Source organism: Odocoileus virginianus, unplaced genomic scaffold (assembly GCF_023699985.2).
Source record: "Odocoileus virginianus isolate 20LAN1187 ecotype Illinois unplaced genomic scaffold, Ovbor_1.2 Unplaced_Contig_2, whole genome shotgun sequence".
In the NCBI taxonomy this organism is placed as follows: domain Eukaryota; kingdom Metazoa; phylum Chordata; class Mammalia; order Artiodactyla; family Cervidae; genus Odocoileus; species Odocoileus virginianus.
In genome coordinates, this window is record NW_027224319.1 from 3,981,825 (window position 1) to 4,043,896 (window position 62,072).

At 47.1% G+C, this 62,072-nt stretch overlaps 2 protein-coding genes across 3 annotated transcripts; one reads left to right on the forward strand and one right to left on the reverse strand.

The window, feature by feature from the left end:
• The first annotated feature begins 14,435 nt into the window (after positions 1-14,435).
• CCRL2 (C-C motif chemokine receptor like 2) lies at positions 14,436-16,377 on the forward strand. Of its 2 annotated transcripts, none has more exons than XM_020916135.2 (2): positions 14,436-14,704; positions 15,265-16,377. In XM_020916135.2, the coding sequence occupies exon 2, from the start codon at positions 15,277-15,279 to the stop codon at positions 16,357-16,359; it is 1,083 nt and encodes a 360-aa protein (XP_020771794.2). In that variant the 5' UTR covers positions 14,436-14,704; positions 15,265-15,276; the 3' UTR covers positions 16,360-16,377. The 2 variants fall into 2 exon arrangements, with proteins under 2 accessions (XP_020771794.2, XP_020771795.2); XM_020916136.2 differs by lacking the exon at positions 14,436-14,704 and adding an exon at positions 14,732-14,838.
• Positions 16,378-27,456: 11,079 nt separating this feature from the next.
• On the reverse strand, positions 27,457-57,280 carry LTF (lactotransferrin). The gene is made up of 17 exons (XM_020916129.2): positions 57,151-57,280; positions 53,131-53,294; positions 50,150-50,258; positions 49,665-49,847; positions 49,222-49,369; positions 48,241-48,296; positions 44,632-44,810; positions 44,057-44,231; positions 43,394-43,548; positions 41,704-41,794; positions 39,405-39,452; positions 38,404-38,559; positions 36,696-36,837; positions 32,671-32,738; positions 30,555-30,739; positions 29,252-29,441; positions 27,457-27,687 (listed from the first exon to the last, which is right to left on the reverse strand). Exons 1-17 carry the CDS (start codon positions 57,191-57,193, stop codon positions 27,653-27,655), a joined length of 2,127 nt encoding a protein of 708 aa, XP_020771788.2. The 5' UTR covers positions 57,194-57,280; the 3' UTR covers positions 27,457-27,652.
• Between the last annotated feature and the right edge of the window lie 4,792 nt (positions 57,281-62,072).

Genomic DNA, 62,072 nt, shown 5'->3' on the forward strand with positions numbered 1-62,072 from the left:
CAAAGTGGCCTGGTGTTTGAAGGTAATGAGGTACAGGAAGGAGGCTCTAAGAGTCAGAGGGGGGCCGCTCTCCCAGCCCAAGCACAGGAGCCCAGGGAAGTAAGCCGGCAGGAGGCAACGCGTACCTGAGCAAAGGCTGCTGAGAAGCCCCTCAGGTAGATCGCCAGAGAGGGGACAGGTGTGCAGAGGTGACCAAGAAAATGGCACAGGCCAGGGGCTTCAAGGGGCACAGCCGAGATGAGACAGGTAGATGGATGGCTAGATGGATTGTAAAGACAAACCATGGAAGTGTGAGAGGAGGGAGGTTAGGAGTGGCGGCCAGTACAGAGGGAGGGAGGACCAGGGAGTGTCCCCTCCAGGCTCTCCCTTTGAGCAGAAGCAAAACAGAAGGTGACGGGAACCAGGAATCTCCCCAACACAGTACCCAAGTACATGAGCTATTTACGATTCCATAGCCCCCATTTACTCAGTAATTCAACATTTATTGAGTGCCTACTGTATGCAACATCTATGTCCAGCTCTCAGGTGTGGATTCTATCCTGCCGGCCACAGGAAACCCTTGATACCATGAGACACCCTCAGCTTTTCTTTTCAGAAAAAGTCTGTAGGACAAAACAAGAAACTCAGAGAAGGACCAGTGTCACAAACCGCAGTTGGAATGAATTTCCTGTGTTCACCGAATGATTTAAGAGTCTGGAGACAGGAGTCAGAGAGAGAAACAGACTATCCCAGAGTGTAGAGTGAGGCATGCTCCAGCACCAAGGAGGACTTCTCAGCCAGGTGCTGGGCTGTCAGAACTGACTTCCTGGCAGAGATGATGGCTCAGCAAAAGCCTGAGAATCAAGGAGGGACTTCAGACATCTCAGGATTAAATCAGCTCCCCGAGTCTATTTTATAACCAGACATGCTTTTCCTCATTCTAAGTTGCATTTGTTTCAGAAGGCAAAGTTCCCATTCCATCCTTCCTAACATATTCAATCCAACCTCATGTCTCTTTAGACAAATTCAGTATACATTCCATTCATTTTCTGTTCAGTGCTCCCTTGCCAAAAACTCTTCCCCTTTCCCCGCACTCCCACAGTTGATTCTTCTAGTGTAGTGGATCTCAACCAGAAGATGACTTTCCTCCAGGGGCCATGCAGCCATGTCTGGAGACATTCAAGTTGTTACAACTTGGGAAGAGGCCTAGAAACCCCCACAACAAACCACAGCTCAGCCCCCATCTGTCAGCAGTGCCGTGGTAGAGAGCCCTCCTCCAGTCTCAGCAAGGAGGACCCTGGAGCAGGCCCCACACAGAGGGCTGCAGCTGACTCCAGACTCATGCAACATCGCAGATATTTTACATGGCCAAAGGAGACGCAGGCTGTCCACAAGCATCCATTCCTGTCACTCCACCATTTCCACAGCCTTTCCACACCTGCTGATGCAAGACAAACCCACAGTGGGTCCCACCAGAGATGCTGTCCACTTCCCCACAGCACGTGAAGACCTAGTTGGGGAGTGATCCCTGTCTCTCTACCCCACCCTCCTTGGCCAGGTAACTTTAGAACACAGCAGTTTTAGGTTATCCTTCTCAGCAATCCAGTTTGTGCGCATATGGGAAGGGATGAGGGGAGGCTATTAGATGAGGAGAAATTATAAGGGAAAGTGTATATATGTGTGATGAATGGAGGAATTTCAGTGGGAACAGTGTATGAGAAAAAACAGAGTCACAGAGAAGAGGTGGCTTCACAGAATAGGTGGTGAGTGGTTTCATGAGAAGGGAAAGTGAGAAGGGAATGGAAAGAAATGGGACTGGCAGCTGGAGAGTAGATGACAAATGAAGACAGACCTCGCTAAGGAGTCCGGGCCTGCTGAAGCCAGGGAATAAATGCATACTTGGGCCCTGAATGGCCAGGGCAAATGGTGAATGTGCTAGAGGAAGACAAGAAATGGGGCAGGGACTCTGGGTGGAGGTTTTGGCAGTGCTCCTTCTGGGACACAATGGAGGGCTCTGCCAGGTAAAGAGCTCTGTGTGGAAAGAAATTAACATATTTGAAAGCTACATTTTTAGTTGTTTATTGGAGGATAATTGCTTTACAATATTGTGTTGGCCTTTTGCCATAGAGAAGCACTCATCAGGACTGGGATTTAGGGAGTGGGGAAGGTCAAGGGTTGGGCCCAGCCCAAAGGGATGGGGAGCACTGACTCCAGGATGTGGGATTCTGTTTTTAGGACAGGCTGAGTTAGAACTCCTGGAGGGCATCCAGGTGGCAGTATCAAGAGAAGCTGGATGTGCTGGCCCTGAATTAGCAGAGCAAATGAGTGGAGATCCACATTTGGGGGTCACAGGAAGTGAACACTGTGGTAATGGAAAAGTGGCTCAAGACAGGACCCAGAGGAACAGAGGCAGCAAAGGAGTCCCAGAGGAGAAGGGGAAGGTGTGCTAGGCAGGGCAGAGACAATTGCAGAGGAGAGAGCTCTGGGTGGAGCAGGAAATGTCAGAGATGTTTAATACTGCCACGCAAGGTAAGAGCGGAAAACACATCTCCTGATCCTGTGCCGCAATCAGAAAGGCACAGTAATTTAGAAGCTCCCGCCTTGTCTCTTCCTGGGCCGACTTATGTAGCGAAGGGGCACAGAATCGTCTTTCCTTCTTCCCACAGAAATGCATGATTTTTGTCCCCGAGTTCTGGGCTCTCTCAAGGACAGGACCGGCCTTTGCGGTCTGAAAGTCCTGGTATACTGGGAGAGGGAAGTGCCCTTTCCAATGACCCTTTCCAGAGGGTGTAGCTGACTCCTTCGGAACAGGAAGGGATAGGACTGTGGACTCTGATGCAGAGATAAGAGCCCGTTCAAGGCCCCAGGGCCTGGAAGGGATTGGCTGCGGAGCCTCTGGGCAGCCTCAAGGACCAGCCTGGGGGAGCACTGGGCGGGAGGGATGCACCACCTGCAGTTTCCAACACGGGGGCTCGCAGCGGCCCAGAGCAATCACCCAGGCTGAGGACCAAAGCAAATCCCATCCTGCACAGTTAAACTCTGTCAGGATTTAATTCTAAAGGAATTATTTTTAAAGTGAGATGCTACTTAGTTTATTATCTTCAACCTTTGTTCATAAGAAAAAAATGTCTATCTAGTTAAGATACGGTTAGTATACAATCACAGCGACTGTCCAGCACCACCAACCCTACAAAAGCTGGAGCGGGGAAGGCGAGGAGGAGAAGGGCGCGCTGGGCGGTGGGGCGAGGGGAGGAGCCACTTCCTCTTCCTTCCACTCTGTGGACAACAGTGAGGAACCAGGGGGAAGGTCAGACGGAGTGAGTGCACAGCGTGGCCTCCCTGTGCACGTGACTCCTCCTCCCATCCACCGTACACGTGGTCTCACAGTCTTACAACACGATGGTGTTGAAAATTTCAGTTTCCATTTCTTGTCATCCAGGGTAAACGAAATCTGCAGAAAAGCAGAACCCTCAGCATGTGCCTACTCTGCTCAGATGCCCACTCCAGTCCAGGGGGTGGGGCTGCTGCCCCCATCACTGGAAACCACCCTCAGCCACTGGGACCTGCCTGCCTGCGGGGTGACTGAGGCCAGTGACTGGCTGAGGTGGGACTGCAAAGGCTGGGCCCCTGCTCTCCCTGTAGCATGGCGCTCAAGGACCTCCCCAGAGGCCACGTGGGTCAGCTGAGCCCTCACGCTGTGCTGACCTGTGTACTGCACCCACACGGCGTGTGTTGCACCCACGTTGTGACGGCTTCTCCCTCTGCCCGGTCCTGCCTCACTCACTCACTCACATGTGAGTGTCCTGGAAGCTACCCTAACAGGACCGCTGCCACTGAGAGTGCTGGATTGCCAGGAACACAATCTAAGATAGCCTGATTTGGGGTACAACTCCCTCTTCCACAGAAACTCAGTCACAGATGCCAGTAAGTAAGAAGATGTCTCCACCGTGAGTGCTGTTACTTCCCCTTCCCTTGCTCCATCTCTGGGATCCACGTAGATGGTCCGTCAGGAACCTGAAGAAGACACTAGGAGGAAAAGGGAGAAGGGGGGAGAGGCCTTCGCGCACTTCACCTGGCTAACTCGCGTTCAGGCAGGCTGGGCTTGGACACTCCCACACTGGGAAACCCGGCCCGGTGCCCCTGCTGACAGCTCCCACAGCTCCTGTGTGCTCCCCTCGCGCAGCACGAGACCCCCTGAATCACAGCCGGCTGTGCACCTGACCATCTCCCCCCAGAAAGTTACTGCCATGAGGGCAGAGAAGGGGTCTACTTTGCTTGCCATTTTCTCCAGGGACCTGGCAAAGCTCCTGGCACTTGGGAGACATGTCCTATGGGGTTCTGGCAGGAAATAAACGGCACATACTGGGGCAACTGAGGCAAGTTTGGTAAGCAGACGCTTTACAGGATTTAGACAGGGCATGAGGAGACCACAGTGTACAGTGCAGTACCTGGTGCCAGTGAGAGCAGGCTGCCATTCCCACTGCCAGGAGCAAGGGGCACAGGCGTGGGTAGAGGCTGACAAGAGCCACTCACAGGTCAAGCAACACATCTGTGCCACCAGCAAGACGACCCCTGAGAACCACCAGGACGGAGCCAGGGAGCTAAATCCCCTGACCTCACTCTAATCTCCTGCCTAAAACTCCCCATTGGCCAAGTGCAGCTGATACTCAGAGGACAGAGGAGACTGCTGTTATAAGATAAGGCTCCCTGGACATAAAGCAAGGTGGAGGTGAGTAGAGAGTGGATACAGCAAAGCAAAAGGAAGATTTATAATCAGTAGACAATAAATACCTGGGAGAGGAATAAATGAATAGCATTCTTCAACATATACGCACTGAAACACTACCCAGTGGATATTTGTCATTCTGATCACTGTCTCATGTAGACAAAGCAAAGGCCACACACATAAAAAGGACACTAAGCGCAACTCCAACCTGGAGGCAGAAGACAAAGCCTCAGGCTATGTGAGATGAGGCTCTGGAGCTGAGAGGTCCTGACACAGAGCTAGTGCTTGGGAAAAGGTGAACCAGAAGAAATTCACTCAAAGATAGATGACAATAAGGAAGCTTGTCTGTTTTCACCTAGGCTCTGACTGGTTGGTGAAAAATCTGTAAGAATCCAAAAACCCAATGCTTCATGAAAATCTGAGGTTTAATTTTAGAATACCCTCACAACAGGAGACCCCCAAACAGGCCAGGAAATCCTGTCTCAGGTCATTGATATTCTTAATGCTCTTGGCTGGAACAAAGGCAAAACCCCTCCAGAAGGGAGTGCTCCCACTTCGGGTCATAAAAATATTCTCCAATAAATATGAACTCATGATGAGACTACAAAATATACAAGGAAATGGACCTCTGTGAGTGACAGCTGGCAAGCCTAATCCTAATAGGATCAGAACTCTGAATTTCAGGGTTGATTAAATCATGATTTGATTAAAAGCATTTTTATGAGGAATCAAAATCCTAAAACATAGACAAAATATTATTACCAGAACCCACGCAGTATTATAAAAGTATATGCTACTCTTGTGGAATTTTTCTTATTGCCCTAACTCAGCACACTATCTCAGATACAAAAAATCCTAGAAACCCTTCTGAAATATGAGGGCATTTACTCAGTAGGTATTTTCCCTTTCTCTTCCAAGGGATACACACTCACAAGGGGATGCCTTCTGAGTCCACTTGTCTGCTAATTGAAGAGTACTGAAATAATTCTCAGGACTTAGTGATTTTCCTTCTTTCTTCAGTACCATATCTGTAGTAGCATTAGGTTCAGGTACAGCTCAAATTCAGGCTTCCCAGGTGGCTCAGTGGTAAAGAATTCACCTGCAATGAGGAGCCACAGGAGACATGGGTTCAATCCCTGGGTCAGGAAGATTCCCTGCAGAAGGAAATGGCAACCCACTCCAGTATTCTCGCTGGGATAATCTTCTGGACAGAGGAGCCTGGCAGGCTACACTCCATGGGTCACAAAGAGTCAGACACGACTTGAGTACACACACACAGCTCAGATGCACCACTTTCAAAGTTGTGGTACAAGATCATACCCTATTTCTTGTTAAGTTGCTACTGGCTGTGTTTTAGAATTTTTGTTGAAACTATCTTTTAGTCATTTTACAAGGTACTAGAGAAGGAAGAGTTCATGACCCTACTTCATTCTGCCACCTTTACTAGAAAGCCCCACAGAAATGATTTTGAGACTCTATAGGCATTTCAAAAGTTTAAGCACTGCTTCACCTTGGGCGGCCTTAGATGTATGTAGTGGTATTTGTGTGCTGACTTTGGAGCTTGGTTGGTGAGATTGTTGTTTAAAGTTGGGCAGCAGGGAGATATTGGACACCTGTTTATGGGGTTTTAGCTGTCTTGACTCAGCAGAGCAACCAATTACATTTCACCACAAGAAGTTGCTGGTGGCCCTGGGAAACCAACCTCACTGGAATGGTGGGGACAGACGCCAGGCCAGAGGGGACTCAGTAGGGAGTAAACACCATGAAGCGGCTGGACAACTAATGAAAGCTGTCTGGGAAGAGGGAGAATAAGTAGCTCGAGCAATGTGTGAGGTACGGGCAGGATTACAGTCTTTATCTGAGAGACCTGAGCATTTAAAAATCCTGGAGAGACCAACAGAGAAAGAGAGGCTGGAGCTAAAGCAAAACACGGAAAACTCTAATGGAGGTTAGACAGAATGAGAGCCAGAGTGCAGGAGGAGACATCAGCCTTCAATAAAAGAGGAGCAACTGAGTCCACAGAAAGAGGAAAGAAAGGAGAATCTGAGGCTGGAGACCAGGGAGCTGAGAGACTTCAAGAAAGATAGATGGTGAGGTCATTTCCTGAGCATAAATGTAGGTGGCAGAAATGGGCATTTGAAGAGATGGAAGAGTTTTAAATTGCTCAAAGTAGCCAATGGAAAATTGGAGAAAGTGGCAATTTGGGACATTCATAACCTATTAAGAGTTAGAAGTAAAACTAGAAAAACCCCTGGAAGCCAGTTGAGACTAGAGACCATAAACTAGTCACAAATTCTGTCTTCATGGCTAAGTGGTTTTAACCAGCTGTTCTCAGAAACACATTCTCAAAGAAAGAACAGCAGGGAGAAGTAGAGTGATGGGATCTAAGGCTAGGAATCAAGGGCATCCAAGGTACTGACCAGAGAATGACTACATGATAGACTGTGGGATCTGAGCTAGACTAGGAGGGGTGTGGCTATAGTAAGGGCTGAGACGCACAGGCTAGAGGGCTTGATGAAGGAGAACAACAGTACAGAAGGAGCGAATGCAGTGCAAGAGATCTACAGAGCAGATGCTGTGATCAGAAGAGTGAGCAACTTTACTGTGAAAGTTCAGAGGGGAATCAATTTAACATACCCCAAATCTAACTGTTAGTGTGGATGATAGTGGAATGAAACTGAAAGCCAGTGAAGTGGAGTTGATGAGCTGAAAGCCCTGGGCATTGAGTGGAAGTCAACATGGGCAATTAAGTCACCAGAATGATGGAGAAAACTGGGTGGAGAGAAGCTCCTTATCCACATACCCTTGTCTTAATAAAAGAAGAGGCAATCAGGCAGACAGTGGTAAGAAGTAATGACGAGGCAAAGTGCAGGGTGGGGCTGGAGACCACAGTAGTCTGCTATATGTCTGCCTACTGAAACCTACAGGACCACAGGTGCAAGAGGCACCCAGCCAGGAATACCACCTTCTGACCCTCAAGGAGGAGGCATGTGTGACAGGGAAAGAGCATCCTCAAGGAACATGTTGAGGAATGTTCTGGAATTCAGTTAAGGATGTCAGGAGGATTGTCTACAGGGGAATTCAGATTTCAGAGGGCACAGAGGAAAGTAATGGAGAAAAGGGAGTGTTAGGAAGGGAGGTGAGGGCAGAGGAGACATGAAGAAGAATGGCAATCAGAAATGGGAGAAGGAATGGCAACCAGAAACTGACCTGGGGCACTGACTGAAGATGGCGTGGATGGGGGCACAATGACATCAAGTGCCCTTATGTGTCCCAAAAAGATTGACCCCAGCAGAGCACAGGTAAGTGAAATGAAGTCGCTCAGTCATGTCCGACTCTTTGCAGCCCCATGGACTGTAGCCTAACAGGCTCCTCCATCCACGGGATTCTCCAGGCAAGAGTGCTGGAGTAGGGTACCATTTCCTTCTCCAGGGGATCTCCCCGACCCAGGGATCAAACCCAGGTCTCCTGTATTGTAGGCAGACACCATCTGAGTCACCAGGGAAGTCAGGTAGACAGTGGCTAAAAAGATGAGGGAGGGATTAAGATGCTGGTAAAGAATCTGCCTACAAAAAAAAAAAAGAATGCCTACAATGCAGGAGACCTGGCTGTGATCCCTGAGTTGGTAAGATCCCTGAAGAAGGAAATGGCTACCCACTCCAGTATTCTGAAGAATTCCATAGACAGAAGAGTCTGGTGGGCTACAGTCCATGGGTTGCAAAGAGTCAGACATGACTGAGCTGCTAACACTTAAGATGCTGCAGAACGGATCATTCTTCAGTAAGTGAAGGACTCAAGACTCTCTAAAGACTGATGTCTCCCTTGCAAGGCTGTGTTTACTCAAATTCTTTCAAGACACAGACACTAATATGGGACACAACATAAAATAAATGTATTAGATGAAACACCTCTAAGAGAGACTGTGAAGGGTGGTGGGCAAAGCTGGGAAAGTTACCATATCACAAGGCAAGTCTGACCTCAAGTGAAGGACAGAAGGAAGAAGTGGGGTGAGGGAGAAGCACCAGTCCATCATCCAGGAATGGGCCCATACCAGTGGCCCTAATAGGGCCATTGGCTGGGAGCAGCCCTTGGCAGGCAAGGCCTTGGCATGGATGCAAGGATGTATTTTGGAGTGAGGAAGCTGGGCTCCTCAGTCAATTATGCTCATTCCCACACAGCACAGCAAGATTTGCATGTCTGAGGTAACATTTCTCGAAACATGTCCTGCAAAGCACTTAGTCCATAAGTAACTGCAAGAGAATTAACAAGAGGACTCCATGATCTAACAACTTTGGGAAATGCCACATACTTTCTCCAGGATCCAAAGGCTTATCAGCACTTGAAGAGCTCTGAGCAGCACTGTAGAAAAGACTTGTTTTATATTTTTAGTCCACCTATCTTCTAAACATCCTTGAGCAAAGTCACCCTCCCGCATTTTTTACATTTTTTAGCACAATTTAGAATAAACCAAACATATGTTGAAAAAGCTAAGGATATAATTAACTATTTTTCTTCCAGTAAGTACATATAAAATCTGTATTTCAGAGTTGGTCATCAATACAATTATTTTTTGGAAGTATTCTCTCCCCCTTGCTGCCCTCCCAGGTAGCCCAGGTAGTAAGAGGACTAAGCACTAAAGTGATGCTGTAAGCCTGGCCAGGATGTGGGAGAAAATGTGGGGGCAGGATGAGACATACTCAAAATCCCTAAAATTACAACATGAAGGTATGTTCCCCTTCAATCTACTGCTCAGTACCAAACAACGAACCCAGAGGAAAACTGATGGTTTTCTAAAAATAGGTGTTACACACTTGTCATCAAGAAGTAGCTCTATTTAAAAATTATAATAGCTGCTATTTGGGAATATCATTAGCAAAGATTTTTTTCCTATACTTACCAAATGTTCTGGAATATTTGCTAATAGAAATTAGATAGATAATCTGACAGCACTGATATTTGATGAAGCCATTTTAAGAAATAGATAAATTATTGTAATTCTAAATTTTTGAATATCCTTTTCTCAATATCATTAGACCTCTGAAAATGCCACCACACTAGGATGCACTAAGCATCCTAGCACTCTCCCATCCCTTCACTCAACTAATTTAATGCTGCATCTATCAATCAGCATCCAGTTAAGAGACAGGAAATCATACCAGTAATTTGAACAAAGAAAATTCACTACCAAGAATCATTAACCAGTCAAAGGGGACTGAAAACCCAAGGGAGGAGGAAGCAGATATATGGAGCGGCCTCTAGGCTGAGGCAGAGCACCCAAGAAGGAACACACCTGGAAGATGCCTTCCCTCTCAAGCCTGAGATTCAGACCTTGTTAGGGAGGGTGACTGCAACCCTCCAGATGGTCAGGAAATTTGCCAAGGTGCTTCCTTTTGGGGCTGGTGAGTAGGAAACTGTCTGTAAGGATACCAGTGAGACACACAAGAGGGTGGGCATCACTCAGTCTCCACAGCACTGTCAGGTCATCCCAAGGAGCAAAAACAACAAAATCCTGGAACCAGAATGAGAAGCCCCTGCCTCTTCCTGTGATTCGCAGCGCCTTCTATACCAGCTGGCAAAGGACAAATGTTTACAGAGTTCAGCTTGAGGATCACAAAGCAAAAGAAGGAAGAAAAGGCAATAAATTACTAACAGGTGCACTACATACTCAGCTTGTTTTTTTTTTAATTGAAAACCAATGTAACATGAAGAATATTTCTGCATCTCCTGCAAAATTATTGCTAAGTGTGTTTTCCAGTGTGTTTTTGGGTGCCTTTGCTCAGTGTTTTCTAATCTCCCTGATACAAGAACTCAGTAACAGGAAAAAAATGAAATGAGTATAAATTATTGGACCTGATCATTTGCTGTTTCATCTCATCAGAGACTGTCTTGTCAGCAAGGCTTTCTCTGACTATTCTACATAAAATGTGAACCCCCAAACAACCCTGGCCCCTTCTAGTCTCCTTCCCAGCTTTACTTTTTGCCTCAGAACTTCTCTCCTAGTACCTTCAACTTACATACTTATTTTGTTTTTGTCTGTAATGGAAGCTCCACGAAGGTCAGGATGTTTGTCTACTGAACAGTGCTGGGCACATGCCAGGCATTTTATAAACATTTGTTGAATAAATGAATGATCTATATGTTATGGGGGGAATAAGAGTTATAACATGATAGCCTCCTATACTGAAACTGGGACTGAACTTGAATAAACACTTTTCTAAAAACATACAGATGGCCAACAGACACATGAAAAAATGCTCAACATCATTAATCATCAGAGAAATGCAAATCAAACCCACAATGGTATTATCACCTCATATCTGTTAAAATAGCTATTATCAAAAGGGCCACAAATAAGTAATGTTGGTGAGGATGTAGAGAAAAGGGAACCCTCGTACACTGGTACAGCCACTATGGAAAACAGTATAGAGGTTCTTCAAAAAACTAAAAACAAAACTTCCAGATGACCCAGCAACTACACTCCTGGGTATATATCTGAAAAAAATGAAACCACTAATTTCAAAGATATAAGAACCCCAACTTTCACAGCATTATTTACATTAGCCAAGATATGGAAGAAACCTAAGTGCCCATAAACAGATGAATGGATAAGGAAGGTGTGCAGTGCATACATGTACAATGGAATATTCCTCAGTCATAAAAATGAATGAAATTTTGCCATTCACAACAACATGGATGGACATAGTATTATGCTTAGTTAAATAAATCATAGGAAAACAAACACTATGTTATCACTTATATGTGGAATCTAAATTTAAAAAGCAAACTCACAAATATAACAAAACAAAAAGCCTCACAGATGTAGAGAACAAACTAGTGGTTACCTGTGGGGAGAGGGAAGATTCAGGGAAGGGCCAAGAGAGGGGTAAAGGATGAAAAGATACAAACTATTATGTATAAAATCAATAAGCAACATTGATATATTGTACAACACAGGGAAATATAGTCATTATTTTGCAATAATTTTGCTGTTATTTAGTCACTAAGTCACGTCCAACTCTTTGCGACCCCAAGGACGGCAGCATACCAGGACTTCCTTGTCCTTCACTATCTCCAAGAGTTTGCCCAAACCCATGTTTATTGAGTTGGTGATGCCATCCAACCATCTTATCCTCTGTCATCCCCTTCTACTCCTGCCCTCAATCTTTCCGGCATCAACGTCCTTTCCAATGAATCGGCTCTTCGCCTCAGGCAGCTGAAGCATTGGAGGTTCAGCTTCAGCATCAGTCCTTCTAAAGAATAACTTTAAATGGAGTATAATCTATAAAATACTGAATCACTATGTTATACACCTGAAACTAATATAATATTGTAAATCAACTACTTCAATTGTCTAAAAAACTGGGATTTAATTACATGTATCACAGAATCATGTGAAATTTGAAGATTCCTAGAGAAAAGCATTGTTTGGTAAGGATCACCCTAACTTCCTGATATTCAAATGGACTTCACTTTCGGAATTATTTTATTTTGGCTTGATTCCCGGAATTCTGCTTATTTACGCCCAGACCTTGGAGTTCTTTTTTTTTTTAATTGAGCATGCAGCTCACAAACCTCAGAATGTACTGAAGTTTCACCAATAATGACGACCCTATTACAGTTCCAGATACTAAAATGGTAAATAAAACCTTCCTCCTGCTTCAACTTCAGACTTTTAAACCACTCCCTCCTACTAATTTTCAATTTTCAAGAATCCTGTGGTCTTGGAGATCTAATATACAGTATAGTGATTAGAGACAACCAAACTGTATTATAAACATTAAATTTGCTAGAAAATAGAACTTAATTGTTTTCACAACATAAAAAATTGGTAATTTTGTTAGCTAACACTACCATGGCAATCATATTGCAATATAAATGTATCAGTATGGCACACCTTAAACTTCTAGAATGCTTTTTGTCGATTATATCTCAATTAAAAAAAAAAAAAAGAACTCCAAGGTCTGGGCGTAAATAAGCAGAATTCTGGGAATTCAGCCAAAATAAAATAATTCCAAAAGTGAAGTCCATTTGCCTATCAGGAAGTTAGGGTGATCTGGAATTTACCGAACAATGCTTTTCTCTAGGAAACTTCAAATTTCACATGATTCTGTGATACAGATGAGGCACGTGCTTGCTGCTATTTTCCTCCACTTAACCTCACAATGTGCAGTGTGTGTGTTCATGGGGTTTTTTAAGTTTCAAAGTTTGACTTGACCCTCATTCCCCTCTCAGGGACTGACCAGTGAGCATCAGGCAATAAAGCACCATGAGGCACCATCACTTAGTCAAAGTTGTGGGGGGACTGATGTGTCTCCAAATAGCCCAGCTGCAGGGGGGCAGAACCCCCAGGGCACGGTGACCCTCACTGACTCACAGAAGCCATACTGGGGGGTGATGGGGGAAGACTTGCTGGGAAACATTCACAGCCCAAGTTCCCAGCAGCACCAATCTCTCCCAACCCCTTCCAACCCCTTCATACAGAGGAACATCACGAGTTTCCCTCTGGGTTAAATTTAATGCTTGTCACATATTTGTCCAGGCCTTTATTGTTTATTTTTCCTTTCCCTTAATAGTCCCCTCAGTTATATTTCTACTTTGACAGGTCCACATTCTGCACCGACTATCACCTCAAACACATCTTTGGCATTAACAGAAGCCTTTTAACCAGTGAAATGAACACAAAGCCAACATGTAAGACTGGTCCCCAAACTAGGTCCGTCACAGGTACAAAGAGTTGATCCAGGAGTTCATACATTATTTCAAGTTATTTTTCTCAGTTCATCTTTCTTCCCAACCGCCCCCATCTCCCTTCAAATTTGGACTCTCAGCTTCCTTTCTCTCTGGCCTTAAAAGTCACCCACGCCAGTCTCAGTCTAGGGTTGAACTTGTTCCCCTCACATTCTCTGCACAGCATCTTGATAGAAGCTCTGTGTCCTCACCATGGAATTTTCTTGTGCTAGGCCCTTCTTATAGGAGCAGGGTCAGCTCCTAACATCCTTCCTAACTCCTTGGTTCCATCACATCGATTCCCCCCAGGCTCACTGGTACTGAGGTCTCATCTCTGCACCCACTCTCTTCCCAAATGACATCATTCTGTGGCTTCCACTGTCCCCAAATCCTCCCTTGGGGCCCCATTCTTCAGCCAAATGTCTGACACACAAAAAATGTCTCTCAAAAAGAATAAAGAAAGTCACTCAGTCATGTCCGACTCTTTGCAACCCCATGGACTATACAGTCCACAGAATTCTGCAGGCCAGATTACTGGAGTGGGTGGCTGTTCTCTTCTCCAGGGGATCTTCCCAGCCCAGGGATCAAAGCCAGGTCTCCCACACTGCAGATGGATTCTTTACCAGCTGAGCTATGAGGAAAGCCCTGTTACGGTTACTCTCAGTTACTGCCACTTTCAAAAGTAACAGTGCAAGCCCACGCAGGGTTGCTCACTACAAGTTCTTGAAGGCTGCCCCATATGCCAATACTGATGAAATGCTACAGGGGAGCGTCAGCCCCCGGGTCTGGACGCACAGTCACCGCCAGTCACTGCGTGTGACACTTCTCTGCTGCTACCCATTACCTGCTCAGAGTTGCAAGTCAGAGCACTTTCTATCCCTCCCTCAGTATCACTGAGAAGCAGCAATAACTTAGTTCCTTATCTGAGGCAGCCAGCAGGATGGACACAGGGAAATCAAAGGCGGGGTGCGGGGTGAGGGTGGGGAGAGCAGCAGCAGGAGCAAACAACTTCCCGGTTTCTCTTTGCAGCTTGAGAAACTCTCTAGGGGTTAGTGGGAGCTTTCAAGTTGCTTTATTTTGCTTAGTCCCCGAGATCTGTGACTGGTGGGACACAGCCACCAGGGGGATAAACAGTGGTTTCTCTTGCCCCAAAGGGTCAGGGGCCGGCTATTCAGAAGGAAGTTAGTCTTTCATCTGGCCAGACGGCTCCCACAGCAACTCGGATGGTAGGTCAGGAGGCTGTTCCCTCCCCTCCCAGGAACTCAGTCAGTGGTAAGTCATCGACGTATTTAACCAGTTGTGTCCATTTGATACTTAGGTGGTTTCACTTTTGCAAACATTTATTTATATCCTTCGAGAGAAGAACTCAGACTTCTCTGCCTATCACAGGAAGCTGTTTACAGAGGGTGAGCAAACTTTTTAAACACATAGGGACTGTGACTGACACCAATTTTGTGAAACTAAACCCTGGTACTTAGTTCTCTTTAATTGTGTTTTTTCTTATATAGCTTCAAGTAGGCAAGTCTTGTTTCTACCAAGAGAATGAAGTTGTATGAAGTAGGATAATATTTACTTTTGTCTCCCTGTGCTAGCTGGCATACTACTAAACACCTAAGTGCTTAATGAAGGGATGAATTATAGCAGCTGTGCTCAGGATGCAGGGGCATGTTAAAGAAATGTTTATTTTAAATCTTCTGAGTTGTAGACCTGCTCTGGCTAAAATAAACACCAGAAAAGGACGAGTGTGGCTGCAGGGGTTCTAGTCCTGTGTGCTGTTTCATCCAGGACCACACAGCTGCATGAAGGGAAAATAACCTTTCATTTCTCCCCAGGGCAGCCTGAAGATGGCTAATTACACGTCAGCACCAGAGGATGACTATGATGTCCTCATAGAGGGTGATCTGAGAAACAACGAAATAGAACTATGCACCCCATACGACCCCAAGATTCTCTCAGCGCAGCTGGTGCCTTACCTCTACACTACAGTGTTCGTGGCTGGCCTCCTGGACAATATCTTGGTTGTGTTTATCCTGGTAAAATATAAACGATCCAAGCAAGCAGAAAATACCTGTTTCTTCAACCTGGCACTTTCTAACTTGTGTTTCCTGCTCACTCTGCCATTCTGGGCTTACGCGGCCTCTCGTGGGGAGGGCTTTGATGACCCCCTGTGTAAAATTCTCCTGCTGCTCTACTCCGTAGGCCTGTACAGTGAGGCCTTGTTCAATGTCCTTCTGACTGTGCAAAGATACCCGGAGTCTGTCCGTGGGAGAAGGCGCTTCTCAGACTGCAGGCCTATGGCTAGCAGAATCTTCATAAGTGCTCTAGTGTGGGTCACAGCCATTCTGGTCAGTTTGCCTGAACTTGTTTTTTACAAACCTCAGATGGAAAGCCAGAAATACAAGTGCTTCTTTATTGGACTTCACTTCTTACCAGCTGATGAGACATCCTGGAAGCACTTTCTGACCTTAAAGATGAACATTTTGGGATTTCTTTTGCCACTGTTTGCTCTTATATATTGCTGCATGCGAATGGGGAGAACATGCCAGTTCAGGCAGAGGAACTATGACCTTTGCAAGCTTGTTTCCACAATAACGGCAGTTTTCCTTCTGATGTGGGGACCCTACAATATTGCACTTTTCCTGTCTGCTTTCAAGGAACAGCTCCCCCTGCATGGCTGTGGGAATAGTTACAACTTGAACAAAACCGTTCAGATCACGAGAATCATCGCCGCCACCCACTGCTGCATCAACCCTCTCCTCTACGTGTTTCTTGACAAGGCATTTAGGAAACACCTCGGCCACCTTTGCCACCTGTGCAGTGACACTGCACCTCAACCCACTGAGGACCCTGCCCAAGGCACCTCAGGGGAAGAATATCACCTTACTACCGAAATGGAAACTAGCTCCTGTCAAAGGCAGGATAAATAAACATCAATTTTTCACTCATCGCCTTGTTCTGTCCAATAGTTTTTTACACATTTGTATATAAAATAGGATATAGGGAGAAAGGGGGGAGGTGAACAAACGTCCACCAAGCATTGAATTTGTCTCAGGCAAAGTGCTAGGTTCTTGACAAACATGAGCTCCTCCACATCTCACTGCTTGCTCACTATATGGGTGGAATTAGTCTCCTTTCTCTGGGGAGGAAACAGGCTCAGAAATGTGTCTATGACCACATAGCTAGAGAGTGGCAAAGCTGGGACACAAACCTAGTGCCATTCACTCCAGAATCTATGCTGTGGCCAGCACACCAAACTTTCAAAATTCAGGTGAGAAAATACATAAAGAAAATATGCACTTCTAAAACCAACTGGACCACATCCTGAAAGAGAAGCAACCTACTCACACAGAAGTAATTTATCAGGCACCTTTCCTTTCATGTAATTGAAAGAGCTGGCTAGCTGGAGGCTCTGGATAAAAAGAGGAAAACAGACTTTCTCTGTGGAAAGTACTCTGGGTCTTCTTGGCTACTTGCCACACCCCCATGAGCCCAGATAACCCCAACCTCTGAGCCTCCCAAGGTTTCAATACTTCCTCCTATTTAACAATAGTAAATGTAAGATTATGTCTAGGAATCTTTAACACAAGGCATGCTTTGTTCTTTTCAGTGTAACATACACCTCAGGCCTCACCACATGTAACTACAAAATGCCATAATATGTGTTTGCCGGGTGCAATCTAGTGCCTGTTTTCTGTTACATATCCCAAGTAGAGGTGACAGCTTAAATTTGGGATGACTATGGGCAACAATCTCTCACCTCCATCACAGAGGAGGGAGGAGGAAGAGGTGGCAGCTGGGAGAGATCTCATAGTAAGCACAGGCTATACCAATCACTGGCTCTTCCGCGCCCTCACAGGGTAGTATGGATGAATCGTGTCCTACAAAACATTCATATGTTGCAGTCCAAGCTACAGTATGATAGTATTTGGAGATGCACACTTTGTGGGTAACTTGGTTTAGACAAGGTCGAGCCCTCAGGAAGGGATTCATGTCTTTTAAGAATAGACACCAGAGAATCTGTGCTCTCTGCACCATGGGAGGACACAGCAAGAAAGTGGCCATTGGCAAGCCAGGGAGAAAGCCTGCACCAGAATTCCACCGGCACCAGAATTCCACCTCAATCTTGGACCTCCCATCTTTGAGTACTGTGAGAAATAAGTTTCTGTTGTTTAAGCCATCAAGTCTGTGGTATTTGTTATGACAGCCTGAGCTAAGACGAGACTCATCCTGATGACATTAAATAGCAAATAAAAACACCATGACAAGTTAAGAGCAAGACCTCAGAAGAAAGTACCCCAGCAGATATGAAAAGAGGAGAAGGAGAAGGCACATGGGAATCCTCTTCACACGCTGATATGAGTAGGTCTGGACTCTCCATTCACCTCTACCACATATGGAACAGAAATCTCAGATAAAACGACATTGTTTTTGGATGTTCATTGGCACAGTGCTGAATTCACAGAACAAATCCTTTCAGAAATTTCAGAACGAAAACATAAGAGTATATAAACTCTGACAGTGACTCAGAGTGAAATAGTTATTGAAAATCAAAAGTTTGTGAAAGATGATCCAGTTACAACAGCCCACACACATAAGTAGTATATTTGGAACATTGATAATCCAGCAAGATCTTCTTCCCCTAGCAGAGGACAGTTGTCCTAAAGATAAAAACGATTCAGGCTTGCACTATTTACAATAGCCAAGACATGTTAGTATCCCGAGTGCCCATCAAGTACAGATCAGCCAAATGTACACACACCCAAAATGAAATATTATTCAGCTATAAAAAGGATGGAATTTTGACATTGGCAGAAATGTAGGTGGACCTACAGAATATTGTGCTGCATGAAATAAGTCAGACAGAGAAAGACAAATACTACATGGCATCACTTATATGTGGAATCTAGAAGATAACACAAATGAGTGTATGTGCAAAACAGAAACAGAGTCATGGACATAGAAGATAAACTAGTAGCTACCAAAGGGGAGAGGGAAGTGGAGGGGACAAATTAGGGTTATGTGGTTGGTAACAAACACAAACCACTACATATAAAATAGATAAGTATCAAAGATGTATTATATAGTACAGGGAACTATAGCCATTACCTTATAATAACTTATAAAGGAGTATCATTTGCAAAAATATAGAATCACTATGCTATATACTTGAAACCACTACAATACTGTGAATCAACTATATTTCAATTAAAAAAAGAACACGCTTTTGCACTTTTCTACAAACTATTGCATTAAAAAACTAACAATCATTAAAAAGCCTGAAGAGAAGATAGTTAGCACAGTTAATAAACATTGATAATGTTTCTGTTTTGCCTGTAAATTACTTTCTAATGCAAAAAGAATTTCCTATCAAGTCAAGATAATTCTAATTTGGGACATTTGAGAGAAAGGCTGAAATCTCACGAGAAATCTCTGGTTCATCTCAATTCTATGTATTTGTGGGTATAAATGGGACAAACTGTAAAATGGTAAACAATCGATACAGTGAATGAGAAAGCAATAAAATCTGAAGTTGAAAAAAAACACAGGATGCCAGTTAATTTTGAATTTTGGTTAAGCAACAAATACCCTTGTTTTATTTGTTTTTTTTCAAATGTGCTGTGGCCACATCAGCCCAAGTTATCCTCCTTTCTAAGAGCTGCTCATCCTTTCCTGGTCTCAGGCTTCCAGACCAAGCTGGAATTTCAATGGGACTTTGTTGTTGTTGTTTAGCAACTGCTTTCACAGACATATCTGCACCACATAAAAGTCTTTCAAAGAAAACTGAGAATCATCAGCTTCATTTTACACGTGTGGAAACTGAGGCTTAAATCACACAGCTCTCAGAGGTCAGAATCTGGGCTTGACATTTTCCGATATCAAATCTTATGCGCCTTCCTCTCCTCCACCCAGTTCTTCCTGATTTGTCTCTAGAGCTTGGTTTATAGAGTGAGTTCCTGTATATAACTGCACCAGATTTTTCACAATATACCAAGTGATTGGGGGAAGGCGGGTCTGAGGACTGCTGCTCCCATCAGCCACCCATTTACAGACACTGAGAAAAGCAGAGTTCTCCAAACAACCATCTCTGGCACATCTAAAAAAGAAAATCTTTGATCTAAATTTCACTCTAAATCCTTTGATCTTTCCCTGTGGTGTGGCCTTTAGCTATGACCAGGGCCATTAGTCACATCCCTAGAGTCCCCTGACGTGCCTGCTTGGAGAGAGGGTAGGAAGGGGTGTCTGTCTCCTCCAGTGGGACCCAACACAGGCCATCTAGCCTCCCTGACCCTCAGATAACTGGGAACAAGACTCCTCCCTAGGCAGGGTTGATGGCCGAGATGAGGGCTTAGTGAGCAACACAGTGACGGGCCCATTGGATGCTGCCACACAGCATTTTTCCTCACACCCTCCACAGATGCTGCCTGAACCTTGATGGTGCTTGAATTTCAGTTCTCATGGGCCTCCTCCTCCCCATATCAGCCTCCTGCAACTGCCAGGTAAATGACTATGTTTAACAAAAGGATCTGGGGACATGTGGCTCACCCCCAGCTTCTTTGTTTGGAGGAGTGTTAGGGAGGATCAGACCATCTGGCTTGTATCGCCTATGACAATATGTGTTTTCCTCTGCCCTCAACCACATGGTCAGCTCAATAGTTTTGCTGTGAGTCTGTGGACAGCCCTCCCCACCAAGCCCTCACCCACACGCTACTTCAGGCGTCCGTCTTGGCAGCACACCTGCCGCATACTTCCTGGGGGGTGCACCCAGCTTGCTCACCATGGCTCAGACCTTCACCAGCTGCCCTGTGCAAACAGGCCTGCCCTCCTCTGCAAAGCACACAACCCATGTCCCCAAGTACACGCCAGCTCTGTCTGACGACGATCTGCACACATACTCACTGTTTCCACTCTGTCTCTGAAGGACTCCAAGGCAGAGGGTCAGGCTCATCTCCAAATGGACTAGAGGAGATGGGATGCAGTGACGGATGAGGAAGGGGCCAAGAAAAAGACTCCAGCCAACACAGGTGCTGTTATTCCCACAGAGAGAAGTGACACTCGTGCCCGTGAGGGAAGGTAAGAAGGAGGGGTTGACTACCAATGGGTAATGGGAGCACTTCCTTAAAAAGAGGCTTAAAGACATTATAGGGAAAATCTGAAAAATATGACTATGAACAACATATCAGACGCTATAGATTTATCATTTCAAGAGTAACAGTAAAATTGGGATTATGTGGGACAATGTCCTTACTCTTAGAGAATGCATGCTCAAGAATTTAGAGTGATGTGACTGATTCATGTTGATGTATGGCAGAAATCAACACAATATTGTAAAGCAATTATCCTCCAGTTAAAAATAATTTGCTTTAAAAAATGCAAAAAGACAATTTAGCAATGAAATGTCACGGTGGTCACAACTCACATGCAAATAATTTAATGTCACACACACACACATATCAGGTCATATAAAGGAAACAAGGAAGAAAACACATCAAAATGTTAACACCTGTCAGCTCCACATGGTGGGTATGTGAATGCCCACTGAGCCCTCTTTGACTCTCACTGCACAAAGGGAAATGTTCCTAAGATCAAGCTGAAGAGGAAAACTGATTGTTTTTTTAAATTTTTTGGCCATGATGGGTCTTCATTGCTATCTGTGGGCTTTCTCTAGTTACGGGAAGCACAGGCCACTCTCTAGCTGTGGTGCATGGACTTCTCACTGCAGTGGCTTCTAACCTGTGCTCAGTAGCTGCAGCTCCCTGGCTCCAGAGCACAGGCTTAGTAGTTGAGGAACACAGACTTAGTTGCTCGGCAGCTTGTGGAACGTTCCTGGACCAGAGATGGATCTCATGTCTCCTGCACTGGCAGGTAGATTCTTTACCACCAAGCCATGAGGTAAGCCCAGAAAACTAACTTTGATATTGCCTGGATAATATAGTGGCCAGAGGACAAAAGAACAAGCTGAGCTCGAAGGGCCTCAGAAGGCAGAAACAGAAAGCATCAGACCCTTATCGCCCTTCCACCCATGTTGCAACTGTCGCAATTTTTGCGCCATCCTGGGGAGCATACGTGTCCCTTTCCTAACCCCGTATTAGGAAGGGTATTTGTCCTGTTCTTCTCCCCCATAAAAGGAAAGCATACATGTGGTACCTAATCAGTAAATGACAGCAAGATTTCTACCCCATTCTCTTCCTCATTCCCCGGCTAGAAAAGACAGGCAGATGACGCATGTTCGTTGTCATTTCTTCTCTGAGCCTGCCCACTGCGTCTATTAGACGCACTCTATATTAGAGTGCACTCTAATAAATTGTATTAACCTCTCATTCTGCCTTTCCAGAAATTCTTTTCCAACCTGCACAAGGACCACCACAGGTTAAAAAAAAAAAAAAGAAAAGAAAAAAGTATGATACCCTCCCCCAGGACAAATTTTAAAAGTCTTCTCCTTTCTGGTCCCTCATGACTGGGGTGAGACTCAATCTGTTCCGGAGTCATAAAGAACAAGGCTCAGCCCCTCATTTCACCCACAGATAAAGCTGAGGCAAGAACAATTAAGGGACTTACCTGAGGTCACACAGCCACACAGCAGCAGAGCTGGGCCTGGGCTCTAGATGTCCTGCTCACAGGCCACTTCTTTCCCACTCAGGACTGACTTGTAATTAAATTGTATCTGGAAACAGTGCGGGGCTAAATTCGTCCAAATACGCTAAGGGTAACAGCTAACTCCCTGAGAGAGAATTATGCAGCTTCAATCTGTTTCCCAAGGACTTAAGAATACACGACGCTCCTCCTGACAGGAAGCTCCCGGCACCACACGGTAGCGGCTTTTCCCTCAAACTATACCCACAAAACAAGGAAAACAGCCTGAGAGAAAACCTTCAAGTCCTCCAGGGAACTTTCGAGCCCTTGCCAGCATCTTCAACGCCCCCAAAGAACTTTTGAGGCCGCGCGAGAACCTTCTAACCCTCGCGATAACCTTCGGGCCCTCTGCCGCGCAGCACTCCACGGAAGGACTGCGCAGGCGCAGGTGCAGACAGTGGCAGCCACGTGGACTCCTGCGCGGTACCGATAGTCCCAATAGCACTGGCCAAGCGCTGCAGCACCGCGCTGGAGGTATCGGTGTGGTGGATAAATCGCTGCCCCAGAGCCGCTCAAGGCCCTTTCAACATGTGGTGCAGTGGAAACAAGAGTCGTCGTTGTGCTTCTAGAGCACCTCCAGGAACTTGTCCTGCTCGGCAGAGGCAGAGCCTAACTTCCAAGAGTGGATGGAAAGATCCAGGGATGTTCCTACCACAGGACAAAGAGCGGCGTCCAAAGGATCTGGCAAACTACAAGCCTTGGAACAAACCCAGCCTACCACCTGTTGTTTTGTTTGGCAGGGCACCTGCGCAGAGTGGCTTTTACCTTTTTTTCAATAGTGGGGGAAAAAAATCAAAATAATATTTCATGGCATGTGAAAATCATATGAAATAAAGATTTCAGTGTCCATTAACAAAGGTTTATTGGCGTTGTATTTATTGGTATTGTAAATGTGTATTGCTAGTGGGCTTTTTTGCACTGTAATGGCTGAGTCCAGTGGTTGTGACAGATGGTTTCCGGAAGTCTCATGGCTTCCCGCTGCCCCTTGGAGTGTTGCAAATCACAGTCAGGTAGTTATGATTCAACAGCACTTCAAGTACCAGACTGTGATGATGTGACACGTACAACAATGACATGTACATGTACACATACAATACAATACGACATGTACATGCAATCTTCAGCCTAGACTGATGGGGTGATAAGAGTGTCTTTTATTATTCATAATAAACTTTATACCTGAGTTTCAGTCAGACCTGAGTGTATGCTGGTGAAGTAACTTTTGCTGCTTTCCTATGCAAGTTCAGGGTGGGAGCTGGTTCCTAGCACCAACTTGTAATTAAAGGATTGGAGCTTTCAGCTCTACTTCCCAACCTCCAGGGATGGGAGAGTGGCTGGATAATCACCAGAGGTAAATGACTTAATCAGTTGTGTGTATGTTACAAAACTTCCATACACACCCTATACTATGGGGTTCAGGGAGCTTCTTGGTTAGTGAACGCATTCATGTGCTGGAAGAGAGGCACACCCCAACTCCACAGGGACAGAAGCTCCTATGATCTAGGCCTTTCCAGGCCTTAGCCTATGTACCTCTTTATCTGGCTATTCTGTATCTTTTATATGTTCCTTTAATATAAATAGGTAACAATAAGTAATGTGTTCCCCTGAATTCTGTGAGTCATTATAGCAAATTATCAAACGTAAGGAGGAAGTTGTGGGAACCCTCGGTTTATAGCCAAGTTGGTCAAAAGTATATGTAACCTGGGAACCCACTACTTGTGATTGGCATCCGAAGGACGAGGGCAGTCTGGTGGGCCTGGGCCTTTAACCTGTGGTTAACTCTAAGTGGTTAGTGTCAGAATTGAAATGACTTTCAGGTAAACCCAGTTGGTGTCCACAGAGAATTAGAGAATTGTCTGGTATATGAAACCCACATATTTAGTATCCAAAGTGTTTTGAGTAGACACATACAAACAGAACAGACTTGTGGTTGCCAATGGCAAGGGTGTTGTGGCAGGGATGAATTGGGAGTTTGGGATTAGCAGATATAAACTATTATCTATAGAATGGATAAACAACAAGGTCCTACTGTATAGCACAGAGAACTATATTCAATATCCTGTGATAAACTATAATGGAAAAGAATATTTGAAAAAGAATGTACATATGTATAACTGAATCACTTTGCTGTACAATAGAAATTAACACATCATAAATCAACTATGTTTCAATATAAAAAAAGTGTTGTCAGTAGAGAAAACAGTTTCTCTTTACAATGTAAATCAACTATACTTCAATATTAAAAAAAATGTTTTCAGTAGACAGTTTCTTTTTATTACCAGTTCATATCCAATATGTCAAAAATAAGCAAAGAGAAAAGTGAACTTTGAATGTGACTATGAATTGTGGATTATTTTGTTATCAAATTAGATGACAAAGCACAGTGTTTATTATGCAGTGAAACTGTCGTTGTGCTAAAAGAATACAACATGTGTTGATATCTCCAGCCTAAGCATTCATTGCACTATTCCAAACTCAGAGGGGAAAAGAATGATCAGGAAATCTAGAATTTTAAAGTGAAAGATCTCATCACAACAGAATTTCTTCAAGGGAATTCCCTGGCAATCCAGTGGTTAGGACTTGGCTCTTTCACTGCTATGGGCCCAGAATCAATTCCTGGTCAAGGAACTAAGCTCCAACAAGCTGTAGAGCCCAGCCAAAACCAAAAAAAAATTTTTCTAAAGCTTTTTTTCTTCAGAACAAAAAATGAAATAAGGCTACAAGCACAGTAAGTTTCTAAATAGCTCATTTGTTAACCAAGCAAGAAAAGCCTTTTAACTGTGTTGAATTAAAGAAATCATTTGATTGCAACTGTAAACAAATGTGTCCAGAGAAAATTAACTTATTTAAGACTGTTAAGGCGTCCCGGGCAGCTCAGTGATAAAGAATCCGCCTGCCAGCGTAAAGCACACAAATTCAACCCCGGATCCGGGAAGCTCCCACATGCCACAGAGTAACTAAGCCTTTGTGCCACAAGTACTGAGCGTGTGCTCCAGAGCCAGGGAACTGCAACTTCTGAAGTCCTCATGCCCTAGAGCCCGTGGTCTACAACGGACGAGGCCACCACCATGAGAAGCCGGAACACCGCAACTAGTGAAAAGCCCATGCAGCAACTAAGACTGAGCACAACCAAAAATAAATAAATATTAAAAAAAAAAAAGACTGTTAACCTTTCATTGACAATTCTTGCTTACAGAGTTGAAGACATTGGGACCAATGTCAATGGTCAAGAACAAGGCAGATGGTTCTGAATGGCTTTCCTTGGCTTTTGATGAGTAAACAGATGTTACAGATGCGGTAAACTGTTGTCTTTCTGAGGAATTAGTGGTGAGTTAGAAGTGAGTAAATAATTAGCCTCCGTGAATAGTCTGCATGGGTTAACTATAGACAAGAATATTTTCCAAAAAACTGAGGAAACACTAATTCAGTACAATCTGAAGTGGAATGTGCTAAAATGTATTACAATTGATGGTCATTAAAATCTGTGTCAGGCAGAAAAAAGCTTAGAGTGGGAACCATGCAGAATGCAAAGCCATGAGCTTTCCTAGAAGATTATAAGGAACGTGGGGGTTTCAGAAAGTAAAACCAGGGACACCAAACAGAGCTCACACTCAATTCAGTGTCAGAGTGAAAGGATGTGAGACCAAAGACCCCTCCCCCCGACACACAGACAGTGATGCTATTACCTCCTGACTTGGTTTGGGTGATGAAATGATGGAAATTATATGGCCTCTCCCAGGAGGAAGCTTTAAGAGTTATTGTTTCATGCCTCCAACTCTTTTATTTTCCCCTGTTTATAGGCCAACACACCCCAGGTGGGAGCTGCTGGTTCAGCCTGGGTCTCAGAACAAAGAGATGAACAATGGAGTCTCTGATGACTCATGACAGGCATGTATGTGACCCATGACCCATGAATGTGGCTTTGTTATGTAAGGCACTAGGATGTTGGCATAACTTAGCATGAGCTAATGGATACAGGGGCTTTCTGATAGCTCAGTTGGTAAAAAAATCTGCCTGCAATGCAGGAGATCTCAGTTCAGTTCCCAGGTTGGGAAGATCCCCTAGAGAAGGGAAAAGCTGCCCACTCCAGTATTCTGGCCTGGAGTCGCAAAGAGTCAGACATGACTGAGCAACTTTCACTTTCAGTGGATACAGTGATGTTAGACTTTGAAACTTTATTTCAGCCAGAAGAGGGGATTTCATGGGCCTTTCATTCCACTTAAGTTATCTACTGATGCCCATGAGTCCTGGGGTCCATGCTCCACAATAAGAGAAGCCACTGAAGTGAGAAGCCGGTGTACCACAACTGAAGGGTAGCCCCCGCTCTCCACAACTAGAGAAAAGTCCTTCCAGAAACAAAGACCCAGTACAACAAACAGAATAATAATAATAAATTTTAAAGATAAATTTTAAAAAATGTTAAAGGCAGAGAAAGGAAGGAGGAGGAGCAACAAGGAAGATCAGGAAACAGGGCTTCAAGGAACACGTGGTCCACAGGATCAGAGATGTCAGGGGCTCGGGGGAAGAGATGGGAACCCTACTAAGCTTCTGTCTTATTCCAGAATTCTTATTCACTTCAAGGGAGTGAATGAATAGGTTAGAATCAAATTACAGTGAGGTGAAGAGAGAATGACCCAACCACCCACCTGACTTGCTGAAGGAAGTGAAGGTAGCCCCTCTCTGACCGCACTTGAAAGAGCTTGGCTGAGAAAACCAATGACTAGAGGTTAACTGGAGAATGAGGGCCAATAAAGCCAAGGGATAAATGCACAGTTAGTTTTCCCTTGTACCTCAGTATACCCGGGGATTGGTTCCAGGACAAATCCAAGGATGCTCAAGTCCCATATGTAAAATGACATGTAAATAGTTGGCAGCACATGGCAAATTCAAGGTTTGCATTCTGGAACTTTCTGAAATTTTTCAAATATTTTCAGTCCTCTGTTGGTTGAATTCAAGGCTGTGTAACCCAGGGACGTGGAGGGCCCAATGTATTCCACATTTTCCCCTGTTGTCTATATTTGTACATTTACTACATCTGATGCTATTTACTTAAAATACCAAATACTCATAAACCTTCTTGACACCCACATTCTTCCACTGATCACTTGATTCCTACTCTCTATTTCTTCTCCCACCTTACAAACACACATATATGCACATACACACTCAAACATACCCTTACAGAGACAACTATGTAACCGGCCAACTAGGTACCCTAGAGGAAAACAGTTGCTTAGCCTGACCTTAGATTCCAGACCATCAGACACCAAACAGAAAACCACAGGAAAGCGGGAGGCGGGTGCAACCTGGAAAACAGGGAAGGAAAGGTTCCACTGGGCGGGTGTTTGGTCAGACATGATTTCAGTATGACATTCGAGAGAAGATAATTGGCATTTTATAGGGAATGAAAATCAACAGCATTTGTAATTTTATTTCTTGCTGGGATGACAGCAGGGAGTTATGAATACTGATGAGCTTGGCAAAATCCGACTTCAGGAAGGGAGAGGGAGGTCCCTTGCGCCTGGAGATTGGGGCTGAGAGCAGGGAGGAGCTGAGGCCCAGGGAGGCAGGCTAGCTTCTTTGCAGGCTTTACCTCGTCAGGAAGGCACAGGCTTCCAGAAGCGCTGTGGGACACAACAAAGCCAGAGATTCAGAAAAGGATTCCTTTTTTTTTCTTGGAATCAATACATCAGTCAAAGAAGACACTCAAACAGACTTCCCTCTGCCCTTCTTCCCCACTGTAGGTCAAAGCTTGCCATCCCCATATTTCCCAATGACCCCTCCTGCTAAGAGCAGCAGGACCCAAGGGAGCACACAGAAGCTCTGGTCCTCGTTGAGCTTCGAGATTTCCTGCTCTGGCCTGAGTGACACAAGCCCCACCCACTTGTCTCCAGGTGAATCAGCTGTCACACTCTCAAGTTCACATGGTCCTCGAATTTCTTCTGTGAGCAACTGATCATCTTCGTGCAAATCTGCCTGCAGTAGCGTCTACGTACTCATTCACTCATTCATCCATGAATCCCTCCTGAGCACCTGCTTTGCACGAGTCTCTGTTAAGTGCTGGGGATTCAGCACAGACAGAGGAGCCCTGCCCTCCACAGGTGTACAGTGTCTGCCGTCCTGAGTGGGCTGCTCTGAAGAGGAGCCCTGCAGCAGGGTTTCTAAGTGCAGCCCTAGATCCACCTGCATCACGATTCCCCGAGGCATCTGTGGATACAGCAGGGTTTCCCAGCCTTGGCACCACTGACATTGGGGCTGGGCAATTCTTCATTGTGAAGGCTGTTCTGTGCTTTGTTTAGAAGCATCCCTGCTTCTACCCACAGATGCCAGCAGCATCCCCGCCCCAAGTCATCAGAATTAAAAATACTTCCTGGCATTGCCAAATCCCTCAAAGGCAAAATCATCCTTGGTTGAGAACCACTGATGTAGAGAGTCCCAGCCTTCCCCCTCCCCGAGACCACCACACAAGCCCCACCAAGGCCTCCGACTCCCCTGGGGAGGGACCGGGAATAGGGACCTGGATGACTCCAGTGCACAGAGGAGGCAGAACTCACTACCATGTGGGAATTATTGCCTGGAGCCTTACAACACTCTGCTATGTCTTCTAAACATTTTTAAATTGTTGTCAATACATTTTCCAAGCTAAAATGGTTTTTGAGAATTTGTATTCTCTATGGTTACTGTTTGTGGTAACTGCCTAGAAATCAGAATTTGCCATTTCTTAATATATATGTATATACATGTGTACATATGTTTATATGCATTGACAGGCAGGTTCTTTACCACTAGCACCACCTGGGAAACCCATGTATATACATACATACATATATTTATGTACATAGATATATTTACATGCATACACATATTTACAATTGCTATCAGCATTATAAAAATTTAGCATATTATCTACTGCTTTACTTTATTCTCTAATTCCTTTACTTCATCAACAAGAGCATAATTTCCTGAGGTATTTGTTGTTCAGTCACTCAGTCATGTCCAACTCTTTGCGACCCCGTGGACTGCAGCACACCAGGCCTCCCTGTCCTTCACCATCTCCATCTCTGAGGTACAGAGACATTGTATTGCCTAAACATTTTTAAACCCACATCACCCCCAAAATGTTTGACCCTCCAACTTTGACCTTCATGCAAGATGGTTTCTCAGTGATGCTACTGATATTCCACTTACGGGAGGTTGAGCATTTTTTCAGGTTGGCAATAGCCGTGACATACTCTGTCCCCAGATATTTTTCATATGTTGGTCTGCCTTCAAGTTTGGCCAGACACTCGGTGTTGTCATTGAACAGAAGGTTTTTGGTTTCAGATTTGAACAAACAAAACTTGTCCGGGCAGTCTTTTCCATTTCTCCCGAACAGAGCCTGTGTCAGAAGGGCAGACAGTAAGAGACCAGCTGAGGAAAAGAGGAGAGATTATGGACCTGGGAGGCAATTTCTGCTGTGCAGGGTCAGCTGCAGGAAGACCGTGGGGCAAAAGGGGCTGAGGTCTAGAATCGATCCGCTGTCCTGACTGAGCCTTCCCCTGCCCTGTGCCCCCTGCTCCAGCCCCCAGGCCAGCGCCCAGGCACCTCACCACTTCTGATATCACTTCCCACCATCTTGCCTTGCTTCTTAATCTGTGGCCTCCGCCCTCAGAACTTCTTCTGGGTGACTAGGTACCAGATAAGGAGTTTGAGAACCGTCCTCAAGGTTAATCACCTCTAGCATTCTAATAGGCCAGCTCTCCCAGAGGGGCAGTCTGCATGGGAAATACTCTCTGCCACAGACCAGGTCACTGCCTTGGGCAGGTCACTTAGTCTCCCCCGACCGTGGCTCCTCCTTTGTGCCCAGGGCTCCCAGAGGTGAGCTGCAAGGACCAAGCACCTTCATAGTGGAGACCTCTTATCAGCACCTGTGATGCATAGTGGGAGCTCCATACATGCTAGTTACTGGGCCTATTTTTACATCCCAGGGTCACTGTCTTTAAAGCACATCTAGAAGAAAACATGCCGTTTTAACACAGAACTAGATAAGCTAATAGAAAAATCCCAGACTTTAAGGAAATTATAGGATTTCTTTCAAATGTCTTCACATAGATAGCCTTACATCTATAGAGGTTCTGGGTCGGTTGTTTTTAGAGATTACAAATGCAGGGGCCTTGTCGAGAAAGCTGCCCAGCCAGCCCAGGCTCCGCAGACATCAACAGAAGAAACTCAACTCTCTACCTGACTGTGAGAGCAAGGCTCAGTCACCTCCCTCATTTGCCGGAACAACAGGAGGCTCAAGGAGAGACAGCCTCTCCTGGCTGGGCAGTGAGCACACGTCCAGGGGCCCGAGACTCGGGGCAGCCCCTCAGTGCGGACAAAGACTGTCATCTCCAGCGTCAAGCGGGGGCCCAAGGACGGCTGGAGATGAGCGGCTCCGCTGGCTCCGTGGCTGACCAGCTAAGAGGAGCCCCTGCAGGTAAGAAGAGGCAGGAGGCCCTGCGGTCCTCACCTGCTGGTGGAGCAGCACCTGTTCCACATGTGCTGCCCTATCGCTCCGAGACACCACAGCGTGACTTGGGGCCGCCGCCAGGTAGCAGCTCTGAGCCTCCGTCACAGGCTTCCTGGTGCCATCGAGGCAGAGCAACCTGAAGTCCTCCTGGTTCAAGTTCTTAGCCCAGTCTGCACTGCTCCCTCCTGGAGACAGAGAGAAGGCTGCGTCAGCCACGGCTGCCCGGCTGAGTCAAAGCCTCCTTTCTGGGGCTGTGACCACCCACCGGCCTCTTGAAATGCACACACGTGAAGGAGAACAAATGAAGCTCCTCAAGTTACACAGACTTCAAACGTATCAAATATCCGCGCTATATCCTCACGATGGAGTCTTACTCAGCAACAAGAAGGAGCCAAGTTCTGACACACGCTACCACGTGGATGAAAACATGATGCAAAGTGAGACAAGCCAGTCACAGAAGACCACGTATCGTAGGATTCCATTTCTGTGAAATGCCCACGATAGGCAAACCTATTTTTTGGAGACAGAAAGTGAATTGGTGGTTGCCAGCTCTGGGGGTGGGGTGAAGGGACTGCTAACAGGAGCAGAGCTTCTTTGAGGGGTTTTGTGAACGTTCTCCAGTTGGATTTTGTTGGCAACTGCACCACTCTGTGAATGCGCTGGAGATTACTGAATCAGTCCGAATGGGTGGATTTTACAGTAGGTAAATTATATCTCCACAAAGCTGTTACATTGGAATGTGTATCATAAAAATACGGAAAATCCATATTTCCAGCAAGTTCCAGAAATAGAAGTGCTGGTTTGTGTTCAAGAAGAAATTGTTTCCTTTCATATTCCAACGCTCTTAATGTAACTAGAAGGATAGGAACTTCTCTTATGGGTCTATCAAATATATTTAAATCAATTTCAATAAAATACAGCTGCAAAATCCCAGAGAAGCTTAAAACTATACTCGGCTGAGCCCTGGAGATCACTTCGATTCAAGGTTCCTGAATTCAAAATGCAGCTGTGTGCGTGCCCGCCTGTGTGTATGCAAATCGCCTGTGTGTATGCAAATACGGTTTCCTCGGTCACACGGCTGCTTCTCTCCTTTTGCCCTCTCCCCTCAAGAAAACACTTCCTCCAATCTCTTGGCTTTGTCTATTCGATACTCAGATCATCCCAAAATTTACATGTCTGGCCTCGGTCGCTCTCCCCAGGGACTTGAGGAAGCAGAGGCTAGGACTGGAGCTGGCAATGAAGGAGGGAGGTGGAAAGCTGAGGCAGTTCTTTCTCCAGGGGAGGAAGTGGCAGTTCCCTCTGGGTGGGGAGGCTGTCGGGAGGTGAGCACAGAGGTGCAGTTTAGAAGGTAGCAAACTGCTGAGAGTCTTGAATTTATCATTATCAGTTTCACCAGAGTGGCTACTTCTCTACTGGCTGGCCGATCTTCCCTTTGATCATCTGCATCCGCCTGTGATTTTGCCCTCATTCACTCCCCAAGGGGTCTCCCCACTGAGAGTTTATAGGGGCTGAATGAAGGCTTCTACTTCCTTTTTAAAAAGGGGAAATTTTACTTCCATATGTCAATTGTTTTGTTTTTTTTTAGTATCATTCACCTTCAACTTCTGATCAGCTGAGGCAGGCAGATGACGTGCTTCTGTGGCCCAGAATCAAGGTCACCTCTGGAACTGACTGAGCTCCACTGTAACCACCGCCAAAAGCCCACCTGATCCTTACCAACCAGGTTCCTGACTCCATATTATTAACAGGAAAAAGTGCCTACCCTGGTACTCACCCTCTAGCGCCCTAACCAATCACCTAATGCCACCCTTCCGGCAGCAATTTTCGTCTTGAGGCTATAAAACTGGGCTACTTACCCAGGAAAGAGTTGGCTCTCCCTTGAGCCAGTTGCTGTTCTAACAGCGTTCGGTCGACTCTCCCTGGTCAGGAGGTCGGCCCACTGTGCCTGCAGCACCCTCGTTATCTCTGCTCCTTGTTCTTATAAAGTCGCTCCTTTCTGAAATACTCTGTGTCAGGAAATTCTCTTCCAACCCGCGCTGGGACTGCCACAACAGTAGGCTACATTGTGACGGCAAAGATTGTGCTCGGAAGGGGAAAGGAAAACACCTTCACTTACCATTAGTGTTCTCCCAGATTGTGTCATTTTTCACAAATGCAACGTCCCCAACGTCCTCAGCCAGGCACCTAAATTGTCCCAGAGAATAAAAACATTGTCAGAGAGGAAAAACTATTAGAATCTTCATAACTATTTATAATACGCATTCCAAAAACTGCAACATGGAAGTAAACATAGAAAAAATAAAGACAAATATATCCAGGAACTTTAGAGTTTAAAACGGTAGCTGAAAGACTTCTGAGTACCTTCCCTCCTTCTAAAATGCCAATAACATGGCACGAATGAGATTTTTTTTAAAGCCACAAATGCATGAGTAAGAGGAAGGCAAGAGGGAAAGAGAGAAGATAATAATGTGATTCGGAAGTCAGAGATCAAACAGGTGAGTGGTAATTGACCCAACAGAGCAAAGAAAACTGTGACGTAAATTGGACACCCAAGTATCCAACTTGGGTCGGGGACACCCAAGGAGAAAGCTGATGTGCATAGCAGACCTCCAGAAAGACTCAACAATTACAAGTAAAAGGTACCACTGAAAGTAGCTGAGCACAGGAGGACTAAATAGAGCCTATATACATGCAGTGTAAATACACATGCGCCATTCAATGGATTAAAAGAAGACCCACATAAATACCCTCTTGAAGTTTCAGAACACTGGAGGGAGATTAAAAAATAATTTTTACAACTATTGCTTATTTCTTTTTTTTTAAATCAAAAACTTTTCAAGAAAATAATTTTCAAAGCATTTTACATTGGATGAAACCCTGAACTTATTTTTCCTAAAGAGTATTTTTCATTCATTGTTTGATCTCTGAAATTTAGAGATAAATATGCATCAAACATGTCTGATTTATTTACTCTTCAGAAAAATATTATTTGTGTAGATCTGTTTACTAAAACATCTCATGAGCTTTCTAAAACTTCTCTCTCAGAATTAGGAAGCCAAAAATAAACTGCTGAAAACTTAAAAACAATTTTCTTTTCAAGAAGAAAAAAATGTCATATACAAAGAATTAAGGATCAAAAACCACTATCAGCTTTCTCATCAGAAACTTTAGATTTAGAAGACAATGGATGGATGCTGTTAAATTTCTGAATTTGCTTATTTTCTATGTTACATTCTGCATAATTTTTTCATATATTTTTCACATCACTACTTCTCTTTTTAGCTATGTTTAATCTGTTAAATTGGTCAACTGCATAGCTAACTTCAATTGCTGTACTTTTTTTCCTTTCTAGAAGTTATATTTATTCCTTTTAAGAACACTAATCTGCTGATTCTTCTGTTTTCCACTTCCGGCAACTTCTTCCCTGTGTGTTTGTTTTAACATTGTTATAGTTACTCTTTTCACTGTGTCTGGCTCATTATTATTCAGAGTATTTCTGAGCAGTCTTTCAGGCCTAACCTGAAGATGCTGTTTTCCAGACAGGTTCCTAGAGAAGTGATCTTCTTAGTCTAGGGTCACTTTTTTTAGAATTAGGAGTTGAGAATTTCTGAACCATCCTAAGAGACACAAGTTGGAGCTGCAAATTCATGTAAGAGCTGGCCCATGGTTTCACTTTTTCAGGGATGGTATGTATTTTCCTCAGCATCTAGGTAACTTGAAGCCCTATGGGAGTGGAGGGGAAGCTACCTCTCGTTCACCCCTACCCTAAAGGTATATGTAACCTGAGTGTAAGTTTGTCAGTCACTAACTGTCCTCAGGACAAAGTGGCTCCACTTAGCTCTCTGAGTCCCTATCTCCTTAGATTTTAGTCTAATAATCCCTTGTTACTTTGTCAGTTATTCAATGCTCTTAGGAATGTGTCTATGTGTGTGTGTGTGTTTGTGCTGAATCCAACATTTTTCCTTGTTTTTCGTGGGACAGTTGATCAAACCAGTTAATACTGCCATTTCCCAGACGTGGAAATCCTGTCAAAATTCCTAGGGAAAATTTTTTCTAGCCTACACTTACTTATTCAAACTATAAATCCCTTCAAGGGTGGACTAAAGATGTTTTTAAACATGTAAATACTCAAAAACCAGCAACTCCTATTCACTCTTTCTCAAAAAGACATGTTCTGTCGCAACAAAATCCTGAAAGCGAAAGATGAGGGATCCAGAAAACAAGTCCTTTAACAAGAAGTAAGACAATGGAAAATCCCAGAATGATGATCCAGGGGAATCCCAGGAGCAGTTGTGCGGGGGGCCTAGAAAGGATCAATCTAGACTGGGAAGGAGGGTGGAAACTTCAGATGCAACGTTCAAAAGTAAATGATGAACCTGGGGCAGCACCCAGTCTGTTTATGCATAGAACGTTAGGAGATTTGCGCTACGAGTAGAAGGTTTGAAGATGAATGAGTGATTTTTTAAAAGCAGTATAGAAAGTTAAGCAAAGTTTAATAAGACATTTATCAACTCCAGAGTAAACTAAAACTTTGTACAGTAAGGGAAATATAATCTTATTATATCACATATTTAATATGAGACTAATATTTGCATATTCATAATAAAGTAAGCCCTAAATACGTCATGCTCTTGTTGGATACTAAAAGGAGGTGAAGCTTGTGGTTATGAGTGGAAGAGGCAGAGGAGCAGTAACAGAGGCTAGATTTTCCTCCTTCATAATAAAAAATCAGCAGAAAATAGCTGACATTTAAAAATTGAGAACCAGCAGTATATGAGGATGTTAGAGAGATGAACAGAACTTCCAGTTCCAACTTTCGAGTTGAGCAAAAGACAAAAGCATTTCCTTCTAGTATAAATAGGAATTCTAAAGTGTACGTGTTTTCAGTGAAATAGTGCCTTACTATAGGTTTGAAAAGGAAAACCTCATGGTTTTTTATCAGACAAGTTGTCTGTTCAGTATTTCTGAGTGGAATCACATCACAGCTTTTCCATGTGCAAAAATTTAGCCCCTTAAAAATTTTTTGTACTTTCATGAAATATTTAATGAGTCACTCAGAGTATAGCAAAAACTACTCTTATATCATCCCATCACTGGAGAGAGGGCTACTGAATTTATATTAAAAAAATTCCAAGACCAGTTTGAGCAGTTTCTCAGATACATGACGCCACCTTGTGGTGAAATATATTCTTGGCGAATAGAGAAAAAACAACGGATGGGGGAGAACTCTGCCCTTCAAACCCCTAATCATATCACTCAGAAGTTACAGCTGCATGAATGGGATTGAAAAAATGAGGACTGTGAAAAGATACTGTAATTCACTAAGTGTTTATAATTTGTGAATTCTGAAAACATTTTTTGGTTTATTTTTCACTAGTGGAGAATAACTCTGCAACATTTTTTCTCTGCCATTTCTAAGGCCAAAATCAAAGAGAGCAGAAAAACGCGAGACATAACTACCTAGACTGGGGGAGAAGGTGGTGCTTACGGGAAACAGAATTCTTCCCCATAAAACTGCGTTGCCGAAAGGACTTAAACCACAACCTCTCCCTATCTGATTCTGAACATGACACTGAGGTCCACTGAGATTGACCTTGGTTCCAGGACACAGGAAGGGGCCCAGCAGAGCTGAGGCCAGACAGCCCCGGGGTCAGTCCCCACTCGTGGGATGGCGGGTGTGGTGGGAGAAGCCCTCCCCTGGCCCGCCCATCCGCTGATCCCCAGGCTGACCCCCGACAGACCACATTAGGCCCCTCAGCAATGCAGGGCCAAAGGCGTGCGGGCACAGCAAGGGGGAGGGAAGAGAAGCACTGAACTGTAAACATCACCACGTGTAAAACAGACAGTCGCTGCACCACACAGGGAGCTCAACCAGGGGCTCAGCGATAACCTGCAGGGGTGTTCCGGGGGGCGGGGGCCAGAGAGGGAGGCGATATACGTATACTCCTGGTACTTAGGGCTGATTCATGCTTTGTACGGCAGAAATCAACAGATCATTGTTAAGCAGTCGTCCTCCAATTAAAAATAAAGGGAATATATTTTACAAAGAGAAAAAAAAAAAAAAAAGAAATGTGGTGTGCCAAGGTCCTGGAGGACGAGGGACAAGGCCCTGTCCTGATGAGGCCTGGCCACAGCACTCACCTGAAAGCCCCGGTGTAGCCATAGTACTTCTCCTTAGAGTTGGGCACACACTTGTCCCGGCCCTGGTCGTCGCCAGCACACAGTGCACAGAGACTGGATTTCGGGTCGGCCCCAGGGGCACAGCTCTGACTAAAGAATTCATCTGCAGAGAAGAAACAGGGGGAGCCAGCTCTTCCTACCTGTGTCAAGGTTAAGTGGTCTTTGCATAACAGGTGATGGACGTGGCTTGGTTTCCGTTCATCACACTGACCAAGGCAGACAGAACACAGACATTATAACACGAAGTAACAAGTTACCACCAACCTGGGCCCCAGCAGGATTCAGAAAAACTTGGGACTATAGGAAGCCTGACTGGGGCTGGAGAAGACAGTCTGTGACTGTACAAAGGGTCCCATCATCGCAGCCTCGAGCAGAGGACTCAGCTTGATGAATTCAATGGCCATGGTATCAGAAGCTGCAAAATGTCCAGGTTCTGATCTCCCCTTTTCCTCAGTAATAGGAACCCTGATTTTTACCAGGGCACCTGGTACCCAGTAAAACAGAGATGAGCCTTATCAGACTCTGTGGCTAGTAAGCCATGTGGCTAGGCACTCACTCCTGAAATAAGAGCGGGAGTATCGGGGGCCAGTATCCTGACATCTTCAAAAGACAGTTGGCACACATGTTCTGCCCTTCTCCTTCCCTTCCTTCATTCTGGGTCAGGAAGATTCCCTGGAGAAGGAAATGGCAACCCACTCGAATATTCTTGCCTGGAGAATCCCATGGACAGAGGAGCCTGGCAGGCTACAGTCCATGGGGTCGCAGAGTTGGACACAACTTAGCGACTAAACAACAACAAGAAGTTAACACGGATTAAAACAGGTTAAAGAGAGAGGAAATAAAAGTGACAAGGAAGCCCTGCCTGAATGAGCAAATAGCACCCCTTATCTGACTTCTGCATTCCCTGCCACTGGAAAAGCCACACCACGTGCCAAGCTCAGGCGATGCTGGGAGTGTCCCTCCACGGTCCTGGCAGCCTCCCCACAGCTTAGAGGCAGCCATGGGGTCAGAGAGAGCCACACCAGTGTGCACTCCTGGGGAGGAGCAGAGCCATATGAAAGCCTTCCAAGGCGGAATCGCAAAGACCCATTCAAAATGCAGCAGGGCCCCACCGGAGCAGAGGCTTGCCCGGGACGTGAGCCACGAGAACGTGGCACACACCTCCCCATCGCCAGGCCCACGGCAGGTAGGGTGTGGCTACTGTGTGAGGCGAGAGCATGGTGTACAGTGGGGAGGGCAGGAGCGGGGAGGCTGAGGCAGAAGTCTGGAGGTCTTACTGGGTTTCCTCTGTAGGTCAGTTCTGTGTAGTAGCAGAAGACACCTTTTATGAGGAAGGCAGGTGGCTTTTCCCAAATTAGGGAGCCAGCGCCTGGGAGGAATTTAGATATGGAGCTCCAGGAGGTGGGGAAAAAAAAGACTTCTGAACTTCTCAGACCTGCATCCATTCTTAGCGTGCAGAGAGACAGACTGACACTCCAGTTCTGTGTCTCCGTGTGGGGTGGACTGGGCGTGGGGCAGGCTGTGTGAAGAAACTGAAGAAGGCAGCCACAGGGGACCTTGCTTACACCAGACGAGGCCTGCAAATCCCCACCCTCCCTGCCCTGACTTTCTCAGGGGACCCCAGCCTACCCCCAGGATGGCCAACCCATGACTGCCTCAAGATTCCTACCAAATTTGCAGGAGCCTGTCTGGTTGGCAATCAGGCCCATGGGGATGTTCCAGCCTGCAGTCCTGTCCACGGCGGTGTGGCATGACTTCTTGCCTTTCAGAGAATTCCAAGTGAGCCCTTCATTTGCTTTCTTGACAACTGCCACAGCAAGGTACCCTTGGACAAACAGAAGAGCAAGTCTTAGCCTCCCAGGGCCCGGTCCGCGGACTCTACTGCACAGCGTGCAACCCAGGCCCACAAAGGTTAAGAAGCATCACCAGGCAACGGTCCCCCCAGATGACTGATCATTGTCAAACAGACCAACACAGCTTAAGCTGCTGCTCTGTGTTAAGATGAGATCAGATAAGGCTATGAAATGAAATACTAAGCTGACCCTTGAAGTGACTGCTGGGGACTGTCTTCGACTAGCCACCCACTGTTCCTGGCAATTCAATTTTAGATGTGTGCTGCTAAAGCCACAAACGCTGAACAACAAGTGTGACTCCAAACGTGCATAAATCGCCAGCTACAACATGCCAACTGAATGGGGCCATAGCAATGATGGCCACCAGACTAAGTGCTCGCGGACACTGGGAGATGTCCCCAAGGACCCCCCTGCGCTGAGAGACGGCCAGTGGGGCGCAGCTCCCCCCCTGCTAGCTCACACCTGGTAGACTCTGCTGCGGGCAAGCGTCACTCTCTACCGAAGCTGAGGCGGCACCAGCTCTGGACAGTATTATCCACGGCTGTGAGTGAGATCTGGAGCTCTGCTTCCTCATCCACACGAGATGGGGATGGGCCACCCCTCCTCCCCATGCTCAGGACACAGTGAGGAACTCTGAGATTTCCCTGCCATGTGTGAGGGTCCACGTGAACATGAATCCCAGCCACTCTCATCTCTATGACTGGCATATGCGAAAGAACTCACAGCTTCTATGGCTGAATTTCTGTGAGTTTTTTTTTTTTAATTCCCAACCTCTCCTCCTCCAGGGACAAGAACGTACCCTTAACCCTGAACTCACCTTCCGTTGGTCTCACCACACAATCTAAGCTACTGTCTTTGGAGGATTCTGAAAGAATAAAGAGAAGCAAAATGTCATTAAACACATTGCTTAGTGTGTTCATTTATTTTTCAAAGGTACACACATATTGAGAAACGCATATTGGCATGGTTTTGTATATGTTTGTTTTTAACATAAATAAATGGCATTGTAAAAAAATAAATAAATAAATGGCATTGTATAATAGACTTCACTAAGTTCCTTCCTTTTTTCGTTTTTAATTCAACCCAATACCGTGTTTTTAAGTTCTTTTTTTTTAAACTGAAGTATAGTTGATTTACAATGTTGTGCCAATCTCTGCTGTATGGCAAAGTGACTCAGTTATACACATATATACATTTTCTTTTTATATTCTTTTCCATTATGGTTTATCCAGGAAACTGAATATAGTTCCCTGTGCTATACAGTAGGGCCTTGTTGTTTATCCATTCTAAAAGTAATAGCTTGCATCTACCAAGGCCAAACTCCCAGCCCATTTCTCTCCCTCCTCCCATCACCCTTGGCAACCAGCCTGTTCAGTATGTCTGTGAGTCTATTTCTGTTTGTAGATAGGTTCATTTGTGCCATATTTTAGACGCCACATATAAGAGATATCATATATTTGCCCCATTACTGTGATTTTAAGTTCGAATTGCCTTACTGTGGTATGTAACTCACTTGAGCTGAGACATGGCTCCTAAGTTCACTGCTTCCATTGTGGTCATTGACATCTTCATACATGTCTCGGGATGTACCCAGGGGTGGAACTGCTGAAACTAACGTCTGGACAGTTCAATCAACTATCTTTTTTTGTGTAAGCCACTTGGCAACTGGTTGGTGTTATTTGCAACCAAAGGACTCCTACCTAATCCTCACCAGTCGGAGGTGGGGGGCACCTGGCCTCCTCTGGTTCCCTGTGGAGAGGCGAAGGATAAAGTGGCATTGTTTACACTTCCTTGCAGCACTCTCCATCCATGCCTTTGGACTCTGGAATTGGCTTCTCCTTGGGAAAAGGTCTCATCACCCCTGCTTCATGTGATGGGTAATTTGAATGTAGGTGTTGTTTTATTGGAACAGCATTCTTTAACTGGTTTATAACATTATGTCAGTTTTGTTAGTACTATATCTATAGTGTGTGTGTGTTTGTGTATGCTCTTTGTGACCGCATGGACTATAGCCCCACAGGCTCCTCTGGCCATGAATTTCCCAGGCAAGAATACTGGAGTGGGTTGTCATTTCCTCCTGCAGGGGATCTTCCTGACCCAGGGATCAAATCCGTGCCTCGGGCTTCTCGAACTGCAGGCGCCAGTATTCTTTGCCACTGCACCACTGGGGAAGCCCTGTTCCTGCAGTGTGCTCACCACCAAAACTTCAGTTCCCATCCATCACCTACAGCTGACCCCCGTTACCCATTTCCCTCTCCCCCACCTCTCTTTCCCTGTTTTCTTATCCACCATCTGTTCCCTGAATCTGTGTATTTGCTTTGGTTTGATTTTGTTTATTCACTTATTTTTTAACTATCCCACATAGGAGTGAAAGCAGAAGGTATCTGTCTTTCTCCACCCGAGAAATCTCAGCAGTCCAGAATCAAATCCAAACAGACCATCCCAGCAGTTCCATGCAGCAGAAATGCACGTCTGTGTTCCCCACAGGACAAGGACCCAGATGTTCACAGCAACACTATCCACAGCAGCCCACCATTGGAAATTAGCCAAAGCTTACCCACAGCAGAATAAATAAGTAACTGCGGCAGAGTCACAACAGAATACTACAGAACGAGATATAATGCTGAGCAAAAGACATTTTAAAAGGTCCATGCTGTGCAACTCCTTTCACATCAAGCTCAAAGATGGGCAGAACCGATCTGTGCCGTGTGAAGTCAGGAGTCGTTACCCTTGCTGGGGGTAACAGGGCTGGTGGACGCCAGAGGACTTGTGGGACCTACTGTGTCTTGCTGTGGGCACATGCTTGGGGATGCACCGGTGTGTGAAATGTTCTTGAGTTGTACGCTATGTGCACTTTTCTGAATACTTACTATAACTTCCTAAAAACCTTTTCAAAAATCAAAAAGAGGAAATCAATCTGGGCTCTGTTACTTCTCACCACAATAGGCTATGTGGGTAACACAGCCACTTGCATCTATTCTTTCTCCTGATTCTCCTGTTTGAACCTATCTGTCCATTTTAATGTCTCCGCATGACCCACTGAGTGGGGTTACTCCTCTCTACCCCGCCCTCGAAGCCCAGAGGAAATAAGCCAGAGGACACTCTTCTCCACTTACTCCGGTTCTCTGCCATGACAGGCACCAGACCACACTTGCCCGCAGTGTAGATATATCCTCCATCCAAGTTCAGGGCATCCGCTTCTCCTTTCTGCCAAGACAAAGCTTATCTTCAGCACCACAGTGAGGCTATTTCCCATCCTGCCTGTCTTTACAGCTCTAACAGAACAGATGTCAGGTGCCCCAGCGAAGCAGCAAGGATGGATCTGAGCGCCCCAAGGAAACGCCACGTGCGCTATTAATTCTCTACCAGCCGTACATGCCTTTCATGCTGTCACTTCCACTGGAAAGACCAGGAACAGGCAGCCCAGTTGTTGCTGTTGTTTAGTCACTAAGATGTGAATGACCCTTTTGGAACCCCATGAACTGTAGCCCACCAGGCTCCTCTGTCCATGGGATTTCCAGGCAAGAATACTGGAGTGAGTTGCCATTTCCTCCTCCAGGGGATCTTCCTGACCCAGGGATCAAACCCGCATCTCCTGCATTGGCAGGTGGATTCTTTACCCCAGGGACTCAGAACAAAAACTCCTTCTGTACTTGGAGCACTGTTGGGACGCACTCCTGCACCAGCCTCCCTCACTGAGGAGACAGGTGGGAACAGTTGGTCTTGTCTAGTCTCCACTCATTAGCACTACACTCAAAGGATTCAGCAAGTGAAAGAACCAATTAAATTTGCTCACCATCAGAATGATGGAACTGGAACATAGATTCAGCAAGACTGTGAAACTCCCTCTTTGACTAATAACTTTTTTACAACTGTATTGAAGGTAATTGGAGATGTGGATGAGGATTTCTATTCAAGGCTACACAGCACAGGGTTATCGATAACATCAAAATAAGGTGACAAAGAAGAATAGGGTCATGACTAAATTGTGCCACATCCATACACAAGATATCCTGAAATAATTTTTTTTTTTTTTTTGCCACACCATGCAGCACATGGGATCTTCCCCACACAGTGATCAAACCAAGGCCCCCTGCAGGCCTCCCTGGACTCTTCAGTACTGGACCACTAGGGAAGTCACTGAAAAAAAATTTTTAAGTGTTTTCAAAGCATATGTCACATGGGAAAATGGCCAAGATATACTGTTAAATGAAAAGGACTCAAAACAACGTGGCTGGAACAATCCATTACTGTTCCGAGGCTAAACTAAGATGAATTGATGAATCCTAGGGTGAGGAATTAGTGAAACTCTTAACTGTGGTGCTTTCCTGCTGGCTCAGATGGTAAACAATCCGTCTGCAACGCGGGGGACTCGGATTCAAGCCCTGGTTCGGGAAGATCCCCTGGCAACCCACTCCGGTACTCTTGCCTGGAGAATTCCATGGACAGAGGAGGGCTACAGTCCATGGGATCACAAGGAGTCAGACATGACTGACTAACACACATTAAACTGTGGTAGCTCCGTATGAGGTTCCATTGTTCTGTTTGTTTTTACATCACATCTTTCTAAATTTTCCAAATTACCTGCATTCACTGTGAGTTGTTCCTAAGATCAGAAGAGTGGGAAGTCCACAACAGACACTCTGGAGGACAGAAAGCTGCGTCTGTCCCCACTCTGCTCAGGCACGGGCAGACCCTGCCCCCCTGGGGGCCGAAGCGCCGCTGAGACCCTGCTCCCCTCCAACCAGATGTGGTGACCTGGGCCCCCCACCCGCAGCGCTCGCAGGCCGGCGGCAGGCCCCCTACCAGCACCAGGGCGATGCAGTCGTCGGTGGTGGCGGCCGTGGCACAGGTCACGTTCTGGTCGCTCTGCTGGCTCCACTGCTGACACTTCTTCTGCTCCTCGGGTCCCACCGCGCACCACACCACCCGCGTGGACCGCGCCTTCACCTCCTCCGCAGCTGCCCGGGGACACAGCGGTCAACAGGCTGTACCAACAGGGCAGCCTCCCCGCTCACCCAGAGTCCACCTGAAGCCTCCAGCGGAGGAGGAGCCATGGCCGAGCTGACCCAGGGTGGTATCGTGGCCAAGTGCAGGGCCCAGGGCTCTGGATTCACCCCAGGAAGGGCCCTGGCCCTCTTGGGGTGTCTTCATACTTCTCACGTCCCCGGAGGCAAACTGACTGCTCTACCGGGGCTGGGCAACCTGACGCACACAGGGTCCTGCCGCAGTATTATCGGGAGGCGGCATGCTCCTGTGGAGGCCCTTGTCGCCTGACGTGTTCCACAGAAGACGCTCACACTCACATCACACCTACACGGCGAAGGCCTCCAGGGGCTGGAAGGTGACCAAGGGTCACCACAGAGCAGGGTCAAACGGCCCACAGCCGGCAGGGCTGGAGGCTGTGAGGTGCTCACGGCTCACCGCCCACACCGGCCGGCCCTTAGGGCGGGCCTGGCCCTCACTCACTTTCCCTGAGGTTCTTCAAGGCGGTCAAGTAGCGGGCGCCCAGGTACAGCTCCGAATCTATCTTTGAGGGGATCCTCAAAAACCCAAGGGCAGAGTCTTTGAACAGCAGGTCCCTCTGGTTGCGTGGAGAGCCAAAGAGCTGGAAGCTCTGAGACTTGTTTTTTCCAAACTTCTCCTAATTAAGGGGAAAGAGAATTACGATGTCAGTGGTAAACAGGAAACCGAAACACCAGGTTGAAACAGAGTATCTGGAACTCCTGGATGATTCTGAGAGCTGGGTTGACCTCCTCCTGTTGAGGGTCTCACGGCATCCCTGTGACAAAGCTCAGTCTTGGCTTCGTCTTTATGAAGTTGCTGGGGTCTGAGCACCTTAGAGTCTTGAGAATATTGCATCATCCTCCCGCTACACCGCCAGTGGGTCACGCTAGAGGAGGCGTCATTGTTTCAGCTATATGGAGTATGGCCTAGATAGGCAGGCCACTGAGTCTTCCAGAGTGGTGGGAAGTGTGGGAAGGAGGAAGGAAACCTCCCCACCACCAGATCCAAGCGGGTGGGGGTCCTGTGGGTGGGGATACCTGTGCCTTGCTGAGAAGCTGCCAGATCAAGTCCTCCTTGCCATCCACACTGCGGGCCACAACTGCATGAGAAGGGACCCGAGCCAGGTGGCACTCCTTGAATGCATCCACTGGCGCCCGAGAGTTGTTTAGGCAGAGCAGCTCATACTGGTCCCTGTCAGCCTTCTCTGGCAAGTTCTCTGGGGGAAGGGAGAGGTGGAGAGGAGGGTCCAGATGAGCAGACCCCAGTCAGTAGCCATGAGCTGTGGCCCTCCTCCCCCCATAGAATTTGAGCTGGAGGAGACATCTTATACAGTTGACAAAATTGGGGGTCAGAAGGGCAGTGGATTGCTCCAGAACATTCGGAAAAGTAAAGACAGTGCCCAGGAAGCCTTAAGGACAAGCCCATGTTCCTCTGATTGGATCATACAGGCTCTGGGATGGTTGCAACTCTTGCCTGGCAAGCCAAGGACACTGAACCAGACCCATCTGTTTCCATGACAACCCTACCCACAAAGGGTCCCAGGATGGAAGCAAGCCAGGGACTGCTGTCTTAACCCACATCTCTAGAAAGAATTAAAATGGTAAAAATTTTAAAGCAAGAAACACAGTTGAATCACTTCTCAACACTTGCTGCTGCTGCTGCTAAGTCGTCTTCAGTCGTGTCCGACTCTGTGCGGCCCCATAGACGGCAGCCCACCAGGCTCCCCCGTCCCTGGGATTCTCCAGGCAAGAACACTGGAGTGGGTTGCCATTTCCTTCCCCAATGCATGAAAGTGAAAAGTGAAAGTGAAGTCGCTCAATCGTGTCCGACTCTTTGCGACCCCATGGACTGCAGCCTACCAGGCTCCTCCGTCCATGGGATTTTCCAGGCAAGAGTACTGGAGTGGGGTGTCATTGCTTTCTCCTTCTCAACACTTGGGTGTATCCAAAAAAGGGGCAAAGATGGTATGAGTGAGTCCATCCCGATTTGGAACTGTTGATCTATATCACATGTAAATTGTGTCAGAATACATTAAGTGATAGAAACTGACCCAAGTTGTTTTATGAGCTTAGTATAATTTGGATCTCAAAATCAGAGAAAGAAGTACAGGAGGGACTAATTACAGACCTATTTTACTTATGAACATAAACAGAAAAATCTAAAATAATTAGCTAACTCAATATAACAGAATATTTTTAAACTAATAGGTCAGACTCTTACATTTATCAGTTTATCCCATTCACAAAAGAATGACTGAATGCCAAAGAAGTTAAAGACATTCATGACAAGAATGGATTAAAGGAAAACAATGAGATCCTCTTAATAGCTACAGGGAAAAGCATTTATATGTTCAATATTTATTTGTGCTTTTTTTCAGTTTTGGAACACTAGTACTATAGAGAACTTGACAAAGGTATTAAACTTGATAAATGCTAGTTATCAAAATATCTACAGCAAAATCATACTAAAAGAAGAAAATTTAAAGTCACTTCAAAATCAGGAACAAGGCAAAGATGTCAGTTGTGACATTGCCAACACAATACCAGATGACCTGTATTTTACAATTTACTAAAGAAATGAGAGATATAAACACTGGAAGGAAAAAGACAAATTCTAATTATTGAAAGATGATGTAATCACCAACATAGAAAAGCCAGTGAAACCGAGAAAAAACTAATAAAACTAACAAGAAAGTCCAGCTAGGCAACACTGCAAAAATCAAGTGTTACCCTCATTAGCAATAACAGAACAGAAACTAATACAGAATATAATATACTATAATAGCAAGTAAAATCATTAAATAGCCGGTAATTGGTCTCACTGGCTACTCGGGTGGTTCAGTGGTAAAGAATCCGCCTGCCAATGCAGGAGATGCAGGAGACATGGGTTCAATCCCTGAGTCAGGAAGATCCCCTGGAGTAGGAAATGGCAACCCACTCCACAATTCTTGTCTGGAGATCCCATAGACAGAGGAGCCTGGGGGGCTACTGTCTACAGTGTCACAAAGAGTCAGACACGACTGAGTGACTGCAATTAGTTTCATTAAACAATGCAGGAAACAAAAACCAATTCAGGAGGGAGCTCCCTGATGGTCTAGTAGTTAGGATTCAGTGCTTTCACTGTGGTGGCCTGGGTTCAATCCCTAGTTAGGGAACTAAGATCCCGTGAGCCTTTCTGCGCAGCCAGACTAAGACAAAAGCAAACAACGCAGGAGACTAAGAGAAAAATGTTAAGCTCGGTAAGTTCTATTAAATAACCTAAAAAGAGGTGTGATCAAAAGGGAGAGATTTATTATGATCCAGGGATTAGAAAATTTGACATAAATAAATCAGTTTTTCATGGATAAATTTAAATTCAATACAATTCTACTTAAAGTATGATGTTTTAAACAATCAAGAAAATAATTCGAAAATTTTAGTTAGAAAATAAATAGCAAACTGTTTGGGGAAGGTTCTCTCTCTTTCTCTCCCTCCCGCTTTTACCTCCATAAGCTATTAAGAACCACTACAAACCAGAGGAATAAAAGCAGAAAAATCCAAATAGACCAGTGATACAAAATAGCTCAGAATCCATGATTATAAACAAGTTTTATGTATAAGCAGCTCCACACAGCAGTAGGAAAAGGGTAGGATTTTTTACAGTCAGTATTGTAAGGAAAACGGTCTCACTCTAAAGGGGGAGAATGCGGAAGTGGAATCCATACCTAATTTCCTAGGTAGGGTACATATGAACAAACAAGAATGTGTTAGGGAGGGGAGTCAATAAATTATACTGTAGAAAATATTTATGATTTGGATGGAAAATAGCATCTTTAAAAGACGCCAAAACATATGCCAGCAGGACAAAAGTGACCAATTTGATTTTATCAATATCAAGGACTTCTGTTCAACAAACCTGTTATTATTTTTTTTTTTTTGACTGAGAAGAGATTTTCCTAAAGTCTAGAACCAAGCATGGCCCGTTATCTAGAGAGGAGGAATGCCTCACCTTGAATCAACATTACGAAGAAACAGGCATGAAAATCAACAGAAAGACAGTCAAAGGTGAAAAAAGGAAGAAAGCTAAGCTCAAACTACCAGCAAATACATTGAGATGATCAAACTCACTAGATGCCAGAGAAATAACAGTGACTAAATCAACAGTGACATATCTACTGCTTTCCAACCGTAGATAATAAATGTTATATGTGCTCTCCAAGGAGCACTTCTCACCTGTTAAAACCACTGAACCAGACAAGCACAGCACAACACAGATAAATCTCTCAAACAGAATGCTGAGTGGAAAACCTTGATTACATCATAATCAATAACGATCACTAAAGCTTCTGTGAGCTTAGAATCCAGAAACACAGATCAGCAGTATACACTTTGCAAGACCACGTCTATCTCGGAGGACATGTGTCAGATACCTTGACATGGGTGTCTTTGATGCAGAAGAGAAAGATAGCGGGCACGCGCGTTTCAAAGAAAACTGATCGCTTAAAATATAAAGTCACATAAAAACAAGAGCTGTGCCCTGCAGAGAACTTTGATGATCGTGTGCCAGGAAGTGAGGAGTCAAATTAGCTCACTATTTGGAATTACAATGAAATAAAAGGAAAGAAAAGCAAAGGAGGCAGTACCCATGTCCCCTCTCCCTCCTCTTACCAAACACTGTCGTCTCCTTGACAAAAGCCACATCTCCAGCCCCGTCCTGCAGACACCTGTGGGATGAGGAAGCACCAGGAGGGTCAGCGTAGAGCGGGCGGCCCGGCTGGTTCCCCGTGCCTGCCTGTGCAACGGGGCCCTGGGCCTGTCTTCTGTGGGCTCCTGGCCTGCAGAGGACGGGTCTCTGAGGCTCTAGGGCCCCCAGTGGGAAGGCATCAGGGGCCACCTGCAGATGGATTCTGAGGAAGAAAGAACCAGAGGGTGCAGGCTAGAGACCCCCACTTTCCGCTTTAAGTGTTGACTGAGAGGGCAAAACTTTGACTTTCTATGTAAAAGAGTTTCCAAGCCTCTGCACCAGAGGGTAAAGCAGTACCTGCGGCGATGTGGTTTTTCCCTCCCAGGGCTAAGTGGCAAACGTGCCCCAAGCAGCAGAGAATCGGGGAGGCCTCCCCCCACCACAAAATGCCTGAGTCCGCGAGGCATATGGCGTAAAAGCAGAAACATCAGCTTCAAGACTGGGGCGCAGGAGAGAACTCCCCAGTGAGGCAGAGATCACTACCTCCCAGAGAGAGGGACCAGGCTGTCCGGCTGCCTGGCCAGGAGGAGTCTGGGGTCCGTCTGCCCATGACAAGACTCCTCAGGCCCTCAGTAGTTAGGGAGGGGATTGCAGTCAGCAGGAGGGGCCCAGGACCGCAGAGGGACAAAGCCAGATTCAGGGATCTCTGGGGAGGCAGGAGGGGGTGCTGACGAGGTGACTGCTCGCTGGGCTGGTGCGGAGATGAGGGGCACCTGGGGGAAACTGGGGGACTGGAGGGGATCGTGCACTGGGCAGAGCCAGCACCTTTTTCAGACTCAGATTCTCTGCACAGCAGGAGAACTGGACCTCCTCCATGGTCACTGAGCTCTATTTGGGCCCAGAGAAAGGGCCTCCTAGCCCGAGGACACGTGGGCCGCTGGGGAGAAGAGGACGGTCTCACTCACCTGAAGGCACCAGAATACCCGAAGTATGGTTCCTGGGGGGAGCAGGCACACTGGTTCTCCCCCGTCCCCTTGCACAGTTGACACAGGTTGGGGTACGCTTTTCCATCAACGCAGGGAACACAGCTGGCAGAGAAGAATTTGGCCACAGCTGTTGAACAGAGAGAAACGAACCAGGGTGTGAGCTCACCAGACCACAGTGGCAGCCCCAGTGTTCCCTCCCCTCCGCCCCCACCTGACAGCCTTTGCAAAGCCAGGAGCTCAGAAGATGGACATTGGCTGACACTAGACTCAGCTACCACCTCCCAGGGCTGCTGATACAGGAGACCCCGCCCCGGCAGGCTTCACAGCAGCTAACCTCACCCCTGCCTTGGATTCATCCCACATGCTCACCTCCCCCGAAGCGGCTTGTGTAGGTGCTGCTGGAGAACCCACACACATCTTACCTCCCTGGAGGGGCTCGAGCGACTCTGTCCAGCCCAAGAACGGGCGAAGAACTCCCATAGGGACATTCCACCCAGCGGACCTGCCAAGGCCCGTGTGGCAGGACTTCCGGCCTTGCAGTTGGTCCAGCTGAAAGTTGCTGCCCTTCTTCACAACGGCCACAGCATAATAGTGGGTTTGGGGAGCTGCAGAAGAAGCAAAGAGAATCGAGAACTCTTACTTAGACTGGACCAGAGAGAGAGAGAAACAGCCCTCTCTGAGCGAGCCCCTAGTGGGAAGGGGAATTCCATCTGGTCACTGCAGCCCAGAGCCCCCCCTGCTTCCCTAGGGGGTCAGTGACCGACCCAAAAATAGCCCAGGGTCATTATTCCCTGGACGTGTGACACTGTCTGAGAACTCAGCTCTGTGCCTCGTCCACTCTGACCCCACGGAGCCCGGGGCCCAGGTCCAGGCCACCTCAACTTCTGGGTCCTCAGGGAGAACTCACACTTTTCCGTCCCGTAGATCTCTGCCGCTACTGGCCGCAGTTTGTAAGGGTCCAGGCCTGCCTCAAACACCAAGCCACTATCCAGGGTCACAGCATCCGCCTTTTTTGCCTGAAAACACAGGCCAGACCAGCTTCAGGAGAAAACCTACCCTAAGCCAGGCAAGTGAACCTCAGGATGTCAGAAGCCTCCATGGCTGGATCTTCCAGAGGGTCAGCTTCCAGTCACGTCCAACTCAGTTGCCATGAGAGGTGGTACAAGCCCAGAGCCCCTCTTCTTGGGCAACGAGCTCCAGCCCCGTTGCTCTAACTCCTGAGGTCGCCAGGTGGCCGCTTTTTCACACGACATGCCTCAGATCACTCAGCGATGGCACCCTTCACCATCTTCTACATTACAAGTTTTGGGGATGGACATGTACACACTGCTATATTTTAAGTGGATAACCAACAAGGACCTACTGTACAGCACAGGGAATTCTGCTCAATGTTACATGGCAGCCTGGATGGGAGGAGTTTGGGGGAGAGTGGATATCTGTATATGTATGGCTGAGTCCCTTCGCCGTTCACCTGAAACTATCACAACATTGTTAATCAGCTATATTCCAATACAAAATAAAAAGTTCAGTAAAAACAAAAAGTTCTAGGTGCTCCCTCCCCTGTTTTTGCTCTATATTTATTTTAAGTTCTAATTTATTGAATAGACATTTTAACTGTTAATATATCTTAAAGTTATCCTCATAAACCACATTCATCCTCTTTGGCATATTACTTCACCTATATTTATTTATTTCTCATATTTGCAGCCTGGCAGAAATAATATTTTCTGGACTGCTTTATTCATCTAAAACTGCCTACATTTTCTCCTGTAGCAGCTTTATTGATTGTATTGACTTCATGATATTTTATCATAATGTGACTGTTTCATAATTTATTAAGCTAAATTTGAAACATTCCCTCCAATGTTCACCACTTGGGTTCCTTCTAACTTTTTGCTGTTAAAACTATACTTTCATGGACAGCTTTGTCCTCTTAGCTTTTTTCCCTTCTGATGACATGTTGCCTTGGGATAGGCATCTGAGGGCGGGATCACCCAGACAATGGGCGTTTTGTCTTCAAGGCCTTGGCCATCATTGCCATCCTGCTTTCCAGATGATTCCTTTCAAATTTGGAATGCCACCTACCGTGAGGACCAGTTTCACTATAGAACCACCAGTGGGAGAGGCTTTCATTTTATTAAGTGTTATTACTTAGATAATTCAAGTGCTAACAAATTGCTTAGATTTGTATGTCTCGATTATTACGGGGAACATATCATAGCATTTTTATTAATACTACCTCCATCTCCCCATATTGTTTTTCTTATGTGATCTTACATTTCTTACCAACTGAATTAGTTCTTTATAGAATACAGTCACTTGTCAGAGTTGGTGCATATTCACTCCAATGCTTTCTAAATTTTTCTTAATTGGAGGATAATTGCTTTATAACACTGTCAAATGTTTTGCTTAAGTGTTTTTAATGGCTATAAATTAAAATTTTTAATCATTCATTTTACTTCATGATTTAGTTCATTGCTTTTTTAAAAGCGAAGAGACTTCTCTTCCCTCTACAGTTCTGCTAATGAATCCACCTCTCTAGGTTTTCAATAATACACATTTTATTTTTAAGAATTTAATCTATCTCTGTTTTGATGTATGGTATGAAGTTGCCATTTAGCTGCTCAGTTGTGTCCAGCTCTTTGCGACCCCATGGACTGTAGCCCACCAGGCTCCTCAGCCCATGGGATTTCCCAGGCAAGAATACTGGAGTGGGTTGCCATTTCCTTCTCCAGGGGATCTTCCTGACCCAGCGATTGAACCCATGTCTCCTGCATTGGTAGATGGATTCTTTACCACAGAATCACCAGGGAAGTCTCTGGTATGTAGTACTGATTTCAAATGGAGCTCTTACTGAAAAAGCAGATTTTGAGGTCTTATTCACAGATATTGAACAAGTTAGAATAGGGCCTACAAATCTGCATTTTAAGCCATCATGAAATGCTGGTGTTGTTTGTCCACAGGCCATAGTTGTAAAATAAGTCTAAAATATTATTAAAACTAGATTTTTTCCCCTTAAGTACTGTTCCAATAACCCTAGATATTAATAGGAACTTTACACACATTACCTACTTTGTGCTAAAGTCACGTACACATTATCACAGCACAAGGCAGACACACAACATATTTGTCAAATGATTGAATAAAAATGATTGCAGTAGATTTTACATCTGAAAAAAACCAAAGGAATCTGAAGTTATTCACAAGTCATGACTCCCTTTCCTTTCTCTCTCTGCTAATGTCTTAAACAAGTGTCTTTCCAGTGCCCTGTGGCCTGGCAGGCCGTGCCCCACGCGTGATGTGCTGACTCTGATGGGCTTAGCTTTTTTCTCTGCAAATTCAGAGGTAATCTCTCCAGAGGTTTTACCTTTTAGAGTCACCTTGACTTTTGCCAGTGTTACAGATTCACCCAACACAACTGCTGCTGTGACATCACTGTGTGTTAGTGGTGGGTTAGTCACTCAGTCATGTCCAACTCTTTGCAACCCATGGACTGCAGCCCACCAGGCTCCTCTGTCCATTGGGGGTTCTCCAGGCAAGAATACTGGAGTGCGTTGCCATTTCCTTCTCCAGGGGATCTTCCCAACCCAGGGATCGAACCCAGGTCTCCTGCATTGCAGGCAGATCCTTTACCGTCTGAGCCACCATCATTGCACCGTCATTATTTACAATTTGTGTGACGATCCCAGTTTCCCTACACATGGTTTTCAAATGTTAGATTGGTAATGTCTGCTTTCAAACTAGCATTGTGTCCTAGGGGAGAGGATAGCTCCCAGCTTACAGGGACTCAGGAAGAAGAGCAGAGGGGGCAGGATGAGCACATTTTCCATGGTACTTGGATCCTTTCCCTTTCAGCCTGGTCCCACCCAGCCCACGGCCTGGACTCACCGCGATGGCCCGGATACATTCCAAGGCAGAGGTCCTCCTCACACAGGTGACAGAGGGAGTACCCAGCTTCTTCATCCTCCACTGCCATCGGTAGCATTTGGACCACTCCGGCTGTGAAATGGCACACCATCGAACATTTTTCCTTGGGGCAGCCAGACACAGTCCTGGGAGAAAGAGGCCGAAGAGCGAGGGCTCTGTCACTGTCCGTGGAAGGGACGGCCTTGCCCTCTTCAGCAGTGGCCCTCCCCTCCCCTCTCCATTATGTGGCTAAGTCAGGCCACTCCCCTCCGATGGGGGTGTTCCGCTAGCCTGATGACCACTCCCTGCTGGCCAGAGGGCTGTGACCCTCAACAAATTTGAGGAGATGACCAGAGCCTCTGGAATCGTTTCCCTCCTCTGACGGACATACTTCCTGCCCCTGACAAAAAACCAGCAATGCTCCCTTCCATCAGCTTAGAGAGTTCTTCCACCTGCTTTGTTCCCCTGGAACCTAGGAGGCAGGCAGGGGAGGAAGTACGGGGTCTGTCTCTGTGGTGCAGAAGCTGACTCTCGAGGATGGCTGAGTGACAGTCAGCTCAGCAGTGGCGATGTCCAGCTTGGAATCCGGGTCCCTCTAGGGTGTTGAAGCCTCAGACATCTCCCCAGAGGATGCCAAGGGAATGAAGGAAAATACACCCCACCCCTTGTCAGAAGCACCAAATAGGTCAGTGGGCCTGCATTACACCATTCACCACGGCACCGAAAAGAGGACTCTCAAGGAGGGATGGAAGTGTTCTAAAATTTATTTACTGTTTACCGCAATGGTTGTACCACTTGGTAAAGTTACTAAAAATTGCTGAATTGTATACTTTGGTTCAGTGAATTTCATGATATGTAAAATATACATCAGTAAAACTGCTACAAAAAAAGAGAAAGCCTCTTGGTTACAAAAGCCACTCCCCTTTTGGACATGATTTGGTGGGGAGGGGGCTACATTCAGCTCTCTGCCACCTCCTATTCATGAGCACCCCCTGCACACTCAGACCCTCAGGGGTATGGAGATAGCTGGCAAGGGTGTGGCTGCCACACCCTTCCCCACCCCCCCACCCCCCCCACCCCCACCCCCACCCCCGGCCAGCCACCGTTCCAGGGAAATTTCTAGGGGTGTAATCTACCCTGGGAAGCCTTCCTGGATCTGTCCTGAAGTGAGAATCAGCACTATACGATTTAGCCACTGGGACCCAGCAGGGGTTCCTGGATGCCCTCTGTATACATGGCACTGGGTGGCATGCAGAGGAACGTGCAAGCAGATGGCAGCAGCCATCTCATCGGGAGAGGCAAAAAGCCCCCAAAGATGCAACCAAGTATGATGAATGCTCTAGAAGAGAACACGTGCCAAGCCAGGTGCGATGTCCCCATGACCTCAGTCAATAATTGGGGCAGGGAGGCAATCCAAGAAGCGGAAACAATGGGCCATGTGCATAGACTGTTGCAGGCCAGTCTATGTCAGGCCTTTACTCAGCCCTCCATGTGTTCTGTTCCCCCTCGATTCACCCAATCCCTTCTTATTGAGAGCTTTGCTGATATCCACGTTTCCTAGGTGAGAAAATTGTGGCTTTAACTTATGGCTTGCCGAAGATTTCACAACTAGTAAGTCTGGATCCAGGATTTGAACCTAGGCAGTCAGCCACCAAGCCCGCTGCCTATGTAGACTGACTGGTTAGAGATGGGTTGCCATGGAGATGGTAAAGGGTGTGGGGGCAGGTCATGGAAAGCCTCCAGTGCTGGTCCTAGAAGGTCTTGTTCAGAAGTCGTGGAGTGGCGACTCACAGGAGGGCAGGGACAAGTGGGCTGAAACCTGAAAACCAGGCAGAAAAGTAGCAAGAATGGAGAACACGACAGAAATCAGGAGGGGGGTGGGGTGGTCACAAGATGGAAGCTGGGGGTGAAGGGAGAGAGCAAAACGAAGACCATGTGTCAAGCTGGAGGGAAGGCATGAGAGGGGCAGGAATAGGGAACCAGGGGACAAGTTTGTTTGCTCCCTTGGGAGGGGTGAACCAGGAAACTAAAGCACCACCGAAAGGTTTTCTGAGACCCACAGCCCCCAAGCCCCCATACACCAGCGCTGGGTGCAGAACGCAGAGCTCTGTTCCTCCCCTCCACAGCTCCCAGCAGCCAGCTCTGAAGCTGTGTCTCTCTCACCGATCCCCGAGGCAGATCCAGGTTTGGCCCTTCCTGTATTCCCAGCCCCGCCCCTGATCTGTCTCAGTCACTCACATGCTGCCCACTTGAGCCTGGATGGCACCCTCCTGAAAGGACACGTCCTCAGATTCCTTCTGTGCGGACACACAGTGCCCCACTCTCAGAGGCAGAGGCTGGGGTGGCGTTATTCTTCTCACCCCACCCAGCCTCTTCCTGCCACGACACCCAGTGGGGAAAAGGGCAGAAACCCCCTAGGCCAGTGGCCGCTACTTCCGCTGGGTAGGACAAGGCATTCAGTGATACTTTGGGACGTTGGCCACCATCCCAGGGACAATAGGATTTAAACTGCAGACCTCAGTGGGGGCCAAGACAACCAAAGATTCAAGCGAAAATGGAACCCAGTGATGCAACTCTGAGCCAGATCCCAGACCACAGCCCATGACCACTTCTAGGAAAGCAAGGCTTCCTGCCCCTCCGGCGCACTCCCAGGTGGCCTCGACCCTGTGCTATGGGCCCAGCAGGCCACCGGTCATGGAGCAGAAGGAAGGGTAGACGTGAGCTGGTGGTCCTGGCCAGGTCCAATCCTGCCTTAGAGAAGAGAGAAATAACCCACACCCCTGGGGAGGACGAGATGGTTGGATGGCATCACCGACTCAATGGACATGAGTTTGGGCCAGCTCTGGGAGATACCGAAGGACAGGGAAGCCTGGCGTGCTGCACTCCATGGGGTTGAAGAGAATCAGACATGACTGACTGAACAACATGGGAAGGAAACGAGAAGAGGACCAGAAAAGGCAGGGACAGGTTAGAGAGCAAAAGCTCACGGTTATCCTCCAAACACCTCTTTTCATCCAGGAAGCTCCCAGCCCAGAGTAGATGCCCTAGGACAGAGGAGGCTGCAGGGGGTGACACCTGGACTTTCACTGGAGTCCTGCACCCCACCCCTCACCCCCTCACCGTGGCCACTCTCCAGCCCTCAAGGCCACCGCCCTGGACCCTCCCCCTCCACTGCAGGAAGCCTGGCCCTCACATTTACATCACTAACGTCCTGCACCGGTGAGTGTTCTCCAGCAATCCAGGAATCATTTCAGATACTTGGGGGCTGGGGGGCGGGGTCAGAAGGAACAGTGGTTTAGTCCCTTCTGCTTAGTCCCCTTCCAGTCCAGGCACATTAAAAACCAGGCACCAGTCACTTCTCTCACCCTCTGACAGAAGGGTGCCAACAGCAGGGTCTCTGCCCCCCACCCCTGCCCCTTTGCAGTGGGAGGGCTTGTGTGTGCCTCTCTCTACCAGAGCAGGCGGCCCTGCGCCCTCCTCAGAGCCCTGTGGGGAAAGGGTTGAGCCTTTTTTCAGCGAAGCTGAGGTTCCGAAAGACTGTCTCTTGTCCAAGTTACACAGTTCTTGCAGGAGCTGGGACCCCATCTGCAGCCTCCTGCGTGTCTTGGGCAAGTCACTCGCCCTCTCCGAATCTCATTACCATCCCCGCCTCCCTCTGCATACCCCTGCCACAGTGCTACGGGTAGGACAGAAGGGACAGGAACCGGGAAAGACCCTTAGGCAGCTCTGGGCACCGACCCCGCTGGCTTCTCGGAGCCCAGCTCCGGGCTCCTCCCCGGCGAGTGGGCGGGATCCGCTCCGCTCCCGGGCGCCTCCCCTGCGGCAGGTGCCCGTGCCAACCTGCCCGCTCTGGGGGGCAAGGACGCCCACACGGCGCAGAGCGGGGACCCAGACGCCCACACTGAGGGGCGAGGGGACTGGGATGCTCCCACAGCGGTGCGTGCGGGCCGGGACATCTATCTGGAGGGACATGCCCGCCGCCCCTCGGATACCTGCACTCACCAAGGGCTCCAAGGGCCAGCAGGGCGGGGACGAAGAGCTTCATGTCTGGGGTCCTGGGGCGGCTCCGGAACGAAGGCTCTGCCACCTGCGCTCGCTCTGCGTCCCTTTATACAGCGCTCGGTGACCTCAGGAGGTTTGCCCCGCCCTGTGGTCCTGTAAGCGCCCCAGGCCTCCCTCCTCCCAGCTCGTGAGGTCTGCTAGCTCCTAGAGGGGAAGAACGGGGGGGGCGGGGACCGAGGGAGCGGGAAGGGTGCCCGGGCGGGGCTTGGGCACACGGGAGACGATTCCCAACCCACACCCACCTCTCAAGTCCCCCAGTGCTGCCTAGTTGGGGGCTGCCCTTTCTTGCCCACTTGCCCGCAGCCCCTCGGGAGTGGCAGTCCCTGAGTTCTGTCCCCACTCCTAGAGAGGGTCGCAGTGCCTCCTAGAGAGTGGGACCCAGAGCTGGGGTCCTAAGGTGAATCTTTGTGGGTCATCTTGCCTGTCCAGATGGTATCTAAAATGCTTGGGAACCAGTTAAGGCAGACGGAGACCCTTGCATCTGCACGCAGCAGCCAGCCTGGAGTTTTGAAAGAGGGTCCACTGCCTGGCCCGGGGTCTGCGGCAGCCTGGTCCAGCTGGCAGAGGCAATATGCTGCCCAGAGTCTGACCCAGGCTGCCGTTGGGGTCCTCCTGAGACTGCAATACAGCTCCCAGAAAACAGAACCAGAGGCCTCAGTGCCCAAAGGCTGTCTCCCAGTCCCCTCATTTGCCAATGAAAAGGATATCCTACCACTTGTTTTGTTTTGTGGCAATATGAGGTGGGAGATAGGAACCTCATTTTGATAAATGTCCTATTTTGTCCTCAGTACACAGGTTGGCCCTGTTTCAGGAAGCTGGTTTTCAATTCTAAAGCTAGAATTCTGCTCTGCATCTGCTAGAAGGATGCTCTGCATCCTTGAAATACACTCCCTTGAAGCACAACGGCTCCCACGCAGGGGTCTCCAGCACAGCCCAGCTTATCACTCACTGATTACAAGCAAACTAAATGTCCCTCACGGAGTGGGGGCAGGACTTCCCTGGTGCTCCCAGTGCAGCATGTGCAGGTTCAAACCCACTGGGGGGAACTAAGATCCCGTATGCTGTGAGGTGTGGCCAAAAAGTTAAAAAAAAAAAAAAGAAAGAAAGAAAGCAGGGGGATCACATAAAACATGATGCTCTGGAACACACTGGGGGCCCAGAGAGAAAGGGCCCCCATGCAAATACTGATGAGCACTTAGCTCCAGGAGATACTACGTGAAGAAGTCAGGTACTAACAGTGAGAGAAGTTCGCTCTGTGGGTTAGTCTGGACAGTATGTTATTCTGAAACCTCTCTGTCCTGAAAAGCTGATCTTGATTCTTTTCTTAGCCTACTGAGTACAAAAAGGATTTCCTGGAGCAGAGGGGCAATACCTCGGGAGGCGGCCCTGTTGGGGGTGGGTATGCAGCGGGCGGCACTCAGCCAAGGCGAAGCAGAGCCAGCCCAAGTCTCGGAGACCCTCAAGGAGGCTGTGGGGCCCCTCTATCCTGGGCGTGGATCCTGCCAAGGCACATGAGTGGGGTCTGACTAGGGATCCTGCTTGCTGGGCACAGGAGTGGGATCCAAGGTTCAATGGAAGAATCACCAGTTGGGTTTTGGGGTGACAGATCCAGGGTCTATCATGGTTTGGAAACATAGTGTTGCAGCATTAAAAGTTGCTTTCACCAATAACTGCAATAAGCCATTACAAAAATAATGAAGTAACACAAAATTGACTAATTCTCAGGAATGCTGAAGCATCTTTGTACCTAAATTAGCAACTTGGCTTTGCCATTTGATGATTATAAAAGAATTAAGACATATCACAATCCAGGTCTATATCTCCAAATGCAAATTAGAAAAAGGATGGGTTGGGAGGTCAGACGCCTGCAGATTCTCTCATGTCTGTTATAGCGTTGGCAGGAACACAGAGAACCTAGGGCCACAACTGAGAGGCTGAGTTGAGGGACTGCCCTGGAGGCAGGATGGGGGTAAGCAGACTGTTTTCATGCTGTGTCTTCAAGGGATGGCCCAGCCTTAGGCCAATAGAACAGCTTCCAAGGCCATCTGCAGCGGAAGCTGACAAAGGGGGTGGGTCTGCCCAGAAGACCATGTTCCACTGATCTGTTATCAACATTCATTCACTCACTCATCCAAGCCAGAACTGGTGGGTGCCAAGAGGGACACGAGGGGTGCCAAGAGGGGGTCCTGTCCTGGCCCTCAGGAGCTCGTGGCACATTGGGGGGTGGGGTGGGCACAGGCCCCTGGGAAGAGGCAAGCAGCATAAATAGAGTGAGCGAGGGAGCCGAAGGAGAGCCAGTTGACCCGTTTACATCATCAGGGGGCCCATAAAGCTTTGAAGAAGAGCATTTGACCTAGTTACCTGAAGGAAAGGGTACCTATCCACAAAGAGAATTTCAGGTAGAAGAAATAGCCAGGGAAAGGCTTGAGAACATGGATTCAGTGACCTCAAGGGACAACCAAAAGTTGCCCTAGGCTTTCTGACCTGGAACACTTATTGAAGAAGGATTCACAAAGTCATGTCCTCCAACCTGAGCTCCACATCAGGTGTCTATCTGTCCTCCAAAGTCATGTCCTCCAACCTGAGCTCCACATCAGGTGTCTATCTGTCCTTTGTTGCATGTCCTACAGGCACTACAGTCAGTGCATCAAAAATAGATCTCCTCTGCTCCCTCAAGCCCCACATTTCCTCTCATACCTCCTACCACATCCCTCCAAATGAAGAGTCTTGGAGTCATCCTCAAATCCTCCGGCAAACAAGCCCTATGTGTGTGCCAGGCACTTCATGATTAACATTGGTTGAATGGATAAGTGAATGAGTGAGGAGGAGGAACAGGAGGGTGGCAAAAGAGCCTGCTTGTAATGGGTCAAATGTGAAAGACAATGAGGGCCAGGGCTGGCTATGGCAGTCACCCCAGAGCCCTTGTGCCCGGAGTCATCAATTTACCCATTAATTCAACATCCATCTATGGGGCATCTCTGACGTGCCAGGAGCTGGGCCAGATCTCAAAGAGTTTGCAGGGAAGTAGGATGCAGGTTTCCAGATGCTGAGACAGGGGCACAGCATGAATATAAGGAATATAAAAAAGGTGACTGTGGTACAAACCTCTGTGTGACGGCAGGAGCTGGTGTTTAACAGGGCTTTCCAGGGGGTGCGAGAAGTATAGAATCCACCTGTCAATGCAGAAGACACAAGAGACGTGGCGTGTGAGGGAAGCTCTTCCCCCAGGATCCACACTCTCTCCACCCCCTCTCCACCCCTGAAATTCACACAGCGACCCTCTGCGGTCCAAGCTAAGCCCTCCCCACAGATTGGCAGTAAACCCCATGCCCTGCCCTCTCCAGAGTCCTGCAGCTTCAACCCCCAAGAGGAGTGCTAGAAAGAATTGAGGGATCTGGGCAGAACCGCTTCACAGGGGATATGGGAAAACAGGAATTCCCAATACATCCACTCAATGGGGGCTCCAGCCTGACTGACAGGAGACCCAGGCCTTGCTTCCTGCCCCTGCTAGTGAGGTCACTGGCTTGGTACAGAGCCACTTGTTAAATATGGAGGACTGTCGTGGCAGGTTCCAAACCACTGGTAGCTTGGAATCAGTCAAGGTAGGAATATTTATACTGTGGAAATATGCAAATTCTAGATGTCAGGTCATTTTTCCCTCCAAGAGAGCCAGTTGACAGCACACCTCTGCCTGTGCTTGTCATTATTTGGAGGAACGCAGGGCCCATGGTTGTAAAGGGTGTGTGTGTGTCGGGGGGGGGGGGGGGGGGGTGTCATCCTAGCAGGGAGAAGGTAATAGTCCTTAGCAGTTAGATGGTACTTCCTCCTCCAAACAGTGCAGTCAGTCACCTTGTCTCCTGTGACTCTTAACAGAAACTCTCTGAGTTAAGAAAGTCTCTGTTCCTGCTCTAAAAGGAGGGAAACTGAGGGTCACCTGTGGTCACGCAGTAAGTAAAAGATGGAGACCAAATTCCTAACCCCGAGTTGCCCATTAGGCCCTCAGCTAGGCACAGGCTGTATCTACCACCCAGCCAGATCTTTCTGAGAGCTCTGGATGCGAGACTGGGGCCCAGTGATGGCCTCTGCCTTCAATCTCAGTGGGGGTATTGGACCCTCTTATGGACATGAGTTTGAGTAAGCTCCAGGAGTTGGTGATGGACAGGGAAGCCTGGCGTGCTGCAGTCCATGGGGTCGCAAAGAGTTGGACATGACTGAGTGACTGAACTGAACTGTGGACCAGTCACTGTCAGTCCCTTCACACGTCAGCTGAGCTTCACGGAAGCACCGTGATTGCTTCATTGGTTTCCTTCCAGATGTAGGGACTCGAGCAAAGCAGCTAGCTCGTCCACCATCCAGCTAGAAATCTGTCACTGATCCCTGCCCCCTGCCCTATGACTTCTTGATGGTTTGATCGTTCCTGTGCTGACCACCTTGAAGAGAGAGCAGAAAGTAAGCAAGAATGAGCAAGAGATGGATGGAAAGCTCCCTGCTTTCCAGCCAGTGCGAGGACTGAGATTTCAGATCAATGCCTTCGGGCTGGGCCCTTGTACAGAGCCCAAGGTCCCTGGGAGCCTTCAGACGTGCCTGTGGGGGCTGGGAGGTCATCAGGAGGGAGAGGGAGCTCAGGAAGGCAGTGGGCAGGAAAACCTGGCCTCTGTTAACTAATAGGTCGTGTTGCCAATTGTTGCCCAATTTTCAAAGAACCCACAGAGACAAAGAGTTTCTATTTCCGTGCATCGACCTCTTCCTCCTCCTCCCTGCCCCTCCTCATAATCAGGACCCTCAGCTGCGTGGATCCTCTCCTCTCAGGGCCAAGCCCTCCTGCGGCGGGCACCCTGCAGACCTGCCGAACTACAGTCTCC

Coding starts and splice junctions, on each gene's coding strand:
- CCRL2 (XM_020916135.2), top strand. CDS start 15,277: ATGGCTAATTACACGTCAGCACCAGAGGATGACTATGATGTCCTCATA.
- LTF (XM_020916129.2), bottom strand. CDS start 57,193: ATGAAGCTCTTCGTCCCCGCCCTGCTGGCCCTTGGAGCCCTTG. Junction 39,453..41,703: donor TGTCATGGCAGAGAACCGGA/GTAAGTGGAGAA, acceptor TTATTCTTTCAG/AATCCTCCAAAGACAGTAGC. Junction 30,740..32,670: donor AATCTGGGAGAACACTAATG/GTAAGTGAAGGT, acceptor CTCTGTCTCCAG/GAGGGAGCAGTGCAGACTGG.